The following is a 72,089-nucleotide window of genomic DNA, read 5'->3' on the forward strand; positions in this document are numbered from 1 at the left end:
CTAATACAATATTATTGGGCTGAGGGAGTTTTGTGGAGGTAACCCTAACTGGGCTAGGCCCATTAGGGTACCATGATGGTGGCCATGAGGCTCCCTATATAAGGAGGTCTCCACCTCCTTATTAAGGGTTGTTGTTCTCAATAAGAGCCACCACCATAACCATTTTTGTGTCTGTAAACAAGAGATCCTCGAGATTTCTTAGCAGTCACCTCCACACCCCCCATATTTCTATGGCAGGTCTCGAACTACCGGAGAAGAAGATGAAGTCGTGGTTCGTTTATCTCGAACACCGAGGAACATCGTCTTGGATCAGGTCAGATTCATTTCATGCTTCTTCATTAGCGCCATCCGTGGGAGCGGCAACTAGCTCCCCTTCGATTTTCGTCTCGGTTCTCAGATCTGTTCATCCATTATTTCAAATCTGTGATTCTTTTTTCTCCCAAGAAAAATCCAGATCTGGAAGTTTACAGAAAGATGCTTCAAGATTTGTTCTATTAAAGCTCAAAAAGATCCATAGATCTAAAAGATGCTTCCAGATCTGTGCAAAAATGAAGCTGAAAAAGATTTGTAGATCCAAAAAAGAAACTACCTGATTCGGACGGTCAAGCCTCCGGATCTGTGATGGTTTTAAATTCTCTCCACTCCGAGCTTCAGATCTATTTTCGAGGAGGAATATTTACACGATCCAAAAACTGAAAATTACAGATCTAACTTTCAATTTGTAGATCCAAAAATCTTTCAGATTTGTCTGCTTTATAAACAAGAAAAAAAAAGCAAACTATTAAGTCTAATATCTATCTTACCTCGCTCGCGCGAGACAAGACACACTAGACTGGGGGGGCTTGAAGGGGTATGCACCCGCCTTAACATCGAGCGGGGCGGGTCAACCCACAAGATATAGACAAGAGGCTTGAAATCAGGATGTCATGAAGACACAAAGCCAAAACCTATGCGCAAGCGCATGAAACATCTGCGCGTGGCGCATATCACATATGCACACAACACACACATTTAGTGAGAATAAAGAGAAGACCTTGCGCATCCCCGGGATAGGCGCATAAAGGCCGCGCGTAAGCGACACAACAAATGAGACAATAGTCTAATCCAAATCAGGATAAGGACAACCATGATTGTACTTATCAGACAACCTTCCAGAAGACAACATGTGGGTTGGAGGACGACTCCATGCCTTTGGTTTTGCGCAGAACACTTCGCCGCGATGCATGCGCGCCCGCGAGTCACCACTCCGCCGCTATGCATGCGCACAGCCGCGGATCAACATTCCACCACCTATGGAAGATCCCGCGCACATGGAACGCAGCACAACTTAGAAAATGTCTCATGTAAAAGTTGTCAAGTTCGTAATCAAGGCTTTTTAAGCCATTATGAATAATGATACGCTCTATTTTTCTTAACATGCGTTCTATTACCTTTTGCATACATGTTTCACACTTCCCTTTATTAATTTTGAGCAATATGACAACATTGTATTGACATCAAACCAAAAATAAAACGAAGTAAAACATACATGCGCGAGCTTCAAGCTCAGACGCGTTAACGAGTTTTAACTCTAAAACGTTAGGGTCTTAGCCCAATAATATGAGCCTTAGCTCAAATTACTCATAGCATCCATCCTACGTATTGCGCAGCTGGACCATAAAAATACCTAAGCACAACAAAGCACATGCGCGCTCAACTCCCGCCATGCATGCGCGCTCAACTCCCCGCCATAGCGGGTTGCATGCGCGCTCCCGGCGATTACTCTCCGCCACAGCGGGTTGCATGCGCGCTCCCGGCGATTACTCTCCGCCACAGCGGGTTGCATGCGCGCTCCCGGCGATTACTCTCCGCCACAGCGGGTTGCATGCGCGCTCCCGGCGATTACTCTCCGCCATAGCCCCCGCATGTCAACTTCAATCAACCGCGGATCAAAATCGCTCCCCGCGGATCAACTATAATCAAAGCCTCAAGGGTCAACTTCTGCTTCCGCAAGCAAAGTTCCCGCGTGGCGTTATCAAAGCCTCAAGGGTCAACTTCTGCTTCCGCAAGCAAAGTTCCCGCGTGGCGTTATCAAAGCCTCAAGGGTCAACTTCTGCTTCCGCAAGCAAAGTTCCCGCGTGGCGTTATCAAAGCCTTAAGGGTCAACTTTAGCTTCCGCAATCAACTTCTGCTTCCGCAAGCAAAGTTCCCGCGAAACAAAGGCACAATCAAAGCCTCAAGGGTCAACTTTAGCTTCCGCAATCAACATCAACCTCCACGCCGTTCGCGAAACAAACAAGCCGCATGCGTGCTCCGGCGATTCAACTCCGCCATAGCATGCCGCACGCGCTAAATAATAATTGGCGGATCACATTGTGAACTCCCGCGGATCAATGAATAACTCTAGCGGGCAACTTAAATGTTGGAAGGGACCAACCTCACATACCGCGGGTCACTAACGCGCAACCGCGGATCAAATCTGACCTCCGCGGGTCATGGCGAGAAACTCCAGCAGCTTAAGTACAACCTCTGCGGGTCACAAGAAAGCTTCCGCGGGTGAAGCCCGGCTTTTGCGGATCACATGTACGCTCTGAGCAAAGAAATGGCCGGTCAGGTACGGCTCCCGCAGGCCAAGTTAAAGCTCCGACACGATCACCGCGGGTAACATGCGCGCCAAACTTAAAGGTTGGGAATCCTCAAACCCATACGACTACACGCCAAACTTAAAGGTTGGGAATCCTCAATCCCATACGGCTACACGCCAAACTTAAAGGTTGGGAATCCTCATAAACCCATAAGGCCACGCGCCAAACTTAAAGGTTGGGAATCCTCAAACCCATACGGCTACACGCCAAACTTAAAGGTTGGGAATCCTCATAAACCCATAAGGCCACGCGCCAAACTTAAAGGTTGGGAATCCTCATAAACCCATAAGGCCACGCGCCAAACTTAAATGTTGGGAATCCTCAAACCCATACGGCTACACGCCAAACTTAAAGGTTGGGAATCCTCATAAACCCATAAGGCCACGCGCCAAAGTTAAAGGTTGGGAATCCTCATAAACCCATAAGGCCACGCGCCAAACTTAAAGGTTGGGAATCCTCATAAACCCATACGGCCATCGGCCGCGCGCCAAACTTAAAGGTTGCGAATCCTCATAAACCCACACGGCTTCGCGCCGAATACAAGACCGAACGCGGCTCCGCTCCGCTCAACACGCCATCATGATTAAACCTCTTATAACCCGAAGCAAAGTATACATATGCAAAAAGGTACATTTGGGAAGCACCGGGTCCAAAAAACCGTACAAGCACTCCTAATAAGTCCAGAACTCCAACTAACCGCTTGCACGCCCAGGAGCAGCACTGGACTAGGGGGACTAGTGGAGGTAGGATCCTAAATACCCAGTGGGTCCAGTTTCCAATTTTCTTATCATCATCCAAGAATTTCATTGAAAAACCTATCACCGGAAAAAACAAAAACATGGCGGGCAATTAGAGTCCACGCCGCCTCCTGCTCCGGCAAGCAAGCCGCAAGTTGTGATGATCACCGTGGCACAACTCTCCGCCACCGCGCATGCGCTCGCCGTGGTTCAATACAATGCTAACATTCATGCGCACCACGACAAGTGAACCTCGCCACCGGGTAATGTCATTGCGCCACCACGCGTACACGCCACCGCGGATAACCATCTGGCCGCCATGGTGCAGGCCACCATGCATGAGTTCCACCGCTATGAAGCAGCAGCGCGCCATCACGCATGCGCGCTGGCGCCGAGCACCGCACCACCGCGATCCAACACCTCGCCACCGTGCATGCGCATCGCTAAACAACACACCGCCATCATACTTGCGGATCAACACTACGCAATCACGTCACAAAAGAACACTGGTCGTTAAACCCATCAACATGCCCCTCGTGTGAAGGGCCGATTTGTCTTTTTACTCACCAAATAAACCCCAACCCTAATTCGCAAGCCCCCTCGCGTGAGAGGCTGATGTGTATTTGGGGAAAAAAGGACAAAATTGCCCCCCACGTGAGGGGCACGCTAATTAGTTTAACGATCAGACTTAACGGGGTTAGCGGGGTCAGGTTTAATTGCATGTGAAATGAAACCACATGGACGAAAATCGCAGATTTGAAACTATTGGACTAAAATCGCAGATTTGGACAAACCACAGCGACGAAAACTGCAGTGTACTCCAAATACTAATAACTCTATCAACTAGTTATTGATAGTTTATCGTTACGACGTTATCTGCTATAAACTTTGCATTCAAGAAAATTACAAGAAAACGGATGGAAACCGCGATGGTTCCAAAAAGACGGTGAAAGTGGTACTACCGATATGTAGGCGGATACTGGGAAACACGAGATGAGCATAGATGGGACGGTTGCCTAAATATATTTGGTGAGGTTAGCCAAGATGTTAATGATTCCAAAAGCAGATAATGAATAATAAGGTAATGAATTTTGTCCCTTTATGTTATCTTATAATGTACTTAAGCTAGATTCCTCAAAAAATAGGACCGACACATAGGCAAGGGAAAGCTTTATAACTGAAAACAAACAGCGTGTTCGTGTTCATGTCAGTCCGTTTTGACGAAAATTCTTGATCAAACAGTTAACTAGGAATTCAAAGAATGAAAATTTGTAAGCCTGTCTCTGAGGTTCCGAGTGCGCAAGACACTATGAAACTTAGGCCTTATATAATTTACTTTTGCAAGACGAGTTCCATTCAGCCCATGTGACTCTTAAATTCCCGATTCGATTGTAGATAGGGATGAGAAAACCGGATTTTTGGTACCGATACTGATACCTAGATTTTGGGAAAATAGGGATCGGTACCGATCTCATCCCTAATTGTAGATGTTGCAAATGGTTGGGCCTAGATCGTTTATCAATTAATTAAAATTGTTCAGATTTAGGCCCAATTTAGCAATTAAATAGTAAGACATATATTATCACTAATCTATTAGAATTTAGAAGATCCAAATTCATTATTTTGTTTATATTTGGGCTTTTATATAACTTTTAGACCCTTTATATAAACACAAATTGTTTTAACATATGAAAAGGCCCCCAACAGAAACGGGACCGAGACGGCGACCAAGCCTTGTTTGGGGTCTAGGCGGGCCTAACAAAATGAACCGGCTGGTTTAATTGTTTGATGGTCTGGTTTTAGTGGTTTGAACTTTGAACTATTCCTTTTTTCAATATTAATATTTTTTATTAAAATTATTAAAATCATCGATCCATAACTATATAACATAAATAATAAAGGTTAAATTGCTGATTCCACATTCTAAACCAGACTGAACTGTAAATGTTTAGATCTTAAACCGACCGGCTTACTTTAGTTTAGACAATTTCACTATATTCCTCATAGGACCGACACATAGGCAAATCCTTCCTCATCCCCGCAGCCTCCCTCACAGTTTTCTGCGTGGGCAGCATTCTCTTAACCGTCCCAATATACGAGTGAATCATAGTCCCAATCGCCAAAAGGTTTTTAAAACACCCACAAGGGCTAAGCCCACTTCAACGCATAGGTGTCGGGCTAGTCCTATCCACATTTGCAATGGTTGCAGCCGCCTTGATCGAGATCAAGTGGCTCCACATGGCTCAAACCCATGGTTTGGTTGATGACCCATCAAAGGTGGTCCCACTTAGCGTGTTCTGGTTGGTCCCACAATTTTTCTTTGTGGGGTCCGGTGAGGCATTTACTTACATAGGACAACTTGATTTCTTTTTAAGGGAATGTCCTAAAGACATGAAAACAATGAGTACCGGGTTGTTTTTAAGCACGTTGTCGTTGGGGTTCTTTTTTAGCTCGTTGTTGGTGACCATAGTGCACAAGGTGACTGGAAACGGGCACCCGTGGCTAGCCGATAATTTAAACAAGGGAAAGCTTTATAACTTCTATTGGTTACTTACAGTTCTAAGTGTTATAAACATGGGGTTATATTTGTAGGGGCAAAATGGTACATTTATAGGGAGCATAGAGTTGCTGGGGAGACTATTGAGTTGGAAGAAGAGCAAGTGAACAAGTGATTTGACTATTTTATCCCTCCTTTAACTAACTATCTTGCCTAATATTAGTTGCTTTGTATAAGTTGAAGATGATGATGATGACAACCAAAATAATGGAGATGTAAAAGTGCACCCACCCATTATTTCGTGTAGCTTAAACAAATGATGATCATATATAAAGTTTTTATGTATACCCATTTTTCTTATAGTTTTGTGGTGTGCTTTACTTTATTTTTCGGGTAAGAAAAACTGAAAACAAACAGCGTGTTCGTGTTCATGTCAGTCCGTTTTGACGAAAATTCTTGATCAAACAGTTAACTAGGAATTCAAAGAATGAAAATTTGTAAGCCTGTCTCTGAGGTTCCGAGTGCGCAAGACACTATGAAACTTAGGCCTTATATAATTTACTTTTGCAAGACGAGTTCCATTCAGCCCATGTGACTCTTAAATTCCCGATTCGATTGTAGATAGGGATGAGAAAACCGGATTTTTGGTACCGATACTGATACCTAGATTTTGGGAAAATAGGGATCGGTACCGATCTCATCCCTAATTGTAGATGTTGCAAATGGTTGGGCCTAGATCGTTTATCAATTAATTAAAATTGTTCAGATTTAGGCCCAATTTAGCAATTAAATAGTAAGACATATATTATCACTAATCTATTAGAATTTAGAAGATCCAAATTCATTATTTTGTTTATATTTGGGCTTTTATATAACTTTTAGACCCTTTATATAAACACAAATTGTTTTAACATATGAAAAGGCCCCCAACAGAAACGGGACCAAGACGGCGACCAAGCCTTGTTTGGGGTCTAGGCGGGCCTAACAAAATGAACCGGCTGGTTTAATTGTTTGATGGTCTGGTTTTAGTGGTTTGAACTTTGAACTATTCCTTCTTTCAATATTAATATTTTTTATTAAAATTATTAAAATCATCGATCCATAACTATATAACATAAATAATAAAGGTTAAATTGCTGATTCCACATTCTAAACCAGACCGAACTGTAAATGTTTAGATCTTAAACCGACCGGCTTACTTTAGTTTAGACAATTTCACTATAAAAACTCCTACATAAAGCTTGAAACCAAAGAAAATTAGGGATTTCCCAAATGAGCTAGTAAAACAATGCATACATAAATAATTATATATATATTGACAAAAACATACACTATATTTTTTGTATTTCTAAACAACTTGTGTGGGCAATTTCTTTTTGACATTTTTGGGAAATTAACTCTCTTTTCCTTTTATTTTTGTATACAAATAACTTGTAAATTAAGTAAGGCTAACTTAGTGAGGCTGAAGATGTTGAGACTAACATGTCATATGAATCTAAAGAATAACATTCTTCCAAAACATAATTATGTCCTGCATTCACCATGTTTTTTTGAGGAATCTAGCTTAAGTACATTATAAGATAACATAAAGGGACAAAATTCATTACCTTATTATTCATTATCTGCTTTTGGAATCATTAACATCTTGGCTAACCTCACCAAATATATTTAGGCAACCGTCCCATCTATGCTCATCTCGTGTTTCCCAGTATCCGCCTACATATCGGTAGGTACCACTTTCACCGTCTTTTTGGAACCATCGCGGTTTCCATCCGTTTTCTTGTAATTTTCTTGAATGCAAAGTTTATAGCAGATAACGTCGTAACGATAAACTATCAATAACTAGTTGATAGAGTTATTAGTATTTGGAGTACACTGCAGTTTTCGTCGCTGTGGTTTGTCCAAATCTGCGATTTTAGTCCAATAGTTTCAAATCTGCGATTTTCGTCCATGTGGTTTCATTTCACATGCAATTAAACCTGACCCCGCTAACCCCGTTAAGTCTGATCGTTAAACTAATTAGCGTGCCCCTCACGTGGGGGGCAATTTTGTCCTTTTTTCCCCAAATACACATCAGCCTCTCACGCGAGGGGGCTTGCGAATTAGGGTTGGGGTTTATTTGGTGAGTAAAAAGACAAATCGGCCCCTCACACGAGGGGCATGTTGATGGGTTTAACGACCAGACTTAACGGGGTTAGTAGGGTCGGGTTTAACTGCAAGTGAAATGAAACCACAGGGACGAAAATCGCAGATTAAAAACTATTGGACTAAAACGCAGATTTGGATAAACCATAGGGACGAAAACCGCAGTTCACTCTAGTATTTTTATTAACTGTTACCACTTACCATTCTCTGTCTGGTCTCAAGACGTAACTTTTCAGCGTTTGCCATGTCATATTCCCCGTTCTCCAGGTGACGCTGATCTGGACGGAGTCTTGAATCCGTAGGTGGAAGCTTCTCCTTAACCCGTTATCAAACACCAAATATAATTAGAAACAAACACAAGCTAAATATAATAACTAATATATAAATATATATTTTTTATTTATGTTTCATCATGTCCTAACTACCTACAATCCCGGTGTTAACTCATTCATTGTGATAGCAAAAGCCGTTAGATTGTATCGAGTGAGATTACTCGGAGGCAAAGATCTTTTCCATAAAAGATTCGCGTCACTCAAATCCTTCGTCTTCACATTTGCAACTCCGTTTATGTAATACATGCTGTCATCCCACTTCCCGAATAAAGTTGCATGTTTCTTACGACTAACGTCTTCAACAAACCCGTGTACCTAAAAAAATGACGATACATAAAAAAAAGTAATGATTTGACGAGGATTTTAAAAGCGGTTACCTGACGAGGATTTCTTTCAAGAAAAGACTGTTTTTCGAACTTCAGTTGGCACGAGTATTTTCGGTTACCTCGGATATGCATTGTTCCATGATGATCACAATAAACTTTACCAAAAATAAGATTGTAAATGTTGGTTGTCACCTGAGAGTAGATACAAAATTATACCAAGTTAAAACAAAGGAAACTGCAAAAATAGCAAGTTTGACCATTGACTTCGACGAAATGGCCCTTGACTTACTCGTATATCATTTGACTTATTTTTTTTAATTAAGAAAATGTATGTTGGTTTTTATTAATCCCAACTATCATCTTTTGGTCACTGTTGGTCTCAACTAACCAATTGGTTGCTCACGGTTCCAACTTTTAACGAATTTGTTCCTAACGGTCCGCGACTAACAGAATCCTAACGCCATTAGTTTCAGGTCACCGGAAAAATGTGTTTGGCCAGAAAACTCACATTTTTTCCCGAAAACTCAACATTTTGTCCCAAAAATCTTGGTAACTTTGGATCGGACCTTTAGAAACCTTTTTCTAGTAAAAACCCAATTATTAAGGTCGCCGGAACCCTAAACCATTGTTGGAATCGGTTGATGGTGCTCAAGTGGTGGTGGTTGGTTGGCACTGAGTCAATTGGTAGTAGGTCGGTGACCATAAGATAATAGTTGGGACCAGCAGTGACCAAAAGACAATAGTTGGGATTAATAAAAACCAATATACCTTAAAAAAAATGGCTCCAAATGAACCCGAACACTACTCAAATATTTATTCATGACACGAAAACGCGTCGTGTCGGACACTCTTATAAGTGTGTCATGTCTGTGTCCTAATATGTACCTTGCTCCACTGGAACACCTCTCCATCATCAAATTCTAGTGTAAGAACACCAACCGGATCAAGCTGAATTGACCGTCCCCAAAATCTCGTTCTAATGTTCGTATCCCCCCAAAATTTCCACCCTTTACCTTCCGAGTGGCACGCTATTACCGTCGGATGATGACTAACCTGTTTTCAAAAAAAAAAAAAAAAACATGACCTTCGAAAAATGTAACAATAAATAAATAGCCTGCACACTTTGTAAAACAACGAACCTTCTCGGAAATAAAACGAACACCTTTCTCGAGATAATCAGCCTCATAAGTTTCCCCTAATAACGGATTAAACGGTTTGCAATGTCCTCCTTCTGAAGAAGCGTATCCAGAAACCGCGAAAGCAGCAACGTTTTATATTCTTTGGAGACTGTTTCCCTATAAATAGCCACATCATATATGATATTAAACCATAAGTCCAAACATATGCTTAAATGTAACACGAATGGTCTCTGACACGGATGGATAGACCAAGGGTATTTTGGTCATTTTCAACATTTTCAAAATTTTAACCTCCATTCATGTCAGAGACCATTCGTGTTACGCTTATTTATACATGTCGACTTATGGTATACTTTCCTATACTTAGGGACCAAAAGTGAAATCTGAGCATACGACGTACACAAACCGACTAATATAACAGTGTATATACCTCTATTCCATGATGGTAAGCTTGGTCTAAAAGGTATGAATACTCAAGGTCCTCAAAACACTTTTGTAGAGACGAAATAGGTTCGTTAAAATAAACGGGGAGACACACTCGCGTGAGATCCTTACCGACATTGTCTTTGATCAAAGACCACAGACTCACCCCCTTTTCTTTCTCGGCTGGATCCGGAAGCTTCTTTCGCCTTTCGACTTCACACATTTCATCGGGTCGGGTTTTTAATTCGAAAAAGTAAATATTCTCATGTTCTTGTTTCTCAACATCATCAAAAGCAGCCTGAAACATACAAAATATGCTTGCTAGATATAATAATATATAAATAATAATATTATGGTATTATGTTACATACCAAATGTCAAATGCATGATCAAGCACAAAGTTGATCAACCAGCATATCAACTACTTATAATATATATACAAGTGACCCGTGTACAACGTGACCGATATATAACGAAATGACAGTATTAAGTTTTTTTGGAAGTGTTGTAAAGATTTTATTATTTTTGATGAATTATTGAGAGTTTGATCATCAAGAAGATAACTCCAACCACATGGGTGGGCCTTTAAATTTTACACATTTATAGGATTTGAAAAGGTTACAGCTTTGATGATATTCAAATCTTTGTTCACATTAGACGAGTAATGTGTATAAAAACACTGGTCCAACTTGTAGATATTTTTTGAAAAATTTAAAAATACAAGGGTTAACGTAGGGGCGTCAACTGTTGACACAACCTGAACCCGAAACACTACCCGAATCCGACATGAAAAACAAGTTTTGGGTTGACTAACACGACCCGTTTAAAAAACGGGTTGGGTTTGGGTTGACTAACACAATCTGTTTAAAAACGGGTCGGGTTCGGGTTGACCTGTATAAAAATGGGTTGACCCGTTTAAGTAATTCAAATTAAGCTTTTATATTTAAATTTTTGTTTTTGTTATTTCCGTTTCCCATTTTCCGAATATAATCTTGCGATTTCCAATCAATTTCATGATTTTAATTATTTTTAAAAAACAAACCATCATATTACTCATTTTTTCCTACCGACTCTAAATTATATCCATTTAAAAAAATTATCTTTTTAGTGTATTTTTGTACATGGGTCAAACGGGTCGTTTTTGGGTTGATCCGAATTTGGGTGTGTGCGGGTTAGGGTTGAAATCTTTGACACAAATAATAATATGGGTCGGGTTCGGTTGCACATTGCAACCCGTCAACCTGACATGATTGATACTAAAAGAAGTTTATAAAGTTCAGATACTGAAACCACTTTATAGGCACCCAAATGTTGATCTGGTTATGTCATGAACATATCCATATTGACCGAGAACATTAACAAAATAAACTTGATTTTTAGAAATTACGAAAATAGTCGTTTGACTTCTTTTTATTTTTAGTTTCCAATAATTTCCACCAATCACTGGACACGTGTCACCAATCATTGACGAATCTGAACCTCAATTCAAATCTCCCGCTCCACGTTTTAACTTTATAGAAAAACATTTTTTTCTAATTCGTGGGGCCTATATGGATCCGTTGCGCCAGGATGAATCTGTAGTGCCAAATGCCAAAAGACACTTATTGCGCTCTGTTTGACTTTAGTTTTAAGAAGTCAAGGCTATTTCGTTAATGTTCTTGGTTGAAATGGGTACTTTGTCATTTTCCCATAAAAATAGGCTAAACGACCACGTAAAAATAACGTCAAATATAGTACAGAGTATAATATAAACTTACTAGTTAGTTACAAATAAACTTTTAGATTCTAAAGCACTAAAAATAAAAAGAACAGACCTCTAACTGTCGCACCGCACTCGTTCCTTCTTCTTTAATCTTTCCGTTGACAACGATACATCATTTAACTGTCTTAAAGATAACAGATTTTCGGTTAATGCCCGAGCTTCAATCCAGACAAGCCTCTCTTTATTAGAACTTGTTCTGAGATAAAGTGTTTTTGTAGCTATAAATATATAAACTTTCCTTTCATCTGATCTGCTTTCGCGGAATGATAACATTAACACCTACCAAAATAAATTAACAAATTATATGATTTCATTAACCTTTTAAGCCAAGGCAACATCTCAGTTAGGATCTTGGTTATGCAAACACACACACACACAATCAAACTACAAAAAAAGAATGAAAAATATACGAACACGCAACGCAAGGATTTATGTGGTTCGGTCTAATCTGACGTGTATGCAACAAGAAATTTATTATGGCCTCTCATCACTCACTATGAGAAATTACCAATAGAAGGTTTAAAATATATATATAGACTTGCAGTGTTGTAAACGTTGGTCAACTCGGCCTTGGAATCGGCAAGTACTCGGAACTCCGAGAGGGTTCCGAAGCGCTTTTACACAACTCGGTCAATAATTCTTGGATTCGGTCAACTCTGTCTAAATCGGTCAACTTGGCCTTATAATCGGCCAACTTGGACTCGGTCAGCTCGGAACCACCAACATGTATCATTTTGAATTATACTGATATTTACATATTTTGTTATAAATATCAGCAAATTATGATATTTGACATGTATGTCTATAATCTACCAAAAATTAATTTTATTATAATTTACCATATGTCGTCCGAGTACTCACAACTCTCTAGTCAACAGACTTGGGAGCATCTGACGACTTCTGCAACCTTAAATACTTAATACTATTGCTTTGCTAATATTTGTAATGAATTATATTAATAATACAACCTGCACTTAATCAACTAATTTGGGAACAATTGGCAACTGAAAAAAGATTAAAGAAAATAATGGTTTCATGGATTTACAGGTCAAGATATTATTTAACAAGATGAAGAAACATTAGCAAAATAACTTGTTACAATTAGAAAAATGTAAGTATGACATATTATTATTATTGTATAAATATTTGCATATATATATATATAGTATATGTAATAAGTATGAATCAATCAAATCAATCAATCAAAGGAAAGATATGCAAATACTCAACAAACACAGAGACAGTGCAAACTCCCATCGAGGTTTAAATGAAGTGACTTAAGAACATATGGTGTTCAGTAGTTGTATAGACCACAAGTTTAAGCCAGCCTGGTATCAATACGACCCACCACAAAACTATCGTATCTATCCTGATTTTCTTCGAAATTAAATAATATAATATTCAAGAATCGAACAAACAAACATATCACTTAAAGTTAGCGACCGGTTTAAGATTTTTCAATATTATCTGATCACTAAATTAGAGACTAGTTTGGTACTTGTACTAATTTGGTACATGTCACATACATGTGCTCGTACCTGTACTCGGACTAATTCAGGTTGTTTGTTACTCGTACAGGTATCGGTTGTTTGTTACTCGGACTAAATTAGAGATTTTGCATTAAATAGGAAAACGGTACAAAAACGGGTACCGTATCAAAATACCCATGCAGATACGCACCATACCAAAAAATTCAGTATGGGGTATTGGTACACGTTTTTATTGATTTTCGATATGGGTACAATCTGGTACATGTACTAGGGGTGTTCATCGGTTAGGTTATTGATTTATTCGATTTGTTCGATTTGATTTGTTCGATTGGTTATGAGATTTTTTCACCCCTAATAGAAAATCGAACCTGACCGAATTTAGTTCGATTCGGTTTTAGTTGAAATCGAACAAATCGATTTGAATCATATTAATCGAATTCATCCAAAAGACCAATTTAATTTGTTTGTGTTCTGGATTCGGACAACCGTTTGGGTTCCGTACCACATCAAAATATTCAACACAATATATGTCAAATATTTGATCGTACAAGTATCTATCATACCTTGGTATGCCATATATATATATATATATATATATATATATATATATATGGTAAGAATCCTAAGAGAACCCTTTGTAAATTGAGAACTGAGAACCATTTTAAACCACTAAAAACACCTTTAAAAAAATATAAAAAAATCATAAAACAAAAAATAATAAAAATTTTAAAAAAGTAAAAAAACCAAAATTCTTATATTTCATTCTGGTTTCATTAAAAAAAATAAAAAAAACAAAAAAAAACGTCGTATTATACACATATGTATAATTTTATATAATCTTTAGTTACGTAATATACACATATGTACAGTATCATTTATCTTAAATTATACACATATGTATAAAAAACATGTAAATGTACATATATGTATATATTATACATATGTGTATATAATTTAGCTAAACCGAGTTTTTTTACGAAACCGGGATGATAAAATAAAAATTTTGGTTTTTTTACTTTTTTGATTTTTGTGTTTTTTTTATTTTATGATTTTTTTTTATTTTTGAGTTTTTTTGGTCCAAAATGGTTCTCATAGTTCTCAATTTTAAAAAAGTTCTCTCATGATCCTGATCATATATATATATATAGGGGAAAGTTATCCTAAAAATAGTAGTTTCCTAGGAAGACTAGGAATAAATCATAGCCATTGGATCATGTTAATCAATGATTGATATTAAAAATTATCAATAACCGACATAGTTTCCTTGAATTACTCTTTTATCACTATAACCGACATTGTTTCATAAAATTGTTCTTTCACCATCATTTGTAATGCCAAATGTCAAAAAATTGTTGGTTCATACTATTCTTAGGAAACTCCTTATTCTTATTTGAACCATTTTCTCTATATATATATATATAGGATTGATTTCTTTTGAGAACCGCTTTAAGTTTTAAGAACTCGAAAAAACTCAAAGTAACAACTTTTTTTTTGAATATTTTTTACACATGTGTAATACGTAAGTGTAAGTAATGTACAAAAAATTACCGTAATTTTTTTCACACCGAATCTACTTTTTACACATGTGTAACTAAAGTTTAAACTTGTGTAATCAACAAAAATCTTTATTCTCTCTCCTGATTAATTTTTTAATCAAATTTAATCTCAGCCACATATTCTAACACATTTAAATAAATGTGTGGTCTAAAATTGAGTTCTTAAAGTTCTTACAACTCATCAAGTTCTCAAAATATCACTCCCCTATATATATACATATATATACTAGTTTGATCCTCTCGTGTTATGGGAGTTTATTTAAGTTTTTATTTTTAATCGTTTTGCTATTTTATGATGATTTATTTTTATTTTTTAACGTAGTTTGTTTTAATTTAAAACATATATATTAGTTTGTTATTACATTTTTTTTGCGTTTGGGTATTTTCAATTGAGATGTGTGTGTTTTTTAGATTTTTAACGAACAAAAATACACGAACACGAACATGTTGATTTTTTAAAATGAACAAACATGAACACAAATATTTGTCTAATGAAAAATGGGACGTTGATGTAGTTGAAGATGGCGGGGTAGTATCGGAAGTTACCAATAAATAAGATCTTATAACCCATTTGAAAGCTATTAGAGTTTAGTAAGACCCATAACTCGTGGAAATTATTCTTTGATAATTAAGGGGTTATTTCACAAATAAATGAGATGTTATTATCCGTTTAAGGGTTATCCGGGTTTGTGAGACCCATGACCCGCGAAAATTATTGTTTGATTATGAAAAAGTTTCATAGATAAATGAGATGTTATAACCCATTTAAAGACTATCTGGGCTTGGTAAGACTCATACCTGCAATTTCGGGTCAAATGCATGAGAAGTCTCCATTTAAAATTCAAGCAATCTGGTGGCTCTAAAGAATGGGGGGGGGGGGACAACCTGAGAGCGACACGTAGAATTTTATGATAGACAATTATATAGATAGTTAGATTAGAAATATCCATTGTGGGATAGTTGAAATAAAAACCATTAAAATACTTGTAAACTCGTAAAACCACTTTTAAACACTGATGCATTTAATTTTAATTTTTTTTCATCCTGTTTATATTTATTAATATTTAACAAAGATAAAATAAAATCTTAGTGTATTTGTGAATTGCGAAAGTGCATATAGGGCTGTAAGTGGACTGGGACGAGTGACGTGAGGTCGAAGACTCACTCAAAAATAAACCGAATACAACTAGTTAGATAGCGGTAAGCGGGTATCGAACACAGGTAGTTTGTGGAAAATGCGTTATCAAGTAGCTTTGTAATTAATCTATATTAAGCTAAGTGCAAAAGTAAATTCAAAGAGTTGGTTGTTTGGCTTTGATTAACAAAAATAGCTAAAATAGTAAACGAGTTTTAAACAATATAAGAAAGAATGTCCTCTCCCGATTTCAGGTTTCCAATGTTGATAAAATTAACATTTACTTGTGGGATGAACTATACAAATATAGTTCGTGAAAATGCGTTTGGATGTGATAAAAGAGGACTAAGTACTTGGATTACAAAAACGCAAGGTTGTCACTCAATAATCAGTTTAGTATTGTTAACCCTATTTCTCTTCTACTAAATCTCGATTGCCTATGGTACCAAGAACAGATAGTCAAGAACACGAATTTATACCATACTAACAATTACAAAACAAACTCACAATCACCATAGCAATATAATCATAAGATTAAAATACTCTCTCACAAATAACATAAAGGATTAACAAATATCCAATTAAAAACCTTACAATTCGGGAGAGAACATAAAGAGTACTAGCCACACATCGTTTGATTAATCATCACATCAATTAAGATAATCGTACGAATCATAAACCCAAACGAATGATTATAATCACCAAAGTATTGTTCTTGCTCTCAAAAATTCATCCCTAGGTTGTTTAGAATGAAAAGATATGTGAAAAGACAGCCCAATAACGAGTAATAAACCAAAAGAAATCGGCAGTTACGACCTGAACCGTGGCCCACGGTCTACACCGTGGGTCACGGTGATCTTCTTGCAATGCTGGACCGTGGCCCACGGTCTCCCCCGTGGGCCACGGTGGTCTTCACGGTGGAACAGAGGCCACGGTACGGTGGCCTCTGTCCATTTTGATTATATTGGACCGTGGCCCACGGTCTTAGCCGTGGGTCACGGTGGACTTCAGCCCCGCCTTCTTGTTTTCACTTCTTTTGACCATCTCTCGTGTTCCCGGTTTCTTAGGTTTCTTCATTATACATCATAGTAGCCCAGGAACCTCCTTTGAACCTACAATTCACCAAAAGCACCGTAGTTATCTAATTCCACAAAATAAACCAATTCAATACATGATTACTAACGACATTAGATCAATTAAGGGTTGTCCCATGAACCACCCGTCAACGAGATCTTGTCCGTGTTCGTTCGTTAAGTTTTTTTCGAACAAACGGACGGTTCACAAACATCCTACCAAACGAAAAATTCTTGTCCATATTCGTTTGTGTTTGGCCGTTAGCATTGTAAATGGACGCTAATGAACACTAATGGACAACCGAACGCTAATGAACAAACAAACACCAATGGACACTAATGAACATTAATGAACAAACAAACATAAACTTATCAAAATACTTAACATAAACACTAATGAACATTACGTCAAATGATATTTAAAAATACTTAACATTTAACATAGTAACCAAACATAATCATACCAAAATAATGTTTTGGTTTTCAAACTTCACAAATTTCTAGTATTTCATGAGAAATAAGCTTCATATTCTTCATTATTAAGGAATTTCAACATACACAACACTATTAAGCGGACGTAATCGGATGGGCGTTCACGAACACTATTGAACGAACGATGTCTTAACCCATGTTCGTCCGTTAAGCTTACCGAACAATATTTTTATGTCAGTGTCTGGTTCATTTATTAAACGGACGAACATAAACGAACTTTCCACCGAACGGACAGCCGAACGTCTGCTACGCTTACAACCACCCTAAGTACATATATGTAGCTCGTATTATGCATATATTTACCTCGTATGAGATACACATATGATATATGTACTTCCGCAACCTACATACTTTTATTTCTTTTTGGTTTTGACAAAGATAAATTACACATAAAAATAATGAAAAATTAAAATAATTAGTCAAGTTCAACGGGTCATGCACAGTAATGTTATAACTCAAAGATATTTAGTCAATGTAGTGTTTAGAAGATTGAGTTTTGTAATTCAAAAATTGACAGCGACGCAGCTTGTTGTCCGCTTAAAACAAATTTTCAAATTAAATGCGGTTTTTATTGGAACACTCCCATACCTATTAGTTTGTTAAAATAAAATACTCTGATTTTCATGTATGTATTTCTTTATTTTTCTTATTTTCATATATAATTTTACGTTTTAACTGCTATTAACAAATTATTTATCGTTAAAGAAAAAAATAATGGAATAAATTAATAGAATATGTATAACTAAATAGGCTTATTGGATTTTAATAATCTCAATTAAAGGTTATTTGATAATAATTATCGCAACCGGTGGTTTCAAATTTAATAAAATTTGCTTTTAGTGGTAATCCATTAAAAAAAACTTAACGGTGTTAATTCCTTTTAGAATTTCAAACTGTTTTTTTAGTGTTATTGATCTGAATGAAGATACGAGTCGATTGATGTAAAATTTAGCTCGAAACAATTCTCCAAACATTAGCCTTTTAAGATGAAGCATGTCACTTGATTCAAGAACTAAACGATTAAGTTCACTGTTTGGTCAGACATAAGACTTGGAGTTCATTGTGTAACTTATACTATTTTTATAAATAACGAGGATTATAAACAAACATGAAAAAAATAAAACATAATGAGCAAATGTAAAAATATGTTTTACCTTGTTCGGCTCCAAAAACCTAATCCATGAACAAAATGTTCACTTGATGTTTCTCATGAATTTCTCTTTAATTTTATGAAAATAGATAATAGACCACATGCTATGTTCTTAGTCACACAAGATAAACATAATCTAATAAAACTCAATATTCCTAGCCAAGACAAATTGTTCCCTGACTTAATTTCACTACTTCATAATAAGGAGTCCCTTGAAAAGATATTACATCATAAGTCATAACATTCACATGTAATAGTAGTATTCTATATTTCTCTTTGTTCAATCTTTTCTCACCCGGGACTTAGAAGGTCATGCCCCCTCAAATAATATGAACCATTATATGCAACAAGAGGTAAAGTATTATATGCATGTGAACTTTCTGCTAATGACTTCTCACCATGATTTGTAGCTCATGTTAACTTCAATGTCACATTGTCACATACCCTCACATCATAAAAGCCATTTAATGCATTGTTGGTGTACCATTTCCAATAAGAACTAGTGTATGATTATTTTCAAATAACTGTTAAAGTTATTGGTTTTTAGTGTCATATAACTGTTTTGGGTAATTAGGATTATTTGAAGAACAAATGCGAAACTATAATAACTATTGGTATAAGTTAAGATGTATGGAGTACGCGCCCGTTAAACATTATTATCACTTAAGTACTAAAAAACTTAAAGTTTAAAGGATAAAGTTTCTAGACCCCCAAGAGGCATCGTCCCCTTAATGGGGTCAGGGGCAGCACCCCAGTGGTGATCCGGGAGCTAGCCCCATGCGGAGTCCAAGGGGCAGATCACCTTATCGGGGTCATGCTGTTAAAAGATTGTAAACGCCTTGGATCGTCAAGGATGATTAAAGGTTATATAAAAGATCATCTTCATAAGTAACTGAAAATCAATATCACATTGCTATTGATTGGTAGCTACAAAGTTACTTTAGATCAATAGCAACAAAGCTACTGAACATGAGTAGTAACAAATTTACTACCGATAGTGTTCCTGTCAAATGATAGTTGCAAAACAGTTATAATCGCCCTCAGTTATGCTCCACTATCATACCCATTTCTAAAGGGTTGCAATGATTCAAGCAAATCTTTGTGATGGTTTAGCCTTATAAAAGAGAAAACAACTTTTTATACACATCGAGCTTATGCGAATTCTTGTTGAAAAGGAGGTATTGTTTTTTGATCTACACTTTCTAACTTATCAAATTATTGATTTCATAAACGCGTAAAATAGTTTAACTTGAAGGTGATAAACGTAATTCGAAAAACTATCTAATTCCCAAGTAATTCTAAAACTACATAAGTTTGGAATGTAGATAATACCAAGAGGAGCTACATGTAGACTAGACTCATACATAAACAATATAATTATATGCATTTGTACTTACTGTCACAAAGTGAATCCTGAACTCTCATGCGATTCTAAGATGTGTCTTTGACCCAACAATAACATCATTTACTAAGCAATATTATAGCAAAATGTAAGACCCATAACCAAAGTAAGCTTTGTGTTACAAAGAGGTCCTTCCATTTAATTTGGATTAGATTTATGATAATTGTTCTATGCTCTTCTTTTGAGTTTGATCCATCTCGAGCAACATTATAGAATCATAGCATATAAATATAAATTTAGAAAACTTATGACAAATGGCTAGTGTAATGAGGAAGCAAATACCTGCCTTCTAATGAGTTTTGATACTAACTTGCACATGAAACAGTTATGAGCTGAGCACCTTCAAAAACAATATCGTCGACTACATCTGCAAAACACAACGTTGTTTGCCTTGTCACAAGAATGGATTTCTCTTGTGACCACCCTCCGACGAGAAAGAAATACGCAATTGTCTTAAAAAAATAAGCATGTAAGAGAGATAGTATTAAAGGAGTGATTAACATGATTTGTATGCCGTCACTTTATATACTAGGTATTGTTACATGTCATTCATTATCAATTGAAGGTTGCCCCTTTAGAACAACCATTTTAGCAAGGATTTTCCTACAATATGATTGGTGGGTCACGTAAAAAACGCTCTATACAGCCTACCACATTGGTAAAAAACTAAAAATATCAGTGTTGTTCGAGTTAATAAATTCCAAGACTAATTATTAACATTACATTTTTGTTGTAAATAATCCAAGATGTTAGCATCTACACAACCCTTCCTCATTTTGTCCATAACGAATTCATGGTGGGGATAGCCGACCACAATAAAAACAACGGTGGTTGTCATCCAAGGGTATTTATAAATCATAAGTCAAAAAATAAGCCAAACAAAATAAATCAAATCACATAATAAGTTAGTAACCACTTCGTAAAGATAATGTTTTTCAAAGATATCCATATTATATAATAAACAAAACTTTCTTATTGACACATGTCATCACCATATTAATTCTTAAAAAATTTCCCCTCTTCTCTCTCATATTAAATACATTTATCTTTATTATTAATAATTTTGTATTTTAAATTTTCTTTCCTCTCTCTCATATTAAATACATTTTTTTTTCTGTTTAATCATTCAAATTCTTAAAAGACAAATTAACTATTGAAGTATTCTTGATGTTTATGTTCATTCAAACGACTGATTTTTTAACTGGTTAAAGTATCAAACATGGTTCAAGTCAAAACAATTTATTATTAGAATGGGTTTCGATCCACGGGTTGGTTTAAAAAAGTAGCCATTTACACTATTTTTTTAATTTGCTATTTAATTAACCCATCATTTATGTTAAGTTTATCATCTTAAAAATCTACAAAAATATTAACACTATACTACATGTTTTGGTTTTTCATGCGGTAAAGACAACTTCTTACCCTTGGAATACAAATGTTAAACGTTAGCACACTGTTAATCAGACGATGAATTGACTTTGTATATCCTTATATTCTTCATATGGTATCTATCAGACATAAAATGATACGTTACAAGAAATTATTAGTTTCTTGACTTTTTAAATGACCTCAAAATATAAGGTTGTCAAGTCATAGGTTAGTTCTAAAAACTGATGTTGAATTGATGTTGATTAAAATATTAACTAGAAAATTTGTCTATGCAATGAAATTAAGCTATATGTGAAAATACAATATGATAGCCGTGCTATAGAAGCCGAAATCATATCCGTAAATAATATTGGAACTCACAATTTTAATTATTTATTTTTTTAAATCCTACACCTTTAGATAAAAGTACTAATTTTAAAAAATGAAATTTTCACTTAATTTTTGTTTGAAATGAAGATTAACAAAAGCGAAGGTCAATCATTGTAGATTGTTGGTTTGTTTTTTAGACAATTTGTTTTAACTCATGACCAGTTTTTTGTTGCATTATCTAGAGTTAAAATCAGAAACAATGTGAAACTACTATGTTTTGAAAAAACAATTAAATTTACAACTAAAATTACACATATTGTGTATCAAGAAATATTTAGAGATTTATAAATTTTCTATTTCCATATTGTATAGTGTGTAATTTATTTTACCATATAATATATTTTCATATCTGTTCAACATAGTTTTTTGTATATCCTATTATGTTATTGTTTAAATAAATTTATTTATTTTAACCCGTGTGCTACACGGGTAGCTAACCTAGTATTAAAAAGAAAAAACAAAACTAACCACGTGTCTACAATAGAATGATTGGGTGATGCATCATTCCACTTGTAACCATTATAGCCACGGGCCCGTTTTGATTAAATGTGTTACGACTTACAACTAAAAGAAGAATCAATAAAAAGGTTGAAACTCCTCCTAAGACCTACATGCCAGTTTGTCACATTAATAGAGTTGTATAAACAGCTCAAGGTTCATGGTTGTTATTCTAAATGTATTTAAAAATAGGTCAAAATAATCTATCTGACATAATTATCTCGTATAATTTACTTTAAGGTAGGAGAGCTTGCTTGAATAATTCATTGATTATCAAATTTTCGATCACCTTTCATTCAACTTCAGGTAGGCGAGATCTGACTTGCTCTCTCCACTATTAATGGTGAATTTGGCTTAGTGTTTACAACGTAGCTCATCTTCTACCTTTAATTGAAAAAAATGCCTATCACACCCACAAATAATGCCCCTTCACTTTACCCCTTTGACCTATTGACGATTCTTGTCCCATTTTTCCAGGTGTCTCTCTCTTTGCTGCATCTTATTTTTTCTATATCGAGTACCAAAGAGCTCAAAATCTCAACTCGGTAAATGATTGTGTTGAGCTCGAGCTTTAAGAGCATTCGCATCAGCATCTTCATCCTGGTTTCTATAGCTTGACTAAATATTACATTTCTCTAAACTTATTGCTGGATTTTATTTAACGTACCTATCACATCAGGTTCTCTATGATATGTATCCTTATCTCACTTACAAAACACGTATTTAATAAAATTTTCTTTTTATTAAACTCACAAATATTAGATGATAACTAATAGTAACAGAACTCTATATGTAGAGAATCACTATTCATTCAACTCTAAATGTAAGAGACATAAATGGAAATAGATATCCTAAGAGCATTCTTAGCAAATCCTTCATATTATTATATTATATAGAGTAGTTGTTGTGGATAGAAAAGATAGATAAACTCTTGTTGACAAGTAAATTTGGAGAAATACTATTCGTCGTTTATAATTTTTTAATATTTTTTAAAATGGTTGTGAGTGAAAGAGAAATAAAAGTTTACTATAAAAATATATAATTTATTTGAAAAAGAGAAAGAAAATATAATGTTTTTTAATTATAATTACAGAGATAAATTTAAAGATGCTACTGAAAATGCTCTAATAAAGATGCAAATTAAAGAAAACCTGTATATTTAAAATATATAAATAAATATTGGGAAATTAGTCTTAGTCTGACTCAGAAATATCATTGTTTGTGTAATGGGTAACATGAGTCACTCTTTTGGATTATAACTATTTTAATATTTACTATTATTTTATAATTATGTATTCAAGTTAAACATGATATTTTTATGATTTATTTTCACGTCACTGAATTAAAATATTTTTATTATTTGACTTTCATATATTTTAACTAAAAAGAGCTATAGGAATAATATTAAATAATGTACAATTTATGAAAAGATGGGTAATGAATATAAAATACGAAATTTGTGGGGAGATGAATTAGACATGGTCATGTGACATAAGAGTGGAAGTAAGTTTTTCCTCTTGTTTTAGGTCTTTGAGGACGTGGGCTTTGTCTAGTGACTCCTTCCTTCAATTTATGATTTGACACCTTTTTTTTGTATTTTTGTTGTTCCCGTATATATTGCATAATATGATTGGTATATAGAAAAATAAATGGATATTAGTTTTTAATATTCTTAGCTTTCACCGGTTGGTAGATAACGCTTTCAACTTTCACTTTGTTTTCCATCACTCCTAACTTTCACTCTATTTATTTCTGGCATTCTCGAATTTAACGGACCTAACTCCGTTAGCTTTTTTTGCTGACGTGGCATTATTTTGCTGACGTGGCATTGTTTTTGCTGACGTGGTTGTTTCAAATAAAATAATGATAAAAACTAATAATAATATCTCACCCAACCCTGGTTGTCTTCTTCATCTTCTCCCCCACCCAACCGCCACACTCAATACACAACCACCACCATCACGCTAACAAGCTACCACCCTGTGTGTCGATAAATAGGGCCAATACCCACCCAATCGATGCTCAATCGATGTTCAAGAAGACAAGATTTGAAACTTAAAGGCCGAATCTAATTGGGGGAAGTTGTAGCGGCGACGGTGGTGGAATTGGTGGCAAGGGAAAGTGAACTGTGGTTGAGGGTTGTGTTTTGGATGACAAGGTGTGATGAAGACCATGGCGGCGACGATGTTTAAGATGAACAAAGGCAGGGTTGGTGTGGTGGTTGTTGGATTGCAACGCCGAACTGGTGAGGGTTGAATCAATCAGTGGCAGGGCAGGGGTCTTCGGTGTTGTAGGGTGTTGTGTTGATGAAGATGATGGCACAGACAGTTAAAGATCAGAGATGATGGCTCAATTTGTTTGATATAAGTATATTAATTGATGTTTGATAAAAAAAAAGAAAGTAATTTCCATGTAGGCGAGACACATCAGCTGGAAAATATTATAAAGAAAGCCACGTTAGCGTCTCCACTAACGCCGTTACCCTTAAGTTAAAGGGGGAGCGTTAAAAACAAATATGGTGAAAGTTGGGAGTGCTGAGAGACAAAATGAAAGTTGAGAGTTGTATCTACCAACAGGAGAAAATTAAGAGTATTAAAAACCAATATCCTAAAAATAAATTAAGCTTTATTGAATATTTTATTTTAAACAAAAAAGTTATAAATTACTTTCAATGATGGTGGTGAAAAGATCTCGCTAAGCATGACAGTGGTGAGATGATGGCAGTGGCAGATAGTGGTATGACAAAACTATGGTGGTGGCGGTTAGGCGGTTATGCTATGGTGGCATGGCAGTGTTTTGTTGCAGTGACAGGAGATGGTATGATAGAGCTCTGGTGGTGGCGGTAATGCTATGGTGGTGTGGCGGTGTTTTGCTGTTGTGTTAGTGCTATTTCTAGCCGTCTATGACAGCGACGATGACAGAAGCTTATGTTGTTGTCGGTTTCTTGCTTAAATGTTAGTTTAGGCTATGATGATGATACGCTAATTGACGTGACAACCTATGTTGCAGCTATGATAGAGATCTGAGCCTCGAGTTATACCTTGATTCACATTACTCGAAAAACACTATGTTATGATTTTTCCATTATGGATTTAGGGTTTGATGTTGTTTCAGTTTGGTTTTATGTTATTTTTTCTATTATGATTTTCATATGTTGATGGGGCCTTTATTTTATATATTTATTTATTTGCTAACTACACATGGCATAACAACAATGTTTGGCAACATCAAACCCTAAATCCATAGGTTGTCACCCACACCCACCGCCAACCATTGCCATTCGCCACAACCACCACCACTAGCCCCACCACCAACATCACCTTGAGTCACCATTAATTTTATTTTATTCCTTCGTCGTTTCTTGTATACCAAACTACACAAAGTAATACTCTCTCCGTCCAATTATAAGTGTCCTATAGTTTGATTTTTCAAGTATTTCTTGTTTAACTTTGACCGACAATATTTTTGTTTGTGTTATATAATACTTGATGTAAAATATATGAATAGATTGGGTTTTAAATGTATTTTACATTGATATAATTTTCATCAAGTATTATATGACATGAACAAAAATATTTTCGTTCAAGTTTGTAAAAGAAAGACTTGAAAAGTCAAACTAGGACACTTATAATGGGACGGAGGGAGCAATTCATTTCATTCATATATGGTAACCAAACAAGATAATGGAATATTAATGATCCACTCCATTACCTCGTCCGTTCCGTTCCTAGGTTCATTTCATTCCATTACATACTCATCCATTCCATTACCCTATACCAAACAGACTTAAGGGTTTGTTTGATTTGTGGTGGGTGCATGCATCTTGCTGGAGATGCAAACCCCTTGACGGGAACATGCTTGCCAGTTGCCACCACCTTTGGAATGACCAAATTTGATCGTGTGCGAGTGTGACAATGGTGAGGTGAAGTGACTGAGGTGATGCTACCTAGTGGAGGCTGGCAGCGGTAGTGACTATAACGGTGTAGTACGGTGCGATGCTGGCGGCAGTGATTGTGGTGGAGGTTTCTGATGCGATATCTCAAGAGAGTGAGAGAGTTCAACGATAGTATATCATGAGGGAAAGAGAGGTACAACATTTTAAGGAAAATGTGCACCTAAGGAAAGCATTTTTCAAATGAACAATAAAAAACCATTCTCTACGGCATGCATTTTTTAAACCTGCCGACTGAAAATTAAAAAAAACGACCATGAGACAAAACTGATGACTGGTTTTGGTGGTTTCAAAGTTTCAAACCGAATCTTAAAACACCACTAGTTTGAGCACATACGATTCATAACTTTTCAATGTTCACCGAATGATATAAGATATATTAACTTTGCTTCTCTAGAATTATATGAAATATGGAAAGGAAACTATACAACTAGTATATGATATATGCTTGCTATTTTGTCAATGTTTGATATGAACTTACACACTGACCAACTCATATTCATTCTTTATATTGTTTCTCATAGTTGGATAGTCCTAAAGCCCTATAAATACACCAAATAAGTTGTAAAGAAAAACAATAGTGAATTATCAAGACACAACTTATATGATTGCATCAATAGTGAGATAGTCAATATCTGGGGACCATTAAAATAAAATTATGGAAGATACTTACAAGCTAAAGGCCACAGGATGATTTAATTGTTTAATATACTTTGGCAGGTTTTCATTAGTTGCGATTCTTGATTCGGGGCCATCCATCTAACTTGTTTCCAGCAAAACAACACGCGCTACCACTTAATATCGATCCCAACAATACTAGTTAACATGAAATTGTAATGTGAAGCTTAAAACTAAAAGCATAGATTTAATTAGCATGCATGTCTCCCACCCCACATGTCACTTCACATTTCAATTTCATAAAGTTGTGTCTCAAAATGTTAAGTCATTGTCTAAGGAACATGAATTGCATTATACATAACAATAAAGATCATCAAGAAAATCATTTACACTATATCGACTTAAGATTGCAGCCAATCGACACGAAGAAGCACATGATCATGATCAAGACAGTAGTTACTTTTAACCTAAAAGATATCAAGAACTCGGTTGATTAATATTCATGATACCAAAAGTTCATGTGTCCCGTTATCAGAAATATAATGTACCCAAAAAATTTTCATTGCTATACAATTGCATACACTGTTTAATTAACCCATTGAAGATGCATTAGGGTCAATGATCTAGAACTAGAAAAAGGTAGACTAAAATCAAAATCACATCAATGGGACTCAGAGCCGTCCTTGAAAATCGCTAAAAACTTTTCGGTTGAAAACCATAAAAACTGAGCATTTAATAAAAAAAATATTTTTTATAGAGCTTAAACAATTAAAATTTTAAATTGGCTTGTTGGTTATAATTCACGTTGTACAATTTTATTGTATTTTTTTAATAAAAATTGGATTTTGAGTAATATGGTTTAAAAATTAAGAATACATATTTTTTAGAAAAAATATTTAAAAAATTGAGCCTAGCATGGACGTGTTCAGGACAGGGATGGTCAGCAGCCACCCCCGCCACACACACACACAAAGCCGGCCCTTATGGGAGCATCATGGTCAATGATATACGGCTAGTGACAGGCTCAAGTGCACATGAATACTTATCCTCACTTTCAAATACACAATTACACATGGATTATGATCCTTAAATTCACCGTCAGGGGTGGAGCTCCACTTATTGTGTAGTGTTCAGTCTAGCCTGTAAACCTTTTTTAGAAGTATGCATATGTTATCGGATCAACCTCAATGAAATTTTGACAATGACCTCCTCCGACCCCGTGAGAAAATTTCCCGTTTCCACTACTGTTCACAGTGGACTTACTTTGTTTGGTTTCATACCAACCAATATAGTTTGTTTTTTGACAATAAATTTACATATTGGTTTTTTCTTTTCTTGAGTGAAAACTTCCTTAGATTGTCAAGATTTTTTTTCTCTCGTTTGACTGAATATCGGGAAACTAATTTGGATTTTTCTCACATGGATTTCAACTTGGAAAATTTAGTTTTCAAGATGTCCATTTGTTAAAAATATGATTTGTGTTTATATGTTTTTTTTTGTGTTTTGCGTATAGGCTTATTTGGTGAGTTATGGGCTTGGAAGCAAGTGAGAGAGTTATGTGCTTGTAGTGTTCGTGGGCTTATGGAAAGTATTTGTGGGCTTATAGAAGCATATATACAGATTTTACGAGTTATCATTGAGTCTGGCTTTATCATCTTGTTCATCCTTGTCTTGATCGTCAACGTCTCAATCACCATTGTTTCGATCTCGACCAGTATGTCAAAGTCTTCAAGAGTAATGTACACCACAACTATCATCAATCTTAAATACAGGTTTTATCTCTTATAATCACATCTGATTTAGGGCTTCTTCATGTTGATAGTTCTTGTCTAACTCTTTTGTGGTTCTGAAGGTATTCGTATGTTTGACAAGATCGATGTTTTAAGTCTGAATCTGTTGTTCGTTTGATTCAGTTTTGTGTTTATTTGAACTCTTGTATTGTTCTTTGGTTAAACAATTGTGACTTGGATTTAATAAGATATGATTCGATGTTTGTGACACCATTTTTCATTTGGATTTGATTTATATTTTCTTTTTATATAGAATAAATAAATTACTACATTTCAAAGTTTTAGGTGATTTTATTCAGGCCTTTTTCAAATATCCAAATTTTTTTGCTCTTGTCATTGTGCTGAACCAGAGTCCAGAGAGCATATAGGGCTGGGCTATTCTGTGGGCTGAAACTTGTTGGGTTCTTGCAAATAATTCGGTTTAAGCATACATAACATAAGTCGTAAGGTGTTAGTAATAAATTCCATCTAAATAGAAAAGCTAAAAATATAAATAAAAATTATAGAATATATAAAAAAACTATAATGTTGGGGAATTTTTTACCATAGAAATATTAACAATATTTTTTTTTTCAACATTACTTAGTAAACCAAATAGTATATAGTTGCAATTTTAAGCAAGGTTAAAATTGATACAGAAATATTACAACCTTTTTTTTTATTATTTGATTATTGATACCAAACCGACACTAAAGTTTTGTTTTAACACATAATCGAACTGAACCAATTCATGCTCATCATTAAATGGCACAACTAGCTTAGGAAATGTATAATATGATTAGCTTATTATGGAAAATACCATAAAATAGTTGTATATATATAATTTTTTTACTATATATGGTTTTTGTGACAGAGAAAATTGGATGAATTTTGCAAAAGTTACAATTGGTGGAGTATGGGCTTGGGTCAAGTGATAACTTCATAGGCTTGATATTAAGTTGCGAGTTACCTAAATCGAAGGGGGACATGACAATTGTAAGGCTTCTAAAACCGCGGCTCACGGGCGTCTCTCTTTCCTTCACGATGGCAACGCCATGCTCGGCCTAGACTTTATATAGGGCACAACCGCCGATGTTTGAATTTGAAGTTTAAGAACTATATTGCATGTGTAAACCCAACCTCTGAGTCCTGAAACACTCTAGGTTCAGGGCATTTCACATTTTTAGACTGGTTGACATGAACCTTGTTCCTACATGACCAGCTCAGTTCAGTCAAACGCTCGCCATCTATTTTTATTCTTCAACTCTTTCACAATATGTAAAAACAATTGACAATTCGTAGAATTAACTAGAAACTTTTGTACAATTTGCTTCAACTACATAATGTAAATTGGTTGGGACTTCTATAGGGATGCTACCGACTGACATGGTATCATAAGTCAAGAAGATACAATAAAAGTATATAATCACTGTTATCGATCATTAGGTGAGTTTTTAAGTGTTACTTTTGAAGGTTACACACAAAAGATTATTTTAATAATCATGTGAGTGTTTTATGAACATATTTTTAAATGCACAAGCACTTGTGTGCACATTTAATCGTTGAGTATATTGTGTGGATGTTATTATTTGACTTTATAGTGTTATCGGAAGTTCCTATGTAAGAAATTGTGTCACTTGTCATGGTTTAGGATTTAGGGCATACGTTACAGCTGTAAACATGAGCCTCTTCTCGTCATGTCACCTCATGACCACGCACACATTATGTCGCATCTAAGTGAATGGCGCGGCTTAAGCCTAGTCATGCTTGTAGAAGAAAAAAAGTGAATGTTCTAGGTGGTGAAGTAGCAGTTACTCAAGGACTAAAAAAATTAAGCTTGTTTTTTAATATTTGCCTATGATATGTACGACGTGCACCAAACCATATATTTTTCAACACTTTCTCATCTCCACAAACAATATAATAGTTCTACACTATGAACACAAACAAATCACTCAACTCAAACAACCCCTTCAATCCAAACGATCCCAACTCCAATATAACTTTCTTCGTATTGATCAAATGCAATGTTATTTCATACAATTTTATTATTCAGGTTTGATATTTGGTTGTTGGAATAAACTCTTATTTTATCTTTCTCTCTCTCTTATAAATTTTGATACAGTGTTATTCAATATTTTTATAATCTAAGGTCGATCGTTGTTAACGAATTATTTTAAAAAGTTTAAAAAGAGTCACACAAGGTTGTTAAATTTAATAAAAAAAAACATATTAAATTACAAGCCATAAGCCGATTTAGGTTGAATACATGATAAGCTTCTAACTTTAATTAAACAATACTAGTTGACTCATACACTTGAGTCTCAATCAATATTATCGAACTCTCATAAACCAATCCATTTATAAAAGAATAAGAAGTAAATTCATTTGATTCTTGTACGACTAATGTGGTGTATTTTGAAGTCATACAATGTAAAGGTTTTTACCGGTAATAACGCACACCCGATAAGATTGTTGAGGAGATTAAATCAATCACTTTCTTATGGACTGAGAATAAGAAGAAAGCAACTATTAACGTGTATTTTGGCTTTCTAACATGTGTTTGTGAGTGATACTTATTTTGGTTCTAGCATATTGCTATATAATCAATTTTCTTCTACTAGTATATCCGTGGTTAAAAAATATAATTTCTTCCTTTAATAAAAATGTTTAAATTTAAACCCCATCATTGTTTAACCAACCCATATAGGTTATGATACAATCCACGTGAATACAAATGCGTTTCAACTTTTTAAAGAAAAGTAAAAGATAAATTAATAAGGTCTTCCAACTTTTTTTTACTTGTACTCCAAATCATTATACTTCACAATTTTTCATGATACCTTCTTCTACAGTTCCTTTGACTAGTTTTTCATTCACTAATATTCATAAAAAGACTTGGAACGATTGCATGGAGCTATTATTATCACTCACATTGTGTATGTAACATGTATATACTTACACTAGCTTTTGAACCCGTGTATTACACGGGATTTATCAAATGATAAAAATAAATAAATTCATTATTTCAATTGAAATACTTGTAAATTAATTTAATGTACAAAGTAAAACTTATGAATTGTATATATATTTTTTAGTTCACAACTTATGAAATGTATATTTTTCATATTTCACCACGTGTACTACATATGATAGAAAATATAAACTTAATTAATTTATCGTGTAATAGTATTTAAAAGATAATAATTAATGTGTATAGACAATAATCTAGATCATAAATTCATAATGTCATTAAACAATATAAATGCATACATAAAAACATATATTTTCTACAATGCTGAAAAACAACCACCAACCTAATTACCTAAAGGGTTAAGTAAATGAGAGGAAAAAAACAAACTATTTTATCCCTAATGGAAAAAAACAAAATTTTTTTACGAAAAAAATTAAAATAGCATGATTTTGGAAACGCTGGGTGTTTATTTGCATGAAATTTAAATAAAGATACTAAAGTTGCATGTTTAAATGTCTAATGTAAATTTAAATAACTTTTTAATAATAAAACCGAATCATATTTAATTTTCAAACAAAATTCATATATTTCTTTTAATAACAATTTTTTTTTACGTTAAATACACCTTAACGATCAAGATGGACACAAAATTCATATCTAATGCTAACTTTATTTAATCACTTATATAAATGTCATAAATGACTATTACGAGAGACCGCGAGCTATAGTTTTGTTACTTAGCATAACAGAAAAGATAACAATGAATATAGAACATAAGTTTTCGGATGCAATATGAAGATTTAATTGTTCTTACAACACATATAAGTTTTACTGATAGACCGATGATTTCTTTTCGTGAGAGCTGATCAAGGGACTTGACCAAAACATTTGAGACGCGATTGGATTTATTACGTATAAATAACACTATTTTTTTTTATGGAGGGCGGCTACCCCCATTCTCCTAGTGTAGCTAGTCCACCCTTGGTTTTACTTAAGTTATTAATATGTTTTTTGTATAATCCAAACACTAGAGTCTCGAGACTTTAATGAAGATATAAAGTGATGTGTCTGTCTATGTTAATAACAATTATATAAAGTGATATGTCTGTCTATGTTTATAAAGTGATATGTCTGTCTATGTTACATGAATATATCCACCTTATTTTGATTATGTATGCAACGCATAAAATGAAAATGTTAAATGAAGATATATAAATCAAGCTAATGTAGAAAATGAAAACTATTAAGAATGTAATATGAAGATTAATTATCTTTTTAGTTAAATGTCACATGTTTTAGCCGTTCCATAAAAAATGTCCCATGTTTTTCATTAGAAATTCAGTCCAGGAGTCCACGACGTAGCACAAAGAATTTTAGCAATCAACGTACGCTGACATGAGACAAACATATCCAGTACAAGTTATAATTGCTATCTATTGCATGAATTGAGCCTTGGTAATGGGTATAATATTTAAGTTTCCTTGTATTTCTATCTCCTTTTTTTTCTTTTTTAACGGCTAACAAAACCTGACCACCTGATACACTGATATATATATATATTAAATGTATTTTTGGTGAAGCGTTAATATACCTACTAGCATGAATCATAAAGATATATTCAAGATTTATAGACAAATCTTGATGTATTTCAATACGGGTAGGATTGTTATATTCGGTCGCACCGAATGAAAGCACTTAATAGGATTCTCCATTAATTTAAAGTACTTTGACCAAAGGTACCTTAATATCCTACATTGATGTTGATTGGGCGGGTTGTCCTGACACCCGATGATCCACGTCCGGTTATTGTGTTTATCTAGGAGACAATCTCGTTTCTTGGCCGTCGAAACAATAGTCTACCGTCTCTCGTTCGAATGCTGAAATCGATTATCATGAAGTCGCAAATGTTGTGGCTGATATATTGGATTCGAAATCTTTTACTTGAATTAGGCTGACCTCCATCATCTACTGGGATAATATTAGTGTTATCTACCTTCGGGTAACCCTTTCCAACATCAACGCATCAAGCATATTGAGATTGATATCCATTTTGTTCGAGAACACGTTCAATGGGGCCATATTCGAGTCTTAATTACATGTTCCGTCTCATTATCAATTTGCTGATATTTTTACAAATGGTTTGCCTCGGGCCTTATTTGAAGAATTTCATAGCAGTCTAAGCATCTATGATCTTTCACCTTAGACTTAGGGGGTATATTAGCACAAAATATAATTAGTGAGTATTGCATTATATTGTTTCTATATTTATGGTCTCAATACAAGGCACAATTATTGTATATACAATTATGTAAGGGATAATGGGAAGAATGCAAGGCAGGTAAAATTAAATTAATTCATCAATTCTATCACATACGATAAGAATTCAGAATTGTGAGAATCAACACTTTTAAGGCGACTATTGTATTATGTAATACGAATGTTATATTACTTTCATATATAAAGGGAGCAAGCCAAAGATGATGATTTGTGAAGAATGGTGACAACCTTGCACTTTATTATCATAATATGTATCTTTTCAATATTTTAAATTGTTGTTTGAGCCTCGTTATTTTGTCAAACAATGTTAGCATTATAATGAAACATAAATATCATACACTCTATGATTGTAATACATTATTGAGAAAGGTATTTGGGGAGAGGATCGGAATAATCATTTTATTATGAGTATATAGCTTGTCAAAATAGGTTGTCACAAGCATCTAGTAAAATGCTTATTTTGAATGTTTTCCTATATTATAACTCTCTCTTTTGTAACAACTCGGGTTTCGAACTTATACTTTTATCCGATTCAGTTCAATGTTCGGGCTATTTTTATTAAAAATATTGCGTTTATCGAACTAGTTTGATTATTTTATTTATATTAAATTGTTTATAATTAATCTTTATTGATTTCACACTTTCAGCCCAAAATATATAGTTTTATCCCTTTTGTATCCAAACCCAAACTACAAGGTCTAATATGCAATTATGTTATAACCCATTACACAAACTGGATATCCATGACCCGTATTCTGATCCAAATCCTTAACCCGTACCCTATTTCCTTAAACCCGGTTACAATTGATTGACTTGAACCTAAATTCTCGACGCAAAAACTTGGAAATTGAATCACTCAAATGATATAGATACTTATTTTTGCCATACCGACACGACATTTATGTTAATACAATCAAATTTAATTCGATCTTCCGTAATTACGAAGCCGACAACTGTATGGACTTGTTCAACAAGATATCCTTCGTAATATCTAATTAAATTAACAGATACGTTCTTTAAACCCTAGCCGACGTTTCCCCTCTATTTAATTAGATTATTTTGGTCGTTTTTATACTCGTTCATCATCTTCTTACGCCGCCCCTGTTCTGACCAGTTAGCTTATCCCTAACGTCGTTTAAAGGTAATTGATGATGGGGTTTTGATCGCGAGCCTATGTAGATCAAAAGCCCTAAGTTGTTTTGATTAATTATACACGGATTTGATCAATTTGATTTCTAGGGTTTGTTCAAATCCTAGTTGTTTCTGTTATTGTTTTATAACTATATGAAACGATTTTGAATGCAAGATGCTGGTTAACCAGCAGGTTGGACACGAGAGTACGGGGGGGGGGGGGGGGGGAGGTCGCAGGTTTGACCCCCTGCACCCCCGGGTTTTTAGTTATATTTTTATTTAATTCTTTAAATCATTAAGTAATTATATTATTAATAATAATATCTACATAAAACCATTTTTTTATGAAAACCGACTTTATAATACTCGTTTAACCCACGTTTTCGTTCGTGTATATACAGATATTATATATATATATATATATATATATATATATATATATATATGGGGTTGATATCATTTAAGAACTCTAAAAAAATTAAGAACTCTTAGGAACTCTAAACAACTAAACATTTTTTTATTTGTTTTATGTATTAACATTATTTAATATTAGTTTTATCATATTTTATATAAAAAATTTTGATTACATATATTAATCACAAGTTATCATATGTGTAAAATTTATGTACTAACAAATTTACATAGGTGTAAAACAAAACATAGATATGTATAAAAACAATTTTCAAAATTGTAATTGTAAATATAGATATAGAAAAATGATAAAACTACACTTCAATAAAATTGACATACAAAGAATTTTATAAAAAATGTTAGTTTTCAAGGTTTCCTTCAAGTTCTTAAATAATTTAACAGATCTGTAATGATACTCATCATATATATATATATATATACACACACACACACAAACTTAAAATCTAATATTTATATATAAAAATCAAATAAAGTATCTATATATATTTATATTTATAAGAATAAAAGTAATATTTTTCAAGATGTGTTTTATTAAGTTAACTAATCATTTTATTTTATAAATTCTTATATAATATTATTTTATTATAATATTTACTTATTAATGATTATCGAGTTGTTGTAATCAATCTTAAATCGTTACTTAAGCGTATTCGTTACTCTCGATTTCTCATAGGCTTTAACGTTCGCGTGTGATTCTTTTCCTCATTCTCATTATCTTAATCATCCTCGTTCGTCTTTAAGGTGAGTACCACATTCCCCTCTTTTTACTCGTTTTCATACTGTTTTGGGGACATATGCGTAAATTGTACTTTTTCATAGATACTTATACACAAAACTGCAACTTTGTCTTATGTGTTAACAACTTATACCTTACTTGTTTATGTGCTTATTTGCTTTATATGCTTCCGCATTCGGAGAGGTCCAACATAATCTCAGTCTAGTATGATCATATGCCAGTCGTTATAGCTTTGTGCTTCTCGACATCTCAGTTATACTTGCTCGTTTGGTTAATTTGTTATTCTCACATGACTTGTTGCACTACTTATTTTTATACTATACTATATGTACATTTAAACTGGTGTGTTGCTCACTCAACCTTGTGTTGACAAACTATATTATTTTCAACGCATATGCAGGTTATCGTTTGATGTGAAGTAATTGAAGTTAGAAGATCACCTAAGGATTTATGCTAGAAGAAATTAATTGAGACAATATTAATAAGATTTTATAATTGTTTGATGTCTTATTTGTTTTTGAGATATTGTAATGAATATTTGTTTTATTTGAAATTATAAATAGATATTGAAACTTATATTGTGCATGATAGTAACCTTGAGAGCTGTGACAATCAGTTCGCGCCCCGGCATTTCCGCCGTAGGTTGGGGTGTGACATATTTTGTTCAGTAAAATATGTAATACATTAAGCATTATTGTGCTACTAAGATAGCATTATCTTGTTATAATCAGACAGTAAATTTACAAGATCAAGCAACTGGTATTATATAGTATCAATCTAACATAAGATGATGATGTTTAGACTTTAACATGTTAACATAATTACATAAAATGTTGTTAGGGTCTTAACTTACGAAGATATTAAACTCGATATGTATGTAAAAAAAGAAAATTTATGACTGTGACAACATGTAATGTCGATTGACAGTTCCCATATTTTCCAAAATGTATTATATAGTATAAGAAGACATGACGTAATGCATGGTAGGTCCAGTATCCCTCGAATATGGTATTATTAGGTGTGAGATTGTGGAAGCATGAGGATCAAACCTCAGCACTACTCGATTTTATTTGGGGCACTACTCGATTTTATTCGGGACACGTAATTAACCTTACTCATGTTGGCTCATTGATGTGAAGTGGAAACCACCCAGTGATGATATGTCTATATGACATGTGATTAACCTCACTCATATGCGCTCGTTGTTGGGGGCCAGCGTGTTAATCTCATATCCCCACAAATTATTGTATACTCTTTTTCTTAACCATCTAACTATTGGTTCTTTTTATACTGCTAAAATGAAATTAACCACGTATATAGTTAGTTATTGTAACATTCAAAGGTTTTATACTTATATTGTACGAGTCAAATTATAGTATTTGAGCAAGCAATTTACACGCACTTTGTCTCCAACTTGTTCCCTACCCAAAAGCCATTTATAAATTATTTCTTTTTAAAAAGTCATGTTTTTGCACAATCTTAGTCTGAAGATTATGAACACACTTAAGAAAAACAACGTAAAGGGCCAAAAAAGATAAAAAGTGGAATAATGGGGGGTCGAAATGAAGCACGCGAACATACGTAGTTTTTGAATTTCTAACCCATGCTAGATTCTGTCACTTTGCATCCATTATCTTTTGTTATATTGTCACTTTACACCCCTATCACTTCCCACCAACATCATTACCTCCCACTTTGCATCTTCACTTTTATTGACATCTTCAACTTGTCTTGAATTCATGTTCTAGTGTCTAGTGATAAACATAAAGTGAGTGCCACAGTAATTTTTTTAAAATTGTTGATTTAAAACAGTAAAAAAGTTTAATTCATTAGACTTCAATTCTACTTTACCTTGTTAATAAATACAATGTAACATCTGATCCATCATACCACCAATATTGTCTGTTTTGTCTATAAAGAGCTCATTTATTTTCTTTTAGTTGTCTAGGCGAAGACTCACTACAAAAAAAAAAAAAAAAACAGATAAGTAGCGACGACATTTATCGCCGCTAAAGACCCCTGAGATCGCCGCTAAAAGGCAGTATTTCTTGTAGTGACTTTCCAGAAGGTCATCTATCCTGCTACTACTCCCACCTAAGCACGTTTAATAGCTCTCCTCTTGTCCACTAGCATACAGCCCAAAACGTGTTAGTGATTTAAGAGGCGGTATACTTACTTATGAACCAAGAATCTCTTTTGTTCACGACCGATATATGTAAATACCGCAGCGAGCTTTTGGAGTGCGCAAATCATCTTGTCAACTTTGGCTTGGCTCAAGCAACTTGGCCAAATATTACTCAGTGGTTCAAGATCTCTGTCTTTTTTTACTTTTGTTTTTAAACACTTGTTGAAGATGCACAAATTTGTAGCTGTTTCATTGTTGAAGATGCATAAATTTGTAGGTGTTTCAAAAAAAAGGCGAATGTGATCAATTCAATTATACCTGTGGTGTTTATAGAAAGATGGAAACAAGCTCACGTTTAATAGAAAGCGAATGCCCCGCGCTAGGATTGTGGAAAAATTTTAAATCCTTAGTTTTCTTTGGGTCTTTAACGTGTCTAAGTTGTAAAATCGATTACTTCAGCCCTTTAAATTTAATAAATCTTATATTGTTAGTTAAAGAAAACGTTGGGAAAAATATTATCCTTGCAATAATTGACTAGTTTATTGGGATATATGGACTTTGGTTTTTGTGTTACATTGATTAGATGATTAAATAAATGTCTGGGTTTTAATTAGGTCTTGAAAATAATGCCTTCATTAAGACTATTGATATCAGTTGCAAACTTCAATGTTGTCTCCTGTAACCAAACTTGTATGTCAAAATGTTGACCCTTCAGGCCTTCACCATAAATGTTCAAGTAATTAAGTAACAAAATATTTGAATTTGAAATATATTTTACATAAATAAAACCTTTCGCCACTTAAAATCTCACTCAAAACATCGGTCAAAATATTAAAATCAGTTTCTATATCCGTAAAATTACATTATGTTAATTTGTTGATTAATATATGGTGTTACTCCCTGATTACCCTTTTTAGTCTCTTGTTCGAGATTGGTGTTTCGTTATGTTATGTTTATTTCACCTTGTGGTTTCTGTTTCGCGCAATTTCCCTATGGTGAATTTTTATATCTAATTGTATACTTTTTGTCATTAGAAAGAAAGAAAACTATACAAGTTCAAAATAAGTAGTATCAATGAGGGCTTCCTTGACATTATACAAAAGTAAGAGGTTAAATTTGCAATAAATATTAGCCTGGAGAACTCATAAAATAATTTGCCAGCTTCCATTCCCTAATATTCTTCTATCTCAAACCCCAATGCCAAGATTCCTTTTAAATAAGCATTTTCCAAGCAAGTTCAAATTTCATTAATATGAATATAAAAGATGCAAGACTCTCTTACACCCATCATATTTAGTTAATTAAAAATAAGCTTATTTTAAGTTTGTTAGACTGTGTAGTGGTTGGAGCCCTTATAGAAACGTTTTACGCCATGTGAAATCACGTCACAATAGAGGCGTTTTGATAAAAAAAGTGTAGTGAATGAAGCCATAGCCAATCATTACCTTAATATAATTTATTATTATTAATTATCAAGAAAAAATAAAAAAACAAAAACCCACCAATCACATTATTCCTTCTCCCCCCATCCAGCGCTTCTCACACAACACTCAACACCAAACTTCAACCCAAAGCGCCCCGATAGGCGGTGTTCCGAGCACTACAGACTACGAAGGGTCTTATAATCAGTTTTACTATCTAAAGTGAGCTGCATTTAGCTTGTTTCCCATTTAGATGTCACTTTATTGTAATCTTTAGAAAATCTAATAAACTCTCTCTTATTGAATTGTTTAAATAGAAGTTATTAATTACTTTACAAATCAAACAGTTTGGTGCAAAGAAAATAAATATTTGTAGCAAAATTCTTTTCGTTTTTAGGGTTGAAATTATCTCAACATCATCATGTAACGTAATTGCTTTGGAAGGGGTTTTATTTGAAAACAATTGCTTACCTAGAATATTGCTTGTTACTTTGTTTTCAAGGCACATAATTTCAAGATCCTTAGCATCCATTCAAAGTTAGTTACTTAACATAAAATATTACACGTCTTGTTAATATTTTGGTCGCTATCTACTTAGTAACTTCACCATACTCTAATTAATCGACACTTGTAATCTATTAATTATGATATAAACATATGGTACGTAATCAACTTTCAATAATCCCACTAATTAATTTGAATTAGGTGCATATAAACTTTTGTATCATGTAAGATTTGTGTTACCAACTTTTAACGAGTATCTTATCTTTTAACTTTTTTGAAGGCCACTTACCTTGCGTAATACTTAATTTCATTAGTTAACAAAATATTTGTAAATATTATGAATTTATTGTTAATTAATGGATTGTTACAATTGTGTTACCATTCATGGAAATGATTCAACAACAAAACATGATATCGGTCTTTGTCTTTGCTTATAACTTGGTCTTCATTTATGTTTTGACGACAATGTTACAAGAATATTTCTTTTAGAGAGCACATGCAGAAACTTAATTATATTAAACTTTCGTTAGACACTACCACATTAATTCCCAACCTAATTTTTCCTCTTATTAATATAATTAAACAATGGAGAAGATTCATGTATATTTTAATATTAACATGAGAACGTAGAAATCACTAATTTAAAAAAATGAGAACGTAAGAAACAATACCAACTACAATAGCAATCTACATAAACAATTATTTATAATAACAAAGAAAAAAATCTAAAATTACAACAAAAGAATCAAAATCAAGAACAAAATAATAACAACAAATACTTTAACAGTAAAAGAAAAAATCGAATGATAACAACAAAATATAAATCAGCAAATACTTTTAATGTCTCATAATCGAAAATTAGCAAATACGAAAAAAATAACAGCAAACACCTATAAAAATAAACCTGATAATAACAGCAAATTGATTCTCATTGTTTTAATTTTAAGAATAACATGTATTTGATCATATTTCGTTAAACCATTTCCTTTTTATTTACAATAAATTGCTTTTTTACTTTTTAATATCTACCATGAGATATAAATTATAAGGTGTGGGTACTATTATGAGACCTTGTTATATATTCTAGATTGCTTTATTTTTTGTAATTTATATTTTTAAGCCGGATCTATACGCAATGGAAAATGGTTGGTTCGTTAGTCAAAATAATACCAAGTTTACAAATAAAATAAAAATTAACGTGAACTGCATGCTTTTTTTCATTTCTGCCATCATTAATTATACAAAATAATGTCACATTTTGTTCTAATTCAAACTTGTTGAACATTAGATAAAATAATCTAAAGGACACACACAATCAAGTGTCGATTTGAACATGGTTTAATATATACAAAAAATAATAAAAATCAAACCTTTAGTTGTGTATAATGATTTAAAAGTCAACAAAAGAATGATTAAATGAGCATAATTTATGGTATGATCCAATATTTTGCGCTTTCACAACCGTGAAATATGGTGCAACCACCATTGATGATGGTGTTTTGGATCCTGCAATTTAATACTCATTAATGCCCTATTTTGTTTTTATTTTGAATACCATATAGCAAACCTTTTTAATACGGGATCTCAACCGTCTATACATGTTTTATGCTACATGATTTTTGACTTACCCTAGAACACCATTCATCGTTGAAAACCCACATTTAATCAAGTTTCAAACTGAAATCTTAATATTTTAAGTCTTAACATCACACTTGTGTCACAGAATGAGAAGCATGCATTAATGCTTTCTTTAGACCATATTTCAACTGCCCATACCGATATTGATTCTTCAGACCTGGCTCATTCATTAACACTGTAAAAAAACGAAACCTAAGAGTGTGTAATTAATACCTTTTAAGCCAGATTTCGAATCTAAAATCGTAAAATCCAAAACAATCACACCTGTGCCATTGAATCGGGAGGCCAACCACTAATTATTATTATTATATATGATAAATGTCAACTTTGGTGCCGCAAGGACCCTCATTGGGCCACTTGGCGGTACCTTAGTCGATTAAAATTTTGTTTTTGGGTTAATTTTTTAGTTCTAGTACCGTAACGAACATAACGTAAACCAATCAAATGACAATTTTGTTGTTTTTTTTCTTTTTTGTTTTAGTTCAAGTACCATAACGAACATGTCGGAAACCAACCGAATTTGCATAAGCTCACTACATTTTGTTTTAGTTCCGATACCGTATCGAACATAACGAAAACCGAGCGATGCCAAATTTATTTTTGTTTCAAATATGATACGTAAAAAACGTGACGGACACCACCTGAATTTGCGTAGACTCACCGTCTCAACGTCTGGGATTGACAACGCTAGACTTTTACCGACCAACAAACCCCATTAGATCTAATACCATAACGCACGTAACCAAAATCGATCAAATATGCGATGGCATACCGCCTCAACACCCAAGACCAACAACGCTTATGTTTTACTCCTGCTCGAGTTTTACCGATCTGCCCGGCGCCGAGCAGATACTACTAGTTAATGTCATAAATTTGTAGTTTTGTTTTCTCATTCCCACCCCCTTTGGTTGTATATCACCATATCTTCCCCACGTGACCACGTAAATCCTCATGTTTCCCAAGGGCATTTTCGTCTTTTCACATAGTTCAATTTATTATGGAGCTCCTCTTTTTCCATTCAATTCTTTCATTCCCATTCCAACCTCCTCCACCCATAAAACTTCTAGACAGATATATACATATACACATATACATATGATATAGATTATAACATTGTGTGTATATTATATATAATATAAGTTGCCTGAGATGGCAGCAGGGTGGTTAAAGTCATTACAATGCAAAGACAAAGCAGTAAACGACGTCGTTGAAACCCAACACCACCTTCGTCTTCTTCCATCATCTTCAAGCTGCCGCAAGAGTTTTCACAGCCTAAACGACGTCGTCGAGACTAAAAAACGTAAACCCACAAACCCAACTGAGCTTCCTTCAAGGGTAAATAATAATAATATTAATAGAAACCCCGGGTCAAGAAAACAACCCGATAATATTACCCGGGTCAAAACCAGTAATGCGTTAACCGAGCTGCCAGTGGGCCACCCGTCACGTAATGTGGTTGAAATAATATTCCACACTAGTTGGTCTCCTAAAGTCTTTTCGGGTCGGGTTGAGATGGTATTCAAAGTTCAGAATTCGGGTCGGACCGTGACCCGGTTCGAGGAGTATCGAGAGCTAGTCAAATCCGGATCCGGGTCGGGTCATAATGGGTTTGGGGAAGACTATGCTAGGTGTGTTGCGGATGGAAATGAGGTCTTGAGGTTTCAATGCCTCTGGTCCACGGACGGTTATGATACCGACGATGGGGTTGGTTGGGCGTTTAAGTTGGGGAAGGGGGCGGCGTTATGTATGTTTTCGGGAAGTGGGGTGGCTCATGAGAGTGCGGGCGGTGGAAGAGGGAGGAAAGCTATGCTTGTGTGTCGGGTAATTGCGGGTCGGGTTCAGAAGCGGGATTTGTTTGGCTCGGTTTATAGTGGACGAGTCGGGTATGACTCGGTAAGTGGGGAAAACGGTGAGTTGTTTGTATTTGATTCTAATGCGGTGTTGCCTTGTTTTCTTATTATCTTTAAATTGTAAAAATTGGTTTTCTTATTTACTACGATTTTGTAGAAGTCATGACCTAGTAAAATTTACACATATATATATATATATATATTCATACATATTGTATCTTCTTTGCAGTTTCTATTTGGAAAAATATATATACGAGAAATAGGATGTAAATATGATATGATTCGATTACAAAAGAAGAGTTAAATCTTATTATACCTGTACTAATAAAAGAAAAATGTTGAAGCTGTCAAGACTACATTTCCTAATCTCTCAATCTTATTCATTCTAGCTATCTATAAGTCATGTATCAAAACTATTTTGTCAATTAAGTTATAACATAGTGTGAATTTTATAACATAATGTCATTTTCATAGCTGAAGTTTGACCAACAACGCGACTTTATTAATTTTTATAATTTTTTCTTGCAAATCAACATCCGAGTTTCCAAAATCATGTCATTTTAGTACTTTTCGTTAACTAGTTTGTTTTTTCCATTAAGTTTATATTAAATTAATTCATAACTATTTTAAAAATCACAATTAAAATAACGAACTTTATTTGTTATTATCATTAGATAAATCATATATAATACACGGGTTCAAAAAACAATAATATTACATCATAAGAAGTACCATTAATCTTGAGTGTTTCACGTGGGCTGTGTGTTTTATGTGTTTCCCCTTATGTTTTCAAACCTCAACTTTTGTGTTTTCATGTGTTTGTGTGCATGTTTTCAGCTTGTGTTTTTCTGGTACTATTGATGGTTCTGGATATGGATTTTAGATTTGTTTAAAGGATATTTGTTTGAAAAATGATGAATATGATGAAAAGAAATGTTGACATAAATTAAATATACCATCTTAAATGTTTTTGAACATTAAATTTGACATGTCATGTGGTCAAATTCAGTTTGGTGTGTTTTGAAACCGACACGTTGAATGCAATAAAGTTTGAAAATTTAAATCTTAGGCATTTGAATATGATCAAATAGATAGACTATTGTTAAACTAAACCATTTCAACTTGAACTGGACAGAAAAGTGATAAACTGATAATTAGATGATCTAGTTTATAAGGCAACGGGTAATGGGACGTTACAGAGGCGGATAAAGCCTATATACTATTCTTTCTGGGCGTTATAAAGGCATAAACTTCTAGAACAAAACCAATACGTATCTTGAAATTGTAATTATTGAAGGGACATTACCAGCTACTCATGCTCTTGGCTATAAATGATTAGACGGGTAATGTCCTTTAAAGCGCATTAACCATTACTCATGGCCTAACTGTGCCCAAAGAATCACAATAATAAGGTTATGTTGACTTTTAGATAGTTAAGTAGATTACTTTTAGATCGGATTTCTACTAAAATACTGTTGTCAACAAGAGGCATTATTTTGGGTAATTAAAAGTTTGTGTTATGTGGTCTTAATGATGAAACTTTACTGCATCTATTCGTAAATTGCAAAGTTGTCAAACGAGTATAGTGTATCATTCATGATTGGATTAAATCACCAAAACTTGTTTATTTTGATTCGGTGAAAGATATTCACGGTTTTTCAAGTAAGCATAAAAACAATAAGGAGGACTGCCTAGGTATTTAATCTATCTCGACGGTCACGTGTTGGATAATTTGGAAATCAAAAAATGATTTATTTTTTAATGATTTTCCCCTTTCGGTGTCAAAGGTGGTAATTGACATAAAATTAACATCTCTTTTATGGGTGAAAAACATAAGTAAACATTCAAACTTGAAATGGGAAAAATAATGTAAGTTTAGTTTTGGAATTTCCATTATAGTTTGGTTTATGTACTTTCCGACTTGTAACTTGTATTTTTTTCTTCCTTGTACGTTGTTGGCCTTCTTGTGTCGTGTAAGCCCCCTGTTTTTCTTTTTCTAATATTATTGGTCATTGAAAAAGTTAATTAGTTTATTGTCTTCATTTTGATTCAAACAAAAAAAAAAAAGTCTGTTGCGGTCATTTTGATTTTGTAGCTTAACTAGAGTTTTGTTGCGCCAGAGCAGGTCTATAAAACACGGATGGTGATAAACCCAAACGTTGTTGGTCCCAGGAGTTGATGCTGTGAGTCCATGTGAATTTGGACATTATCAGCTACACACGTTATGGTGTAAACATCATTGTTAAAATCTACCTGAGCGTGAAACCCAAAAAATAACATCTAAATCGGCCGGATCGAGAGGTAGACGGTGTTTGTTACACTTCTTAATGACTCATTGTGTCTCTTAATGGTTAAGTTTTAGAGACGTGTTGAATGATTTAATTAATACTACCCCTTAATCAGTCAGAGCTCTCATTGATTCAACACTAGATTGCCAAACAACCCCTAAATCTAATAAACAATAAAAATTATGAGTGAGCGGGTAAAACTTAACTGAAAGAACATGTGACCAGAAAATAACACGTACAAAATCAAGTGCTCCAGATCTCCATTTGTACATTTAATCAACTTCTCATGTATGTCGGGATAAGTCTCTAAGCTTCCAAGAAGTACACTGCCAAATCGTCCCCGAGGTTCCGTTATTTTTGCGACTTCGGTCTAAAATTCCCTCGATTTGAATTCTTATCCCGACTACTGAGAACAATAAAATAAAATACTAATTCACTGATAAGTTATAAAATATATATAATATATTCACTAATAAGTTAAAATATAAATAAGCCTATATATGTACAATGGGCCTTGACTATAAATAATATAGTTATGTCAAGGTTCATAGGTTTTTGGGAATAACATCTTTCATGTGTGTTTTCTTTCTCGTTGTTAATTTTTTCTCTACACGATCTGAGATCCGAGTGCTATAGTTGCATTCCACACTCCTATAGCACACATCGATCCGAGTTCAATGTTTAGATCTATTGATTTTGGGACTTACAAATAACATATTCAAAAAAAACATATAGTCTGATTTTGAGGTGTTACAACCTTATAGTCTGCATGCATGATGATGTTTCCTTGTTTTGCTTGATGTATTTGCGTACTAATTTATGATCATCTGGAAAAATGTTACTTGATATAAGACTATAAGTTTTGCTTGATATAAGACTATAAGTTGGTCTACATTGTAGCGGAGAGTGTAGACAGAATCGTACTTAAAGTTGTCTTATTTTGGATTTTCGCTCTATTAGAGAATTTAACCTAATTGGTTATTTCTTTTTCAGAAAACTAGTAATTTTAAAGGGTATTTGAATAAAAATTTTCTATAAATAATCGTCTTTCGGAATGACAAACTTTCATTCCTAGGGACAGATCCAAGTGTTGGATACCAGGAGTGTATTTTTTTCTTTAGTGTTAAGCAATATCAGATTCATGTTTTTCATTAGTTAGATACAAAGAGTGATCTCGATAATAACACATTCATAGAATTACCTTGTCAAAAAAAGGTACCTGATGGTCCTGATCTGTCACTCAACCGGATTATTATGAACTCAACCGGACTTTGTAAAAACATCTTATATTATTATGAAAAGTGGACTTTCTCCCTCAAATCAAACAAAGAAATTAACATTCCATTTTTTTTAAATCTTATAATTACATAAAGAAGATGGGCTAACACCTTTTAGTTTTTACCTTTAATTATATATTTTTTTCCTTTAAAAGGGTAAAACAATATTTCTTCTCGAAGACCATATCAGGAGAGACATAGGCGGGGAGGATGTCGCGAGAAGAAAGACGATTAAAAACCGTCTCCACATGTGAGGAAGGGTATGGGAGAGTGGAGAGAGTGCTGTGAAGCTTCTTGCTTGTGTCCCCTTGGAGTTCCATGCCATGTGTTATTTTAATCATGCTATTTTAAACTCAAATAAACAAAGAAGCTGATAGAGCATTGGAAATTATGTTTGGTGATCTTCTTGGATGCTTAAAGAAGAGAGGCCTATGATAGAGAGAGGCAAATGTGCTAGAGAGATTGGTTGTCGGCATGGACATTCCATGGAGGAGTGATGTCCTTGAGTTTTGTTGCCATTTGTGGGAAGCATTTCGAGTAGTTTTCAAATGAGAGAGGGGGTCCGCGAGCACTCGGTTGCATATGCTTGTAACAGATTCAACATCCACATTAAATCAAACACAAGTGAAGATAGATACCCATGGGATTAGTAGGCTTTTCAAATTTTGTGAAGTAAACTTAATTTGGAAATTGACAATCTTTTGCCATGTAAGGTTTATTAAGGGCTGCACGGTGGGGTCGCAGCTACCAAAAAGGGCGGCGAGGATGATTTGATCCTGCCTGTACCAAGGATGGTATTCCGGGTTCGGTTTGGTGGATTCGGCATCCGTAAATTCCGGTGGTGGGTTTTTGGTACCGGTGATAAAGTGAGTAAGATCGAGACCGATTAGGGTTGAATGGACATGTTTGCGCCATATTGGAAAATTGGTGTTGGTAAGGGTGACAATGAAGTGGGTAGCGGCTGTGAGTTGGATAATATCGGAAGGAGCCATAGTGTTGGTCGGAAGTTAAGAAGGTTGACCGTAAAAATAAAAAAAGTGAGGATCAGAACTCTTAGGAGCGTGAGGCTCTAGATACCATATAAGAGATGGAATATTTCATTGGCAAGCCTTAAAACGGGTTCTCCGATACCTAAAAGGCACAATTCATCACGGTTTGTTTCTTAACCGCGGTTCTTCCATCGAACTTACAGCCTTTACCGACTGATTGGGGAGGAATCGCCGACGGGGGGCGTTCTACAACTGCCTATATTATTTACCTTGGTTCCAACATACTCTCATGGCGCTCGGCGCGCCAAAAATCGGTCTCTCGGTCCTCCACTAAGGCTGAGTACAAGGCATTAGCAAACGGAGCAGCTGAACTATCTTGGGTCCAAAACCTATTATTGGAACTTGGTCTATCGATTACTAAAACTCCTACGTTATTTTGTGACAATGCGGGTGCTACTTATTTATGTGCTAATCCAGTCTATCATTCGCGGATGAATCATGTGGCACTCGATTATCACTTTGTTCGGGAAAAGGTAGCTGATGGTTCGTTACGGGTTCTACACATTCATTCCGCTGATCAACTTGCTGATGTGCTCACTAAACCGCTCGGCCGGGGTCCATTTCACCGACTTCGATCCAAGATTGGAGTCTCCGACGGATCCTCCATCTTGCGGGGCATATTAAAGATACTCCTCATTAATTGTGTATATGTATTTACGTTCAAGTATAAAAGTATTTTTAGACATAATTGTGGCTATTATTGGTTACCATAGGATCAGCCTTAATGTCCTCCTTACCATTAGCCTTATTATTCTTCTTTCCATTTGTATGCACATGTAAATGGTTATTTACAACCTTGTAATTATTTCAATTGAATCAAGCTTTATACATAAAATATTCCATCTCTTATAAGGTTCTCATAAAGAAAAACAAAATAGATAACTAAATCCTTTTAAGTGATTATGCATTTACAAAAGTAAATACAAATCCACGAGTTAGGTAGAAACATACAATACTAAGCTAGTAGCACAAAGTATAATATATTGTGATCGTTTTAGTTTCTAGTTTCTAGCTAGTTTCATACGTGCATTGTATAAATATCTAGACATAATATACAACTTAGGAAGTGTAGACCAGGGTTCAAAACCTGGTATGGGAGTAGATTATTTCTTGAAGTAGTATAGGACTAGGAGTACGGATATATGAGTGTGTACTGTGGCCATTAAAAAAAACTATCCAGATTATCCATTTAATATGCTTTTTAATTAACTTTTTTATTCGACACACTTAAGATATAAAATACGACTTAAAACTGACTCGTTTATTTAAAATAAACGTGTCAAAATGATCACGACAATCAAAGGTTCACCGGCTACACATTGCAATTATGCATGGAATGTAGCCATAAAGTAGTGATGTGGGAGATTTTTCATCAAGAACTTACTACTTAACCGATATGTAGCAAATAATCTCTCTCTAATGTACAGTTTACCCACAATGAACTATATCATCATGAAGTCGCCTCAAACCGTGACTCGATTAGTACATACAACGGCTTCCCATGCAATCTTAACCGTTCACGACCCTACAAAATCCAAATTATCAAAACAAGAGTTGATTTTGCACCATCAAATTATTAGATATTTTGAGAAGCCTATTACCTTTAAGTCAGGGACTTCAACCACACACGCACATTCGACGACCACAGCACCAGCACGTTCTGGGAAACAAATTAGTTTTTTTCATCATAAGATTTGATAAGTTGATCACGTAAATATGAAAATGGGGAATTATTATGTTAAGGGTACTACCAAGCAAGTTCATTGCAGCACAAAGGGTGCCACCAGTAGCCACCAAATCATCAACGACAAGTGCACGCTCTCCCGCTTCAACTGCTCCTACATGCATTTCAAGGCAGTCTGTCCCGTATTCCAATACATATTTTTCGGATATTACTTCACCTGTAGGTTTTAAACGGTTAACATGATATATTCATATACATACATTCGAAAGAAAATATGGGGAGTTCGTACCAGGTAACTTTTTTGGTTTCCTTAATGGAACAAACTTTGCTCCAATGGCTAGCGCGATTGCAGGACCGAACATAAAACCCCTAGCCTCGATACCTACAAGTACATTAACCGTTGTAATATCACCGTATGTTGAAAAATATATGTGTATTTCCAATTCAATTCAGTATCAAACATATATTTACGTTTAATTTTTTAATTAGGGCTGGCCAAGGTCAGATCGTCGGAGACACTTGTTTTTCTTTTTCTTCAGAATCGTCTTCATTGTTTCATCATCATCGCTTCACTTGATGAAACTTTATATTGATTTTCTGTATTTTGTATGAACTAAATCATGTATTGGTTTCATATTGTTCTTGTTAAGATTTTTTGTCCTACTGTTTGATAGATTCAATTTGGGTGGTTTGTGCATGTCATTCATCTTTTTCTTGGTAATAAACATTTTGATCTGGGAATAGATGTTTAAATTATGGTATTTGTGACACCTTACCTAAAAATGATAGTTTACAACATTTGTATTTGGTCTTAGTGTTCAAAACCAAACGCTAGGATGCAACATAAAAAACAAGTGATTTGTACAATGCTAAGGCTAAACGTAGTGGACAAGAAAAGGGGCTATTTTGGGGCGATTTTTTGGAGGAACACCGCCCTCCCCCCCCCCCCCCCCCCGGCGATAATTTGGCGAAAGGGTCGGGGGCGGCATATATTTGTCGCTGCGAAGTTGGAAAGAAAATAATATAATAATAATAATGCCGTTACCCAACGGCTATATATAAAAAAAATTATTTAAAAACTTAATATATATATCAAACTTTATCTAACCATTTTCACCTTATCATACACAAATACAAACATAAAAATACAAATCATTTTTATTATTTTCATACTTCTTCAAACTCAATGAGTTCCCCGGATTCCACGAACTCTGCCGAGATTTTGGATCAATTAATAAACGAGAGTCGAAGAATTCATCAGATTCACTGACAAGTGGCGAAAGAGCATTTAGAGGTCACGAACGCGGTTCGGGCCGTTGTCAATAACATGGTGTCCGGCTCTACTCCATCTACGGCACCACGTAGACGGTCATATATCCTTCGGGATCGTACGCAAGCGAACGCTCGTTTGATGAAGGACTACTTCGACGACTCACCTACATTTAACGACGCTATGTTTCGATGTCGTTTTCGGATGTCCAAGCGTTTATTTTTGCGCATCGTTGGAGATATGGAGCGGGAGTATGAGTATTTTCAACAGAAACCCGATACAAGAGGATATTTAGGATTCTCCGCCATCCAAAAGTGTACTTCGGCTATACGCATCCTCGCATACGGCAACACGACCGATATTAATGACGAGTATTTAAAGATGAGAAAACAACGAGAGATGCGTTGGAGAATTTTTTTCCTCGGTAATATTTAAATTGTTTGTATTAACTATTGTTTTTAATATAAATACTGTTTAATAATTTATTTGTATAGGGATAATACAATTATACCCTCGTCGTTATCTGAGGATTCTTACTTCAAACGACCTAACTCGCATATATGATGTACACGAAAGCAAACATTCTTTTCCAGGCATGATCGGGAGTATAGATTGCATGCATTGGGAGTGGGCCAACTGTCCAATCGCATGACGAGGTCAATATACTCGTGGTGACCATGGAGTGCCAATGGTTAGTCTTCAAGCCATTTGTTCACACGACCTCTGGATTTGGTCAGCCTTCTTCGGCTCAGTCGGGTCCAACAACGACATAAACGTTCTCAACGCGTCACCCGTGTTAGAGTATTACATCAGCCGTAGCATACCGGTCTTACCGATTTATGCCAACGATACCTTCTATCATCACAGATACTATTTGGGAGATGGGATATATCCAGAGTACTCGATCATCGTCAAGACGTTTCAAGACCCTATCGAAGAAAAAAAAGATTAGTTTAAGAAGAAGCAAGAGTCCGCAAGAAAGGATATCGAGAGGTGTTTCGGGGTTCTAAAAAAACGTTGGCATTATGTGAAAAACCCTTGTCGTGTATGGACGTTGGCAAAAATGAGCGATGCCATGTATACGTGTATCATATTGCATAATATGATTTTAGAAGACGAGGGAAAAACAATATGTCAACACTATATACCAGGAAGCGTTCCAGAACAGTTCCCTGAACCAACCCAAGACCAACGAACGTATAACATTCACCAGCTCACATCAAGTGATATACATAACCAACTGAAAGCGGATTTGGTTCAACACGTGTGGGATAATCGTCCCGTTGAGGAGGACGAAGACGAGTACGAGGACGAAGACGATGAGGAGGACAATGACGACGACGGGGACGAAGACGAAGATGAAGACAAATAGATTAGTTTTTTTATGTATATTTATATTTCGTTGTGTTTTTTTATTATAATTTATTTTTATTATTCGTGTATTTTTTTTTAGTTTATGTATTTTTTTGTATTTATTTTTTAATTTTAATACATTTTTATTTAATTATTTAAATAAATTGGTTTTTATTTAATTAGTTTAGTTATAAAAAGAAAATAATAGAAAAACACACTGTGGGCCCAACTTGTAGCCCCTACACCATTACACCCCAAAAACAAATTTTCACTCCATGCTGACTGGGCGCCACGTGTCACAATTCGCCTCCAATTATAGCCTCTTCACTACATATAGCCTAAGAAACATAATAAAAAGAGCCTATTTGTTCAACAATAATTGGTTATTAGAAAGTGACAGATGAATACAATGATTAACCATAAAGAAAGTGTGAGCAACTCATCCAAACAGTAAAAGTAATTAACTAATATATGTCATAGGCTAATTCACTTGATAAAGACATTTACTTTTCAGAGACGAGATCATATATTCAAACTTGATCAGCAATGATGTAATTTAGATTTACCGGTGTAATAGCGTAGGAGCTATATTTGTCGGTTCCAAGAGACAATTATTAATAAATATATATATATATATATATATATATATATATATATGTTTATTGACGTTCTCGTTACAGAATCAGTTTTAATCAGATAATTATAAAACAATTCATTGCGGATATTTAACCACCTATCTTGTTCTCTTTTTAACTTTTATTATGTCTGATAAACATTACATATATACAAACAAGTATATTATATGATTGTGACAACCTTTTTAATCAAGATTGGCTATGTATTAAAGGGATAATATCCAACTATTACATAAATAAATACATATATTTATATATGGAGGGGGAGTCTCAAATTCGAACTAAGAAAATTGTTGAGGATCAAGAAGGCGCATAATACACTTGTACGTGGTGCTTTGAATGTCATACACAATACGGTTACGCAACGAACATATATACTCTTTCCCACTGTATTGATTTTCTAATGCATAACTGAAAACAACATTATAAGGTTCTTGCAGTTCTCAACATATTATTTCAGAACCAATATTTTGTTGAAATTGCGATAATCGTATAACACATTTGTATATATAATTGAAAACAGCTAAAGAAACATAACATTTTCTCTCTTCACCTACTTTGATGATCTTTTGTGTATTATCAATAAGTGAAATCTAATTCTTGGTGTTTTCAAGATGTTGTTGATTTTGAAATGAAGTTAATAAACTATGGATATGGATATGTACATGTACAATGCAATGGAAGTAAACCAAACACAACTAAAAAGGTTATTGAGAAATCCATCATTATTTGTAAGGGTCCTACCCAATAACAACAACCGCCATTATCTCACCCCAAATTTGGATCTTGAAAGAGATCGAGCACATGCTTTAGTAAGCAAAGGCCACTTTTAGCCGCTCATACTCATTCATACCAAGTAATAGCTGACCCCTCCATCCCACTATCCATCAACCACTACTACTTAATATTAAATTCTCCAAAAACAAAACAACATATCATATTCAACTCAACACACAATCTTGTTATCAAATATTTGATCCATATGAACGAAACAACACACCTAAGCTACAATGTATATTAAGATATTCATGTCCTATAAAATATATTGTTTTAGAAATTAAAACTCTTGACTATTTATTTCTTAAAAGCCAATAGCATCACTCATTTACACGGATGATAGTGGGATAATAGTCAACAAAAAAGGTTGAAACTTTGCACAAACAATTGAGAAATATTGCAATTTTCCTTGTGACATTATATGTATAATTAGTGCACGAAATTATTTAATTCCTTTAGTATATTAAACACCTCTACAAATAATTAGTGTGACTTTCGTAACACTTAAAAGTCAAAATTGAACCCTATCTTTCAAATAAGTATATTTTAGCTAAATTGTGATCAAATTTAATAAAACTAAAATAATTTTATAAAACTTACCCGCAACTACAGAAATGTCTTTCTGTTTATAACGTTCAACGAACAAATCAATGGTGTCTTTAAAGGCCTTTGGATCAAGTAACAATGTAGTGATGTCTAGAAACAGTATACCTGTTATTCATCAATGCAAGAGAGATTATGTGTGTGAATTTGTCACTTGAAAACATGATTTTTTTAAGTTTACCTGGTTTCGGGAAGTCGGGTACGACGCGTAGGGTGGACTTGATGCCGTTTATTCGGTCAGTAAAACCCTCGTTTTCGCCGGCCGGCATGTTTTAGATAGTGATACTGTGTGTGTGTTGTGTGTGGTGTTTTAGTGTGTGTGTGGGTGAAGTAGCAGTTGAGGGAAATTTAATGGCGGAGTTATCATGGATATTGGGAGGGAAAATGGTGTATTTATAGGAGGGGCCAATGGTTACTTTATTTTATGAGAGTAAGTGTTGTCACATGAATAAAGATAGAGGGTTATATTGAAATTAATATTGAAGAATAAAAATGACAAACGATTTTTTGTACTTTCAAAAGGTGGTTTATATTGATTTTGTAATTGTTTATAGGATGGATTGTATTTGTACGTAAGAGAATGTTACATGATATGATGATAGCACAACCTTTGTAAAGGAATTAAATCTTATATGATAACACAATCTTTGTAGCTGATATAACTCTACATGTATAAGATAATTGATATGATAAATGATTTACAAGGTTTGGACCCATTTATGTTGTGATGTTTTAAATCAATGGTGCACGCTTTAGGTTAATCAAAGCCAAATTAACTCATACAAGTTATTTTGATATTCATAGCTATTTGAGGGGGGAGGCCGACCGTCGTCGGTCCAACCACATTGGTAGACCCGAGTTTTCCTTTCTATAAACAATTTATATATATATATATATATATATATATATATATATATATATTGAAAAAAATATGTATTTTTAATTAGCAATATTGGATTTTAATAATCCCTATTGAATGGCATTGGCCGATAATAATCCATATTCATTTTATAGCCACTGACGGTTCCAAATCAAAAAAGTTGGCCCTCAATGGTCCCCCGTTAAATATGACTTAACGGCGTTATAGTTTTTTCTGAATTTCATACCAATGTTTTAGGGCTTTTGATCGTTAGGAGGATACGAGTCGATTGGTATAAAACTTAGTTCGAAACAGTGCTTCAAAATGACGAAGCAATGCTTCAATTCGGGTGTTTGAACTTACAATTAACCAGAATCAAGTCGTTTAGATCATTGTTTGGAGTTAAGTTTTATATCAATCGACTCGTATATTCCTTCCGATTAATATCCCTAAAAAGTTTGTTTGAAATTCAGAAAAAAAGTATAACGTCGTTAAGTCCTTTTTAACGGGGGACCATTGGGGGCCAACTTTTTTGAATTTGGGACCGCTAGTGGCGATAAAATGAATAGCGATTATTATCGGCCAATATCATTCAATAGGGATTATTAAAATCCAATATTCCTTTTAATTAAGGTTTATAAACATTACAAACAGAGGTATTTTTTACTATCAAATCCGTAGCAAATTGGTAGCAAACACCCGTAGCAAATCATAAACAATAAGCCCATTTAATTAAACCCATTGCTCAATTTATTTAAGATCATTTCTATATAAAAAAATACAAATCATAACCAATAAGCCCACTTAAACATTTAATTGGTTAAGCCCAATAATTTTTTTTAACTAAAGACCCAAATTTTTTAACAGTTCTTAAGTACGACCCTATTGATGTTAAAGACATTTGTATAACTATTGGTACACTTTCAGGCCTTAATGACCCTTTTCATGCGCCAGTAAGTTAATTTAAGTTACAAAAAGAAAAACTTGTGCTAGAACAAATCATTTTGATGTTTTAGACATGCATAAGACTATCGAAACACTTTTAGACCTGGCCATGAGTTACTAGATTTGTACAGATTATACAAAGCCACATTAGGTCATAATAAATCCTTGTGGTGTTAATGGCATATGTATGATTCATGCTAGGCCTTGTTTTAGTTAGTACATTTAGGTTACATAAAGCCATATGATGTCATAAGTCATTTTGGTGTTATATACACGCGTGTGTTTGTTAGTGTAATTTTGAGCTAATGATCATTGTCACTTGTTAGTAAGTATACAAGGTAACATTAAGTCATTACAAATCTTTTTGGTGTTAAAGATATTTGAATAATTATTGGTAGAGTTTCAGGCCTTAATGGGCATTACCATGTGTTGGTGGGTTTGTTTAGGTTGCACGAATATATATTATGTTATAACAAATCATATTGGTATTAGAAAGATGTGTTTAGAGAGGTTCATGCGAATAGTGAACGCTTAGATGTCAGCTAATAGAGGTGTTTTTTAATGGTGATGGTTAGCATTATTGAAGCCTAATACAGATGTGTGACTAGCAATATGTTTTTCTTTGGGTTGAGGTTTAGAAAGTGTAGGATATAGTCGTTTGTCTTTTGTATTTGTATGAAATTTGTGTAGTATTTAGTATTATGGCTCACAGTATTAGAATCTTCGTGTAGTTTTTTTATGTTATTTATGAAGGTGACATGTCGTTGTGTTTGAATGTTATAAATATCCCATACTTAAGAATGAGCTCAACTTGTAGTTTGTTTTCGACCTCTAGGCCGTCTAGGCCCGAGGGTCCGAACTATTAACGACCATTTGAAGATCATATGAACATGTCTTCGCTAGCCCAAACTTTAGAGAAGCATTTGTCTAAGCTTATCTTAGGAGTAATGCGTCATAATTTAGCTAGGAATGAACATGATTACTACAAAATACAATTTTAACATTATGCAAAAAAAAAAAAAGTTATTGTATTTTCCCTTGTTTTATACCAACACCAGATCATTTTCCTTAAAAAATCTTTACCAATCTGCCTTTGAGATTCGTAAGTGCTAAAAGGCATTGACTAAATGCTAGATTCTTCTTTTTATATGTGATGTTGACAATTGTTTTTATCATATCAGGCAAATTTGATCCATGTATATTATAATTTCTTAAACCAAGATTAATAAATACAAACTTTGTCATTATATAACATTTAGAAATGCAATTAAAAATACAAGCATGGATTTTTAAAATCAACAGAATATTGTTTAGTTTAAAAACTGAGTTTTTAAGTTCATATTTAGTTGTGTGATATTGAAATTTGTACAGTAACTACTTATAATTCGTTTTCATGCTATGTTGGGAACGAATTTAAAATTTTAAAATCTATCAACTTATGTTTCTATTTTAAAAAAGCACAGTCTCTATTTGAGTATTTTCTTATTTTATAACCAATTAGGTTTCCGGGATGACAACATGCCCATCTCTATCTTCATTATCATTTGTTGCTTTCATATCTCAATAAAAAATATTCTGTGGGATTACTCACACATACTCTTTTGTCATGTTTTCATCAATATTGATGAAATAAATATCTTTTAATTAAATTAAATGATTGTGAACGCTACAAATTATTCAACCCTAACTTCTTACTCTTTAATTCACAAATGTTGTGTGCATATATATATCAGTTTTTAGTCTGTTTATTAAACATATTTCGTCAAATGATAAAAATAAATAAGACCCGTTATTTTAATTTAGATTCTTAAATTATTTATAAATTAATTTAATGTAAAAAGTAAAACTTATAAATTTTATTTTATTTTATTTTAGTTCACAACTTATGAAATATATCTTTTCCATGTTTCACCCCATGTACTATACAATGTGTATATAGACAATAATTTAGAACATAATGTCATTAAACAATATAAATACATACTTAAATATATATATTCTACAATGATGAAAAACAACCGTCAACCCAATAATTGATTCAATTTAGCATCAACTTTTTTTTAAGGTGACATTTACATACCTTTAAATAATAAAGAGTTAAGTGTCATTGTTTGTTTATTTATTTGTTAAAAAAAATTGGTTTGGTTCGTTTATTTTCGCATAAAAAAGTGGCTAGGCTCACTTATTTTTGTTAAAAAAAGTGATTATGTTTGTTTGTCTTTTTTAAAGTCGTTCGGTTCATTTATTTTTTTTGAAAAATATGGTTCGGTTAGTTTATTTTTGTTAATGAAAAAAAGTAGTTCAGTTAATTTATTTTTTGTTAAAAAATTAGTTCGATCGTTTATTTTTCTTAAAAAAGTGTCTATGTTAATTAATTTTTGTTAAAAAGAGTTGTTCGGTTTTTTTTTAATTTTTAAAAGTAGTTCGGCTTATTTATTGTTGACCATAGTGTTAGGTAAATGACAAATAAAAAAAAATACTATTGAAAAAATAAACGGGTTAAAGAAAAGTACTAAAATAGCATGAGTTTTGAAACGTCAGGTGTTTGTTTGCTAGAAATTAAAAAAAAAAAATTTAAGTTGCATAATTGATCAAACCTAAGTTATGAAAATGACACTTAACTCAATAATGAATAAAATGCATATTGTGTTATAAGACCATTCCCATTAGCAACCCAACTCAACCCAACCTTTTAATAAAAAATTAATTTCTCTCTTATCAACAAATACAACCCAACCTAATCTAAATTTTCACTCTCATTTACAACCTAACCAAAACCAACATTTTTATTATATAAATATAATTTATGATTATTTAAAATATATAAAAAGAATAAAACTATAAATAATAATTTTACGAAACAATAATATTATATCGGAAATTTTGTATGGAAGTATGCAAGATCGAATTTCTGATCCGATATGGTTCGGCCCATATCAGTTATTCCTCCGGCTCGGTGAACGTACCCTTTTGGCAATACTGACAAAAATTCGAACGGGTCACGAGGTGGCGTCAGGGCATAACTATTGATCCGATTCTTTCGTAAGGTCATAAAATATTGTATGGAAGTCTCCAAAACCGAATTTCTAATCCGATTCGGTGGTTCAACCCATATTCAGTTTTTCCTCCGGTTCGGTGAACATACCCATTTGGCAATACAGGCAAAATTTTGAACGGGCCACGGGGTGGCGTCAGGGCATAGTTATTAATCCTATTCTTTCGTAGGGACATAAAATATTGTATGGAAGTCTCTAAGACCGAATTTCTGATCCGATTCAGTGGTTCGACCCATACTCAATTATTCTCCGGCTCAGTGAACATACCCCTTTGGCAATACTTGCAAAAATTTCGAAAGGGCCGCGGGGTGGCATCAGGGCTTAACTATTGATCCGATTCATTGTTAGGATCATAAAGTATTGAATGGAAGTCTCCAAGACCGAATTTCTAATCTGATTTGGTGGTTCGACCCATGCTCAGTTTTTCCCCCAGCTCGGTGAACATACCCCTTTGGCAATACTGGTAAAATTTCGAACGGGCCGTGGGGTGGCGTCAGGGCATAATTATTGATCCGATTCTTTCGTAGGGTTATAAAAGATTGTATGGAAGTCTCCAAGACCGAATTTCTGATCTGATTCGGTGGTTTGACCCATACTCAGTTTTTCCTCCGGCTCGGTGAACATACCCCTTTGGTAATACTGGCAAAATTTCAAACGGGCTGCGGGGTGGAGTCAGGGCATAATTATTGATCCGATTATTTCTTAGGGTCATATAGTATTGTATGGAAGCCTCCAAGACCGAATTTCTGATCCGATTCGGTGGTTCGACCCATACTCAGTTTTTCCTCCGGCTCGGTGAACATACCCCTTTGGTAATACAGGCAAAATTTAAAACGGGCCGCGGGGTGGCGTTAGGGCATAATTATTGATCCGATTCTTTCTTAGGGTCATAAAGTATTGTATGGAAATCTCCAAGACCGAATTTCTGATCCGATTCGGTGGTTCGACCCATACTCAGTTTTTTCTCCGGCTTGGTGAACATACCGCTTTGGCAATATTCGCAAAATTTCGAACGAGCCGCGTGGTGGCGTCAGGGCATAATTATTGATCCGATTCTTTCATAGGGTTGTAAAATATTATAGAGAAGTCACCAAGATCGAATTTCTGATCCGCTGCGGTGGTTCGACTCATACTCAGTTTTTCCTCCGGCTCGATGAACATACCTCTTTGGCAATACTTGCAAAATTTCGAACGGGCCGCGGGGTGGTGTAAGGGCATAGTTATTGATCTGATTCATTCGTAGGGTCATAAAGTATTGTATGGAAGTCTCCAAGACCGAATTTCCGATCCGATTCAGTGGTTCGACCCATACTCAGTTTTTCCTCCGGCTCGGTGAACATACCCCTTTGGGAATACTGGCCAAATTTCAAACGGGCCGCGGGGTGGCGTCAGGGCATAAGTATTGATACGATTCTTCTTAGGGTCATAAAGTATTGTATGGAAGTCTCCAAGACCGAATTTCTGATCCGATTCAGTGGTTCATCCCATACTCAGTTTTTTCTCCGGCTCGGTGAACATACCGCTTTGGCAATACTGGCAAAATTTCGAACAAGCCACGTGGTGGCGTCAGGGCATAATTATGATCTGATTCTTTCATAGGGTTGTAAAATATTGTAGGGAAGTCACCAAGGCCGAATTTCTAATCCGATTCGGTGGATCGCCTCATACTCAGTTTTTCCGCCGGCTTGGTGAACATATCCCTTTCGTAATACCGGCAAAATTTCGAACGGGCCACGGGGTGACGTAAGGACATAGTTATTGATCCGATTCTTTCGTAGGGTCATAAAGTATTGTTTGGAAGTCTCGTAGACCGAATTTCTGATCCGATTTAGTGGTTTGACACATAATCAGTTTTTCCTCCGGTTCGGTGAACATACCCCTTTGGCAATACTGGCAAAGTTTCGAACGGGCCGCGAGGTGGTGTAAGGGCATAGTTATTGATCTGATTCATTAGTACGGTCATAAATTATTGTATGGAAGTCTCAAAGACTGAACTTCTGATCCGATTCAGTGGTTCGACCCATACGCAGTTTTTCCTCCGGCTCGGTGAACATACCCCTTTGGCAATACTGGCCAAATTTCGAACGGGCCGCGGGGGTAGCGTCTGAGCATAACTATTGATCTGATTCTTTCATAGGATCATAAAGTATTGTATGGAAGTCTCTAAGACTGAATTTCTGATCCGATTCGGTGGTTCGACCCATACTCAGTGTTTCTTCCTGCTTGGTGAAATATCCTTTTGTCAATACTGGCAATATTTCGAAAGGGTCGCGGGGTGGCGTCAAGGCATAACTATTGATCCGATTCTTTCTTAGGGTTATAAAGTTTTGAATGGAAGTCTCCAAGACCGAATTTCTGATCTGATTCGGTGGTTTGACCCATACTCAGTTTTTTCTCCGGCTCGGTGAACATACCGCTTTGGCAATAGTAGCAAAATTTCGAACGAGCCGCGTGGTGGCATCAGGGCATAATTATTGATCCGATTCTTTCATAGGGTTGTTAAATATTGAAGGGAAGTTACCAAGACCGAATTTCTGATCCGATTCGGTGGTTCGACTCATACTCAAATTTTCCTCCGGCTCGGTGACAATACCCCTTTGGCAATACTCGCTAAATTTCGAACGGGCCGCAGGGTGGTGTAAGGGCTTAGTTATTGATCTGATTCATTCGTAGGGTCATAAAGTATTGTATGGAAGTCTCCAAAACTGAATTTCAGATCTGATTAGGTGGTTCAACGCATACTCAGTTTTTCCTTCGGCTCGGTGAACATACCCCTTTAGCAATACTGGCCAAATTTTGAACGGGCCGCGGGGTGGCGTCAGGGCACAACTATTTATCCGATTATTTCTTAGGGTCATAAAGTATTGTTTGGAAGTCTCCAAGACCGAATTTCTGATCCGATTCAGTGGTTCGACCCATACTCAGTTTTTCATCCGGCTCGGTGAACATACCCCTTTGGCTATACTGGCAAAATTTCAAACAGGCCGCGGGGTGGTGCCAGGACATAATTATTGATCCGATTATCTTATAGGGTCATAAAATATTGAATGAAAGTCTCTAAAACAGAATTTATGAATTGATTCGGTGGTTCGACCCATACTCAGTTTTTCCTCCAGCTCGGTGAACATACTCCTTTTGCAATACTAGCAAAATTTCGAACGCGCTGCGGGATGGCATCAGGACATAACTATTTATCCGATTATTTTCTTAGGGTCATAAAGTGTTGTATGGAAGTCTCCAAAACCGAATTTCTGATCCGATTCAGTGGTTCGACCCATACTCAGTTTTTATCCGGCTCGGTGAACATACCCCTTTGACAATACTGGCAAAATTTGGAAAGGGCCGCGGGGTGGCGTTAGGGCATAACTATTGATCCGATTCTTTTAAGGGTCATAAAGTGTTGTATGGAAGTCTCCAAAACCGAATTTCTGATCCGAGTCAGTGGTTCGACCCATACTCAGTTTTTTCTCCGGCTCGGTGAACATACCGCTTTGGCAACACTGGCAAAATTTCGAACGAGCCGCGTGGTGGCGTCAGGGCATAATTATTTATCCGATTCTTTCATAGGGTTGTAAAATATTGTAGGGAATTCACCAAGACCGAATTTCTGATCCGATTCGGTAGTTCGCATCGTACTCAGTTTTCCTCCAGCTCGGTGAACATACCCATTTGGCAACACTGACAAAATTTCGAACGGGTCGCGGGATGGTGTTAGAGCATAGTTATTGATGTGATTCATTCGTAGGGTTATAAAGTATTGTATGAAAGTCTCTATGACCGAATTTCTGATCCGATTCTGTGGCTCGACCCATACTCAGTTTTTCCTTCGGCTCGGTGAACATACCCCTTTGGCAATACTGGCTAAATTTCGAACGGGCCGCAGGGTTGCGTTAGGGCATAACTATTTATCCGATTCTTTCTTAAGCTCATAGAGTATTGTATGGAAGTCTCCAAGACCGAATTTCTGATCCGATTCGGTGGTTCGACCCATACTCAGTTTTTCCTCCGGCTCAGTAAAATACCCCTTTGGCAATACTGGCAAAATTTCGAAAGGGCCGCAGGGTGGCGTCAGGGCATAACTATTGATCCGATTCTTTCATGGGGTCATAAAGTGTTGTATGGAAATCTCCAATACTGAATTTCTGATCCAATTCAGTGGTTCGACCCATACTCAGTTTTTTCTCCGGCTCGGTGAACATACCGCTTTAGCAATACTGGCAAAATTTCAAACAGGCCGCGGGGTGGCGCCAGGGCATAATTATTGATCCGATTATTTTGTAGGGCCATAAAATATTAAATTAAAGTTTCGAAGACCGAATTTCTGATCTGATTCGGTGGTTCGACCCATACTCAGTTTTTCCTCCAGCTCGGTGAACATACTCCTTTTGCAATACTAGCAAAATTTCGAACGGGCCGCGGGGTGGCGTCAGGGCATAACTATTTATCCGATTCTTTTCTTAGGGTCATAAAGTGTTGTATGGAAGTCTCCAAAACCGAATTTCTGATCCGATTCAGTGGTTCGACCCATACTCAGTTTTTCTCCGGCTCGGTGAACATACCCCTTTGGCAATACTGGCAAAATTTGGAAAGGGCCGCGGGGTGGCGTTAGGGCATAACTATTGATCCGATTCTTTCATAGGGTCATAAAGTGTTGTATGGAAGTCTCCAAAACCGAATTTGTGATCCGAGTCAGTGGTTCGACCCATACTTAGTTTTTTCTCCGGCTCGGTGAACATACCGCTTTGGCAACACTGGCAAAATTTCTAACGAGCCGCGTGGTGGCGTCAGGGCATAATTATTGATCCGATTCTTTCATAGGGTTGTAAAATATTGTAGGGAATTCACCAAGACCGAATTTCTGATCCGATTCGGTAGTTCGACTCATACTCAGTTTTCCTCCACCTTTGGCAACACTGACAAAATTTCGAACGGGTCGCGGGATGGTGTCAGGACATAGTTATTGATGTGATTCATTCGAAGGGTCATAAAGTATTGTATGAAAGTCTCTAAGACCGAATTTCTGATCCGATTCTGTGGTTCGACCCATACTCAGTTTTTTCTCCGGCTCGGTGAACATACCCCTTTGGCAATACTGGCTAAATTTCGAACGGGCCGCAGGGTGGCGTCAGGGCATAACTATTTATCCGATTCTTTCTTAAGGTTATAGAGTATTGTATGGAGGTCTCCAAAACCGAATTTCTGATCCGATTCGGTGGTTCGACTCATACTCAGTTTTTCCTCCGGCTCAGTAAAATACTCTTTTGGCAATACTGGCAAAATTTCGAAAGGGCCGCAGGGTGGCGTCAGGGCATAACTATTGATCCGATTCTTTCTTGGGGTCATAAACTGTTATATGGAAATCTCCAAGACTGAATTTCTGATCCGATTCGATGGTTCGACCCATACTCAGTTTTTTCTCCGGCTCGGTGAACATACCGCTTTGGCAATACTGGCAAAATTTCGAACTAGCCGCTTGGTGGTGTCACGACATAACTATTGATCCGATTCTTTCTTAGGGTCATAAAGTATATTGTATGAAAGTCTCCAAAACAGAATTTATGATATGATTCGGTGGTTCGACTCATACTCAGTTTTTCCTCCAGCTCGGTGAACATACTCCTTTTGCAATACTAGCAAAATTTCGAACGGGCCGCGGGGTGGCGTCAGGGCATAACTATTTATCCGATTCTTTTCTTAGGGTCATAAAGTGTTGTATTTAAGTCTCCAAAACCGAATTTCTGATCCGATTCAGTGGTTCGACCCATACTCAGTTTTTCTCCGCCTCGGTGAACATACTCCTTTGGTAATACTGGCAATATTTTGAAAGGGCCGCGGGGTGGCGTTAGGGCATAACTATTAATCCTTTTCTTTCATAGGGTCATAACGTGTTGTATGGAAGTCTCCAAAACCGAATTTCTGATCCGAGTCTGTGGTTCGACCCATACTCAGTTTTTTCTCCGGCTCGGTGAACATACCGCTTTGGCAACGATGGTAAAGTTTCGAACGAGCCGCGTGGTGGCGTCAGGGCATAATTATTTATCCGATTCTTTAATAGGGTTGTAAAATATTGTAGGGAATTCACCAAGACCGAATTTCTGATCCGATTCGATGGTTCGACTCATACTCAGTTTTCCTCCAGCTCGGTGAACATACCCCTTTGGCAACATTGGCAAAATTTCTAACGAGTCGCGGGATGGTGTCAGGGCATAGTTATTGATGTGATTCATTCGTAGGGTCATAAAGTATTGTATGAAAGTCTCTAAGACGAAATTTCTGATCCGATTCAGTGGCTCGACCCATACTCAGTTTTTCCTCCGGCTCGGTGAACATACCCCTTTGGCAATACTGGCTAAATTTCGAACGAGCCGCAGGGTGGCGTCAGGGCATAACTATTTATCCGATTCTTTCTTAAGGTCATAGAGTATTGTATGGAAGTCTCCAAGACCGAATTTCTGATCCGATTCGGTGGTTCGACCCATACTCAGTTTTTCCTCCGGCTCAGTAAAATAACCCTTTGGCAATACTGGGAAAATTTCAAAAGGGCCGCAGGGTGACGTCAAAGCATAACTATTGATCCGATTCTTTCTTGGGGTCATAAAGTGTTGTATGGAAATCTCCAAGACTGAATTTCTGATCCGATTCAGTGGTTCGACCCATACTCAGTTTTTTCTCCGGCTCGGTGAACATACCGCTTTGGCAATACTGGCAAAATTTCGAACTAGCCGCGTGGTGGTGTCACTGCATAACTATTGATCCGATTCTTTCTTAGGGTCATAAAGTATTGTATGGAAGTCTCCAAAACAGAATTTATGATTTTATTCGGTGGTTCGACTCATACTCAGTTTTTCCTCCAGCTCGGTGAACATACTCCTTTTGCAATACTAGCAAAATTTCGAACGGGCCGCGGGGTGGCGTCAGGGCATAGCTATTTATCCGATTCTTTTCTTAGGGTCATAAAGTGTTGTATGGAAGTCTCCAAAACCGAATTTCTCATCCGATTCAGTGGTTCGACCCATACTCAGTTTTTTTCCGGCTCGGTGAACATACCCCTTTGGCAATACTGGCAAAATTTGGAAAGGGTCGCGGGGTGGCGTTAGGGCATAACTATTGATCCGATTCTTTCATAGGGTCATAAAGTGTTGTATGGAAGTCTCCAAAACCGAATTTCTGATCCGAGTCAGTGGTTCGACCCATACTCAGTTTTTTCTCCGGCTCGGTGAACATACCGCTTTGGCAACACTGGCGAAGTTTCGAACGAGCCGCGTGGTGGCGTCAGGGGATAATTATTTATCCGATTCTTTCTTAGGGTTGTAAAATATTGTAGGGAATTCACCAAGACCGAATTTCTGATCCGATTCGGTGGTTCGACTTATACTCAGTTTTCCTCCAGCTCGGTGAACATACCCTTTGGCAACACTGACAAAATTTCGAACGGGTCGCGGGATGGTGTCAGGGCATAGTTATTGATGTGATTCATTCGTAGGGTCATAAAGTATTGTATGAAAGTCTCTAAGACCGAATTTCTGATCCGATTCTGTGGTTCGACCCATACTCAGTTTTTCCTCCGACTCGGTGAACATACCCCTTTGGCAATACTGGCTAAATTTCGAACGGGCCGCAGGGTGGCGTTAGGGCAAAACTATTTATCCGATTCTTTCTTAAGGTCATAGAGTATTGTATGGAAGTCTCCAAGACCGAATTTCTGATCCGATTCGGTGGTTCGACACATACTCAGTTTTTCCTCCGGCTCAGTAAAATACCCCTTTGGCAATACTAGCAAAATTTCGAAAGGGCCGCAGGGTGGCGTCAGGGCATAACTATTGATCCGATTCTTTCTTGGGGTCATAAAGTGTTGTATGGAAATCTCCAAGACTGAATTTCTGATCCGATTCAGTGGTTTGACCCATACTCAGTTTTTTCTCCGGCTCGGTGAAAATACCGCTTTGGCAAAACTGGCAAAATTTCGAACTAGCCGCGTGGTGGCGTCACGGCATAACTATTGATGCGATTCTTTCTTAGGGTCATAAAGTATTGTATGGAAGTCTCCAATACCGAATTTATGATTTGATTCGGTGGTTCGACTCATACTCAGTTTTTTCTCTGGCTCGGTGAACATACCCATTTGGCAATACTGGCAAAATTTCGAACGAGCAGCGTGGTGGCGCCAGGGCATAATTTTTTATCCGATTCTTTTTAAGGGTCATAAAATATTGAATGGAAGTCACCAAGACCGAAATTCTGATCCGATTCGGTGGTTCGATCCGTACTCAGTTTTTCCTTCGGCTCGGTGAACATATCCCTTTGGAAATACTGACAAAATTTCGAACGGACCTTGGGGTGGCGTCAGGGCATAATTATTGATCCGATTCTTTCATAGGGTCATAAAATATTTTATGGAAGTCTCCAAAACATAATTTATGATTTGATTCAATGGTTCGACCCATACTCATTGTTTATCCGGCTCGGTGAACATAACCTTTTGACAATACTTGCAAAATTTCGAACGGGCCGCGGGGTGGCGTCAAGGCATAATTATTGATTCGATTCCTTCTTAGGGTCATAAAATATTGTATGGAAGTCTCAAAGACTGAATTTCTGATCCGATTCGGTGGTTCGACCCATACTCAGTTTTTCCTCCGACTCGGTGACCATACCTCTTTGGCAATACCGGCAAAATTTAGAACAGGCCGCGGGGTGACGTCATGGCATAATTATTTGTCCAATTCTTTCGGTGGGTCATAAAATATTGTATGAAAGTCAACAAGACCGAATCTCTGATCTGATTCAGTGGTTCGACCCATACTTAGTTTTTTCTCCAGCTCGGTGAACATACCTCTTTGGCAACACTGGCAAAAATTAGAACGGGCCGCGGGGTGGCGTCATGGCATAACTATTGATCCGATTGTTTCGTAGGGTCATAAAATATTGTATGGAAGTCTCCAAGACCGATTTTCTGATCCGATTCGGTGGTTCGACCCATACTCAGTTTTTTCCCCTTCTCGGTGAATATACCCCTTTGGCAATACTGGAAAATTTTCGAATTGGCCGCGGGGTGGCGTCAGTGCATCATTTTTTAACCAATTCTTTCGTAGGGTCGTAAAATATTGTATAGAAGTCACCAAACCGAATTTCTGATCTGATTCAGTGGTTTGACCCATACTTTGTATTTTCTACGACTCGGTGAACATACCCCTTTGGCAAAATACTGGCAAAATTTCGAACTGGCCGCGGGGTGGCGCCAGGGCATAATTATTGATCCGATTCTTTCGTAGGGTAATAAAATATTGTATGGAAGTCTCCAAAACCGAATTTCTGATCTGATTCGGTGGTTCGACCCATACTCAGTTTTTCCTCCGGCTCGGTGACCATACATCTTTGATAATACCGGCAAAATTTAGAACAGGCCGCAGGGTGGCGTCATGACATAATTATTTATCTAATTCTTTAGTAGGGTCATAAAATATTGTATGGAAGTCACCAAGACCGAATCTCTGATCTGATTCAGTGGTTCGACCCATACTTAGTTTTTTCTCCGGCTCGGTGAACATACCCCTTTGGCAATACTAACAAAATTTCGAACGGACAGCGGGGTGGCGTCAGGGCATTATTATTGATCCGATTGTTTCTTAGGGTCATAAAATATTTTATGGAAGTCTCCAAGATCGAATTTCTGATACGATTAAGCGGTTCAACCCATTCTCAGTTTTTCCTCCGGCTCTTGAACAAACCCCTTTGGTAGGGTCGTGAGGTGGCGTCAGGGCATAATTATTGATTCGATTCTTTCGTAGGGTCATAAAATATTGTATGGAAGTCTTCAAAAACAAATTTCTGATCCGATTTGGTGGTTCGACCATACTCAGTTTTTCCTTCTGCTCAGTGACCATACCTCTTTGGCAATACCGGCAAAATTTAGAACAGGCCGCGGGGTGGCGTCATGGCATAATTATTTATCCAATTCTTTTGTACGGCCATAAAATATTTTATGAAGGCTTCAAGACCGAATTTCTGATCCGATTCGGTGGTTCGACCCATACTCAGTTTTTTCTCCGACTCGGTGAACATACCCCTTTGGCAATACTGGCAAATTTTCGAATGGGCCGCGGGGTGGCGTCAAGGCATAATTGTTTATCCAATTCTTTCGAAGGGTCATAAATTATTGTATGGAAGTCTTCAAAACCAAATTTCTGATCCGATTCGGTGGTTCGACCCATACTCAATTTTTAGTCCGGCTCTGTGACATACCACTTTGGAAATACCGACAAAATTTAGAACAGGCCGCGGGGTGGCGTCATGGAATAATTATTTATCCAATTCTTTCATAGGGTCATAAAATATTGTATGGAAGTCACCAAGACCGAATCTCTGATCTGATTCAGTGGTTCGACCCATACTTAGTTTTTTCTCCAGCTCGGTGAACATACCCCTTTGGCAACACTGGCAAAAATTAGAACGGGCCGCGGGGTGGCGTCATGGCATAACTATTGATCCGATTGTTTCGTAGTGTCATAAAATATTGTATGGAAGTCTCCAAGACCGAATTTCTGATCCGATTCGGTGGTTCGACCCATACTCAGTTTTTTCTCCGTGTCGGTGAACATATCCATTTGACAATACTGGCAAATTTTCGAATGGGCCGCGAGGTGGCGTCAGGGCATAATTTTTTATCCAATTCTTTCTTAGGGTCATAAAATATTGTATAGAAGTCACCAAGACTGAATTTCTTATCTGATTCAGTGGTTCGACCCATACTTAGTTTTTTCTCCGACTCGGTGAACATACCCCTTTGGTAATACTGGCAAAATTTCGGACGGGCCGCGGGGTTGCGCCAGTGCATAATTATTGATCCGATTCTTTCATAGGGTAATAAAATATTGTATGGAAGTCTCGAAAACCGAATTTCTGATCCGATTCGGTGGTTCGACCCATACTCAGTTTTTCCTCCGGCTCGGTGAACGTATACCTTTGGCAATACTGGCAAAATTTCGAACGGGCCACGGGATGGCGTCAGGGCATAATACAATTATTGATCCGATTCCTTCGTAAGGTCACAAAATATTCTATGGAAGTCACTAAAACCGAATTTCAGATCCGATTCGGTGGTTTGACCCAGACTCAGTTTTTCTTCAGGATAAGTGAACATACTCCTTTGGCAATACTGGCAAAATTTGGAACGAGCCGCGGGGTGGCGTCTGGGCATAATTATTGATCCGATTTTTTCGTAATTGTATGGAAGTATCTAAGACTGAATTTCTAATAGGATTCGGTAGTTCGACCCATACTCAGTTTTTTTTCCAGCTCGGTGAACATACCCCTTTGGCAATACTGGCAGAATTTCGAACGGGCCGCGGGGTAGCGTCAGGGCATAATTATTGATCCGATTCTCTCGTATGGTCGTAAAATATTGTATGGAAGTCACCACGACCGAATTTCTGTTTTCGGGACATATGCGTAAAACCTATATTTCTCATATATACTTATACTCAAAACTGCAACTATTGTCTTATGTGTTAACAACTTATACTTTATTTGTTTATGTGCTAATTTGCTTTGTACGCTTCCGCATTCAGAGAGGTCCAACATAATCTCAGTCTAGTATGATCATACACCATTCGTTATAGCTTTGTGCTTCTCGACATCTCAGTTATACTTGCTCATTTGTTTATTTTGTTATTCTCATATGACTAGTTGCAACTACTTATTTTTGTTTATACTTTTTGAACTAGTGTGTTGCTCACTCAACCTTGTGTTGACAAAACTATATTTTAACGCATATGCAGGTCATAGTGTGATGAGAAGTTAGTTCAAGTTTTGGAAGATCATTTAGGGATAATGATAAAGAATTAAACAAGACTTTTAATCCATGATATATGTTTGTTTGATTTTGAATATTGTATTGATTATTTATTGTATTTGAATCTATTAAATAGATAATGAAACTTATAATATTGCATAATAGTAACCTTGAGCTGTGACAAAAAGCTCACGCCCCGGCATTTCCGACGTAGGTTGGGGTGTGACAGCGTCAGGGCATAATTATTGATCCGATTCTTTCGTAGGGTCTTAAAATATTGTATGGAAGTCTCCAAAACCGAATTTCTGATCCGATTCGGTGGTTCGACCAATACTCAGTTTTTCCTCCGTCTCGGTGAACATACCCCTTTGGCAATACTGGCAAAATTTAGAATGGGCCGCGGGGTGGCGTCATGGCATAATTATTGAACCGATTCTTTCGTATGGTCATAAAATATTGTATGGAAGTCTCCAAGACCGAATTTCTGATCCGATTAGGTGGTTCGACCCGTACTCAGTTTTTTCTCCAACTCGGTG

At 35.6% G+C, this 72,089-nt stretch overlaps 2 protein-coding genes and 2 pseudogenes across 3 annotated transcripts; 2 read left to right on the plus strand and 2 right to left on the minus strand.

Moving 5' to 3' along the window:
* Window positions 1–5,560: 5,560 nt before the first annotated feature.
* Window positions 5,561–6,033, plus strand: LOC143563563 (protein NRT1/ PTR FAMILY 6.3 pseudogene; annotated as a pseudogene).
* A 1,185-nt stretch (window positions 6,034–7,218) lies between these two features.
* LOC143563553 (oxysterol-binding protein-related protein 2A-like) lies at window positions 7,219–10,495 on the minus strand (annotated as a pseudogene). The gene is made up of 8 exons (XR_013140688.1): window positions 10,231–10,495; window positions 9,801–9,956; window positions 9,547–9,714; window positions 8,713–8,853; window positions 8,429–8,650; window positions 8,205–8,318; window positions 7,466–7,653; window positions 7,219–7,389 (listed from the first exon to the last, which is right to left on the minus strand). The product of XR_013140688.1 is annotated as an oxysterol-binding protein-related protein 2A-like (transcript).
* A 32,770-nt stretch (window positions 10,496–43,265) lies between these two features.
* LOC143563565 (uncharacterized) lies at window positions 43,266–44,102 on the plus strand. Its single transcript, XM_077051075.1, has one exon. It carries the CDS (start codon window positions 43,266–43,268, stop codon window positions 44,088–44,090), a length of 825 nt encoding a protein of 274 aa, XP_076907190.1. The 3' UTR covers window positions 44,091–44,102.
* A 5,893-nt stretch (window positions 44,103–49,995) lies between these two features.
* LOC143563554 (adenine phosphoribosyltransferase 4-like) lies at window positions 49,996–55,446 on the minus strand. Its single transcript, XM_077051069.1, has 6 exons — window positions 55,084–55,446; window positions 54,900–55,010; window positions 50,554–50,646; window positions 50,332–50,481; window positions 50,182–50,240; window positions 49,996–50,105 (listed from the first exon to the last, which is right to left on the minus strand). The coding sequence occupies exons 1-6, from the start codon at window positions 55,169–55,171 to the stop codon at window positions 50,031–50,033; spliced, it is 576 nt and encodes a 191-aa protein (XP_076907184.1). The 5' UTR covers window positions 55,172–55,446; the 3' UTR covers window positions 49,996–50,030.
* Between the last annotated feature and the right edge of the window lie 16,643 nt (window positions 55,447–72,089).

The sequence above is a fragment of the Bidens hawaiensis genome, unplaced genomic scaffold (genome assembly GCF_021521415.1).
Source record: "Bidens hawaiensis isolate Kalapana, Puna unplaced genomic scaffold, B.hawaiensis_p1.1 tig00021498_1, whole genome shotgun sequence".
Taxonomy (NCBI): domain Eukaryota; kingdom Viridiplantae; phylum Streptophyta; class Magnoliopsida; order Asterales; family Asteraceae; genus Bidens; species Bidens hawaiensis.

What these genes read in the sequence shown, in the direction of transcription:
- LOC143563554 (XM_077051069.1), bottom strand. Translation starts at nt 55,171, where the DNA reads ATGCCGGCCGGCGAAAACGAGGGTTTTACTGACCGAATAAACGGCATC. An exon ending in ACCCGACTTCCCGAAACCAG is followed by an intron (nt 55,011 to 55,083) that starts GTAAACTTAAAA and finishes GATGAATAACAG; the next exon opens with GTATACTGTTTCTAGACATC. An exon ending in AGACATTTCTGTAGTTGCGG is followed by an intron (nt 50,647 to 54,899) that starts GTAAGTTTTATA and finishes ATGTACTTGTAG; the next exon opens with GTATCGAGGCTAGGGGTTTT.
- LOC143563565 (XM_077051075.1), top strand. Translation starts at nt 43,266, where the DNA reads ATGGCAGCAGGGTGGTTAAAGTCATTACAATGCAAAGACAAAGCAGTA.